The 70,677-nt window shown below is 35.0% G+C and overlaps 7 protein-coding genes across 15 annotated transcripts; 1 reads left to right on the top strand and 6 right to left on the bottom strand.

Moving 5' to 3' along the window:
- The first annotated feature begins 10,638 nt into the window (after positions 1 to 10,638).
- On the top strand, positions 10,639 to 49,024 carry LOC132049452 (heme-binding-like protein At3g10130, chloroplastic). Of its 5 annotated transcripts, none has more exons than XM_059440261.1 (8): positions 10,639 to 10,957; positions 11,397 to 11,486; positions 11,602 to 11,672; positions 13,117 to 13,218; positions 13,319 to 13,423; positions 14,724 to 14,859; positions 15,232 to 15,341; positions 15,460 to 15,603. In XM_059440261.1, the coding sequence occupies exons 1-8, from the start codon at positions 10,663 to 10,665 to the stop codon at positions 15,532 to 15,534; spliced, it is 984 nt and encodes a 327-aa protein (XP_059296244.1). In that variant the 5' UTR covers positions 10,639 to 10,662; the 3' UTR covers positions 15,535 to 15,603. The 5 variants fall into 5 exon arrangements, with proteins under 5 accessions (XP_059296244.1, XP_059296248.1, XP_059296247.1 ...); XM_059440262.1 differs by lacking the exons at positions 15,232 to 15,341; positions 15,460 to 15,603 and adding exons at positions 19,838 to 19,947; positions 20,066 to 20,395 and having other exon boundaries at positions 10,642 to 10,957; XM_059440260.1 differs by lacking the exons at positions 13,117 to 13,218; positions 13,319 to 13,423; positions 14,724 to 14,859; positions 15,232 to 15,341; positions 15,460 to 15,603 and adding exons at positions 17,779 to 17,880; positions 17,981 to 18,085; positions 32,561 to 32,696; positions 48,576 to 48,685; positions 48,803 to 49,024 and having other exon boundaries at positions 10,645 to 10,957.
- On the bottom strand, positions 24,879 to 25,634 carry LOC132050867 (uncharacterized). Its single transcript, XM_059442209.1, has one exon. The coding sequence runs from the start codon at positions 25,566 to 25,568 to the stop codon at positions 25,176 to 25,178; it is 393 nt and encodes a 130-aa protein (XP_059298192.1). The 5' UTR covers positions 25,569 to 25,634; the 3' UTR covers positions 24,879 to 25,175.
- LOC132049450 (uncharacterized) lies at positions 34,836 to 37,509 on the bottom strand. 2 transcript variants are annotated; one of them, XM_059440258.1, is made up of 3 exons: positions 37,397 to 37,509; positions 37,207 to 37,317; positions 34,836 to 35,394 (listed from the first exon to the last, which is right to left on the bottom strand). In XM_059440258.1, the coding sequence occupies exons 1-3, from the start codon at positions 37,418 to 37,420 to the stop codon at positions 34,903 to 34,905; spliced, it is 627 nt and encodes a 208-aa protein (XP_059296241.1). In that variant the 5' UTR covers positions 37,421 to 37,509; the 3' UTR covers positions 34,836 to 34,902. The 2 variants fall into 2 exon arrangements, with proteins under 2 accessions (XP_059296241.1, XP_059296242.1); XM_059440259.1 differs by having other exon boundaries at positions 34,838 to 35,394; positions 37,207 to 37,313; positions 37,397 to 37,470.
- Positions 38,313 to 41,533, bottom strand: LOC132050695 (extensin-like). The gene is made up of 3 exons (XM_059442075.1): positions 41,242 to 41,533; positions 38,599 to 39,302; positions 38,313 to 38,505 (listed from the first exon to the last, which is right to left on the bottom strand). The coding sequence occupies exons 2-3, from the start codon at positions 39,300 to 39,302 to the stop codon at positions 38,313 to 38,315; spliced, it is 897 nt and encodes a 298-aa protein (XP_059298058.1). The 5' UTR covers positions 41,242 to 41,533.
- Positions 41,158 to 46,453, bottom strand: LOC132050694 (uncharacterized). Its single transcript, XM_059442074.1, has 8 exons — positions 45,702 to 46,453; positions 42,740 to 42,882; positions 42,350 to 42,661; positions 42,201 to 42,267; positions 41,907 to 42,113; positions 41,662 to 41,768; positions 41,332 to 41,578; positions 41,158 to 41,241 (listed from the first exon to the last, which is right to left on the bottom strand). The coding sequence occupies exons 2-8, from the start codon at positions 42,820 to 42,822 to the stop codon at positions 41,158 to 41,160; spliced, it is 1,107 nt and encodes a 368-aa protein (XP_059298057.1). The 5' UTR covers positions 42,823 to 42,882; positions 45,702 to 46,453.
- A 3,619-nt stretch (positions 49,025 to 52,643) lies between the features above and the next one.
- LOC132048630 (uncharacterized) lies at positions 52,644 to 53,036 on the bottom strand. The gene has a single exon (XM_059439337.1). The coding sequence runs from the start codon at positions 53,034 to 53,036 to the stop codon at positions 52,644 to 52,646; it is 393 nt and encodes a 130-aa protein (XP_059295320.1).
- Positions 53,037 to 63,279: 10,243 nt separating this feature from the next.
- Positions 63,280 to 65,965, bottom strand: LOC132049449 (myb-related protein 2-like). Of its 4 annotated transcripts, XM_059440255.1 has the most exons (7): positions 65,766 to 65,965; positions 65,465 to 65,677; positions 65,297 to 65,373; positions 65,116 to 65,176; positions 64,943 to 65,018; positions 64,785 to 64,854; positions 63,280 to 64,250 (listed from the first exon to the last, which is right to left on the bottom strand). In XM_059440255.1, the coding sequence occupies exons 2-7, from the start codon at positions 65,667 to 65,669 to the stop codon at positions 63,513 to 63,515; spliced, it is 1,227 nt and encodes a 408-aa protein (XP_059296238.1). In that variant the 5' UTR covers positions 65,670 to 65,677; positions 65,766 to 65,965; the 3' UTR covers positions 63,280 to 63,512. The 4 variants fall into 4 exon arrangements, with proteins under 4 accessions (XP_059296238.1, XP_059296239.1, XP_059296240.1 ...); XM_059440256.1 differs by lacking the exon at positions 65,766 to 65,965 and having other exon boundaries at positions 64,943 to 65,015; positions 65,465 to 65,730; XM_059440257.1 differs by lacking the exon at positions 65,766 to 65,965 and having other exon boundaries at positions 63,280 to 64,232; positions 65,465 to 65,729.
- Positions 65,966 to 70,677: the final 4,712 nt, after the last annotated feature.

Below are 70,677 nucleotides of genomic sequence, written 5' to 3'. Positions count from 1 at the left end.
TCACCTTTGTATGAAAAAATGGAAATGTGAAATATATTTAAACTAAGCAATAAATCAAAAATCAACACAATGAGAAAGAGAGATTTGATTGACGTAAAGTTATTTCAATTACAAAGAGATTTGAATAACATATCACAAGGAACTTAGTGTTGCATTTTTAATAAGCTCAAAAATTGATCACAATTCTCAACAAAACCGTGATTGCCTTGAGTGGACACACATTGATATGATCTTTGATTCATTTTGTTTTGAGTAATTATTGATATATGAGAATTTTTAGTGGATTGTTCAAATCAACGTATTCCATTATTTCAAATAGTCACAAAGAGAAGCATGCAGGAAAAATGATTTCTACCATTCTCAAAATTTTATTGAAAATGGATAAAGAGGAAACAATATGTAAAAAAATTAAAGCAAACCAAGTTTTGTGAATTTGCTTAATCTATTTTGCCATAAGAGAACTAACCATAAAATTATGCATAAGCTTAATTATCCCGATGACTACAAATCCACAAATGTGAAACCATACAACAATCCTAAGGCAAATGTTGTTAGCACAAATGGCTGGGGTCAATGGGTTTTCAATTGTAGCACACGGGTTTTCAAATGATTATCAAAAGGATACGTCTATGGTGAATTTGATCTACCAAACTCAGTGTGATCATCTAATAAATTCTTTTAATTTTGCAGTCTTGATATGTGGTTCGAACGAGAACCATTCGCTGCCAACATGGCCGGTATTTCATTTATGTGGTTTATCTTCTTTCTTTCATATATGGAAGAGGGACATTGCCAGAGCTAACATATGACTTTTGAGAAAACATTACTACATGATCAAGTTCCTTTCTTTCAAACCTATTGTAGACACGTGAAAAATTTTTTATCCTCGCTAGGATTTTTCACTCCCACTTTTCTTATAGTGCCTACTTAATAATTTGCTTTTAAATTTTAATAAATTTGAATTTTGTTCGAATAGTTATTAAGTTTTCTCGTTTTATTCGTATTTTTAAAGCTAAAACATTGCTAAATAAAAAAGATGACACATCCAACTTCAAGCCTGGAGGAAAAGAGATTTACTAAGAAACATCTCACATGTAAATGACAATGTCGAGTTTGGTGTTTCGTAACAAAAATGATCGAGTCCTCCGTTTGTAAATCACTGCAATTTCACAAATTTTTAATTCAAACAATTTAGGTCACTTATTTTACTTTATGAAACATATATATTGATTCATCCACAATTACTAAAATGATTTTCCATGTATTTCTCATGGCTAGAACAATCTAAACTACCCTTTCCAAATAAAAGGTCTCTACTAAGGAAAAAATGCTACAAAACATTTTGGGACCTTACAATACACAAATGAGAAAATATCACATTCATGATTACACTAGAAATGACACCCCAACTAACCAATGCTTTCCCCCTACTAAAGTCCTTTCTAGCCTATGTTGAAAGACAATTCACCATGAAAGTAAAGATCATTAGGTCTACAATTTTCAGTAAGATCCGGCTCTATTCCCTTATTTCTTTCTTCCCAAGGTATTATTCACCAATAAATTAACCCCACAACGAACGGGGTAGCCGAAAGAAAACATAAACACCTTCTTGAAATTTGATAAACATTTTATCACAATATTTGGCACCTTCGGGAAAGGCTCTTGCTTACAACCACTCACCTAATAAACATCTTTCCTTCTAAGGTCCTTAATAATATTAGTCCACAGAAACCTCGTTTAAGAAAGTTCCTTCCTATTCCATTCTCAAACCTTTGGTCGCCATGTTTTACTTCCACCCTTTCCTCTTCATAAGTTACACTATATTCTTTTTATACCCATAACGGAAGAAAGGATACAAAAAGTTTAAAGTCCAATGAAATCATTAACATAGAAAATGTCAAGTTATTGTGAGTCCATTTTTCCATACACTAAATAAAATGTCCAAACTTTTTTAATGTTCATTTCAACGGTCCTTATAGTTCACAACCCTCACTAAGCATCTCCCCTTTCCTACTTCACCTATACACTCTTCTATTGCCTACAAGCTCTTCTCCCATTATCTCGCCACCAACTCCTTTCCGTTGTCTCACCTACACAATATCTTTCTCGATTAGTACTTATATATGATCAATGTCCCCAGTTTTTCAAACGTGTTATCTCAAGAAACTAACTTGCGTAGACTTTAGCGTTTTTCCCCGTGTCTATCTAATTTTTTGTGGTCATGTATTACAATTATCGCCTAACCCTCCGCTTTTTCCCTCTACATTCTTTTTTCTTATTCGGTCGAAAACATATTTTTCCCGTCAATGATTCTATTGCACAAATTAGGTGAACCCACGTGCCACCAAGCCCACTTTGGGACGGTGAATAAAGAACATGTTAATCTTTTATCCTCTTCCTCCGTAAAATTAATTAAAGCAAAACTCAAGTCGTTATTTTGGAAAGGTTGAAAGCACGTTTGTGTAAGATCATATACAATGTCAAGAGATTATACGAAACGTACTTCAAAAAATTACATTCGTATTGTGCGCATTCTCTCACTCGATTGTTACATGACAGAACAACGCGTATTTTCAAGAATAATAAATTTCGTGACACCCCGAGTTATTTTAAAAAGCCATTCAAAATATAATTTCACGACTTTCACCGTACACGAGGTTTTGATGAATGCTGAAAAATATTTTACTCGGGAAGAATACGTTTATGCTAGTTAACAATCACCAGAGATAGTCGAATTAAAATTGTATTATTTTAGACAAGGAATAGTGTTTAATAATATTTTTTTTTTCCATTCAAAATTATCACTGAATAAATCATTGAAAAGAGCGAATAGCCACTTTTCATCCCAAAAAGCTTTTTTCTTCTTCCTTACCATGGAAAAATCATTCCAAATTGAATTTAACCCATTTTTTGTCTTACAATCATTTTGAGTCATACATGCAAACTCCAAGAATCATTTTAGGGAAGAATATTTATTAGACCAATTGGTATATTTTTGAAAGCAAGTTAATACGTGAAAGCAGAGGGATGATATGGATTTTTCGGAGTAGGTAGGATCCTGGAAATTTAAAAAATTGAAAAGCCGAATAGATCCAGTAATTAAAAGAAAAAACTTGTTTTTCTATCTTTCTTGATCATACAAGTTTTAGTTTTGAGTGAACATATGAAATCCAAACATTAGAAAATCGAAAATTGCCATTTCGTTCGAGAAAAGTTCTCATTTTCCTTGAACTGTAACGTCAACTGAATTTATTATTTTGTTTCACCGTCAATTGTGTCAGGTGTCCGATGAAACATTCTGTTTCCGATGACACAAACACGTGAAAGCAGAGGAAAAAAGAAAAAACTCAGAAGAGATTAAAATTGATCTCTTTATGTTTGTAGGTCTTTTTCTTCGGGTTGAAATCGCCGAAAAATTATTGGACTCCCACCTATATTCCGCATCATCTCGTCACAAAACACCATAACAATAATACACAACTTCAATAAATGACTCTTTGTACGTAATAATGAATCAAATACAGTTACATAGTTTCATATTTTACATTTTCATCCAAAATAGTTCACAATATTACACTTAGAAAATCACAGATCAAATGTATAAATAGCCAAATTCTCGTTATATTCGAGAAATATACAAGAAAATTTCCCAAATCTTGATCTGTTTTATGCTAATTTTGTCAGTATATATCCTTCCGCATGTGGATCAACTTTTAGTAACCATAATAGAACACAAGAATGTAAAATTAGTTTGTAGTTCGAAGAATGCAGTTTAATTCATAAGTAAGTTACTTAATTACAAATATGAAAAATTACAGTACTCAAGTATTTTATTTTTTATTGTTCATAAAAGTCTTCAAAGTTTTTAGATTTTCATAGAATATTATTATCGTTTGTTGGGTCTAAATCTTTTGAGCTTAGTACTTGAAAAAAAATTCAAGAAATGAATTACCTGTTAAGAAAATATAACATAATAGGTATTGATTTTCGGGAGGAATTGAATAAGCAAAGGTAAAGAAATGAAAAGAAAGTGAGGAAAGGAAAAATGCCACAAGTACTGTTGGAATGAATACGAAGAGGAGTAGGATTACAAGAGAGAAACACAATAAGATGAAAAATAATAGAAAAAACGACAAGAAAAAAAAGGACAGTTAATCAAGAAAAATAACAAAAAGAAAAAAAAAGAGATTTCAAAAATTGTATAGAAGATAATGAGAACATGATCGAATAAATTAATTTTCTTAATTAAATTCCTAAAATTGTGAAACAAATTTTATAACTGAAAAATATTTATTAGAAATCTTAAGAAAATTATTAAGTTGGTGGGTTAAAATTGTATGCCTTTGACACGCCATATACGATTCTTGTGAGAGATGAGAGATGCGAGGGTCAAAACTAACGACGATCGTTTATTTAATATTAAATTTCTTGACCTAAATTTTCTTTTTTACATTTGGTTCAACCTTGAAAATATAACTAGAATAACAAATAACAATTGAAGAGTAGAGAAAAAATAAAATTAAGCAATGAGTGAAGATTAATCTTATTAGTTAGAAAAACTGACAATAATTATTTAGTTATGTTTGGATACTATTTTAATAACCGCGCGAAGCGCGGAAAAATTCACTAGTTGTGTAAATTCCACTAATGTACTCTCCACTCTAGGTGGAGACTCAGCAAGTGTGTTACACTCTCGATGGCTCTTGATGAATTGCTGGTAGCCTTTATGGTTGAAGATTGATTTGTCCCTCTTGAACCAATGATATCTATACACAGTTCTACATTATCAAGTAAATTGGGAAAATTACGCTCTATGTCTACTGGGAGAAAATATTTACGCCCACGCCAAGTAGCCCATATTTGTATATAAACACCTTTTATACACTATTATACACTTCTATACAAGTTTGATACATTATGTATAATGCTTTCCACCTCAGGTATAATGTTATATAATATTGTACATTGGACTATGTGGCTCAATATGTATGTTGGGCTGTATATTTACTGTTCTTGATACTTGTATTTCACTATTTTTGAACTGGACAAGTAGACAACCAGGTGGAGTAAATAATAATAACGAATGTTCGAGTGAAATTTCATCTAAATAGGGCTGCTTAGGGAACAGGGTTGAAAAATCATAATGATCATGAGAGGTGCAATCTTTAAAGCCTTGATAATATATGCCCATTAACTATGAAATTTTTTGCGAGAAAGTTGTTTGATTTTCCGCAAAATAATTTATCTGTCATTCTAGCAACTTGTTTAGATGGGGAACAGGTTTCTATCATCATCAGTTTTATTTGTGCCAATTTTTCCTTCACAGCTAAATGAACCAACAATGATGGATGAATTAACGCTAAGGCATCTATTGGGCAGCTTGCAGTGGGTTTCCTACATAATTGTAAAACTATGTGACATGATATTTGGCTACAAATATCTGTATTTGAGTGTCATTTGCCTCGTATTTTAGTGCTTTATTATTGGCGCTCGTAGTGTGAATTATAATGATTCAAGCCTAATTATGGTTTTTGTATGTGTAGGAGGTATCCGGGCCAAAGTGAAATGAAAACGTGTGAATGAGAGTGAAAAAAGATGAAGTTGGAGCAAAATGGTTAGTGTGTTGCAGGCCTTGCGTCGGAGACATGTGGCACACAACATGACACAAGGAAAAAAAATAGCCTTTTGGGTCTTTTGGGTGGTGGACATGATATGGTGAGATTTAACATCATTGAACCATGAGGGAATTGTGTTCTTTTTCCTTGGATAAATGGTAAGTAAGTTCATTTTATTGCTCAGCAGTCAGCACTAAGGATTTGCTGTAGGAAACTGTACGTATGGAGCAAAAACCAAAAGTATATACCATCTCTAGTTTGGCATTGTTAATGTAGAGATTGTGGACGGGATTGTCAGTTGTGATACTTGTGTCGTACATTTGGTTTTTAGTGGATTAAGTGTGGGATTATCTAGCGGCTGTGCTGGTGGGAGTAGTAGATGCCTCGGTGGAATAGTCGAGTATCCTATGAATGGGGAACTCTAAATCCAATTTCAAGTCCAAATTCCACACAAATAATCCAGTGCCCTCGATCATCTTTTGTCCCCCATTATGCAACCCCAAGTCCACTAACCACAAACGATCTTGTTGATGACAGTTGCTTACTTGCTAATCAGAATCGACAATTTCTTATAGACTCGGTTTACTATCTTTAATCTATATTACACATTAAGCCGCTTTTTATGCAATGGCTTTTCTCCATCCTCCTATACTTTTTAAGTTTAGGAAGCTCGTCCAGATTGTTATTAAATTCCTTTGTGACATTTCTCTCTGTAATGAAGAAACTACAATACTAATTTGCAGCTATTCTAAGTCAAGCATATTGGCAAGTATCTATGTTCTAAGCTCCTGTGCATGATGGTCTGTTAGCCTTTTCTCATCCAGTAACCTTTGTGTCATATGAGCAATTTTCCACCTCTCTTTAACAATGAAGTATTCACTTTCAGCAAGGACATTGGAGGAGGAGCCTTTCTATGGCAAAGATGAAAAAAGGGGCTCCAAAGAAGGTCCAAGGATTATTTAAATAATACATGTCATGAACTTATGAGATTAAGATGAAGTTGAAAACTCGTTTTTTAATAATTGTTTGTGTTTGGCCGGTCCGGCCGGGAGGAAGATTGGATACTTGGGCTCCTATCCGGTGTATCAATGTATTGTATCATTGCTTGTGGTGTGATGTTGAATTACCATTGATATTGATACTTTGTGAATTGTGATGAGCTAATGTGATTTATGTGTACATCGTGTTTGAATTGCAAGATTTAATTAATGAAACTGTTTAAATTGTTTCCTTCATGCATTATGTTTTTATGACTCTTGCCCCCACTTTGAGGTGGTTTGGCTATGAAACATACTGAATGTTTTTCAAGTATTCAGACTCCATGTTTATGTTGTCATTCTTGATCGTGTCCCTTCGTCCTTTTTGGTGAGCCCATCTTGATCGTGAGAGCATGTTGGATGATATTATTCTTTTTGTATAGTTGGGCCATGGCCAAACTTTATCATTTTTCATTCACAGAGGCTTCATTTTTTTGCGCGGATTGCCCTTCTTTTGGGGTGGTCTTTTTTTTGCTCGTATTTGGCAATTAATTTAAATTATGTCCCTTTAAATTATTGTCCTTTAATTTTTGCCCTCTGTTCAACTACGAAGATAACGAAATCACTAATTTGGTTCAAGCATAAATTAAAAAAATGAGGGAGTATCAATGTTTGGCTAATGAAGTGCGTGATGTTAAGGAATTACCAAATTTATCCTCCTCATAAATGCTTATGAAGAAACTTGCATACGATTTCCCCTAATTCATAATTCAATGAAGCTTTCCTTGTATAGCGGGACATACTTTTAAGGGCAAACTTTAATGGAAAAAGATGACCAAAAAGGACTTGAATGAGTACCACAGTCTACATGACTAAGTTTGGTAATGCCTAACAAGTTTATAAGCATAGCTTTTATCAAAACTTTTATGGATAAACTGTGAAGGAATTACCAAAGTTAAGACAAGATACTTACCATGTCGTTTGCATCAATGTTTATTGATCTTGGAGTAACGTTTAACTGCATTTTTTAAAATTTTTATCAGTGAACACAAACTTGGAAATTGCTGAAAATTTAAAGATTTCAAATACGAGAAATTTAAAGACTAATTTGTCATTGCGAATTGCCCCAAAGGCTTCATAAATGGACTTGTGTAATATTTTTTGGGCAATTTGTAAAATTGTCCTTCACCGGGGGGGGGGGGGTGATCTTTTATCCCTCAAATTTGTTCTTCGCTTTTGCCTTAAAGGGATCCTTAGAAATCCCATGAAATTCCCAGAAGGCGGAATTTGTATGGTAGATTTGCAAAATTTTCAACAGAAGGCGTGATAAAAATTAAAATGAGACCAGACAAAACTTAAAGGCTAATTTGAAGGACAAAAATTAAAGAGCACCCCAAATGAAGGACAATCCGCCCAAAAAAAAAAGATATTTTTGGGATTATAGGTACTCCTATGGTTGTGTCCTATGTGAATGACTTCTATGTTTAACTTAATCTTTTAGTTGAATGTAGTATTTCCGAAAGTTATAATGCATTGACTTATTATTCTCGATAAATTGAATATAACAAGATTCAAATAGATAACCGATTACAGATGATAACAGTCTGCTCTGTGCGGGTTGGGGTCACAGTGATCCTTAAAAGTAGAAAAATGTTACAATTGCCTATTCAAACCAAACATACTGAAGTTACAAAACCAAATAATTGGAAATTGAATCGCACAAAAATCGAATCATTCAAAATTTAATCGAATTGAACCCATAGGGAAACTTTTAAAGTTGGCACGATTTTTCACTTAAAAGATCTAAACTTAGGGTTGTTCCTACTGAACAATTACACTACCCGAAGTTTGTTTTCAATTAGACATTTTTTGCTGAATCAGCCAAATTTACAAAGTGTGCAATACATCGCGTTACCAACGTGGACACGTGTCTTTTTGAGTAAAAAAAGAGAAAGCCTATTTTAAAATCTATTTAGTAAGCAAAATAGATATAACATTCTAAAAAAAGTTTAATTTACATCCAGTCAAAAGATGACACATTATTAACAAAAAAGAAAAAGAAAAAAGAACACATTGAAAATTTCAAAAATCAATAGTTCTTGGTGTTCTTCACCATCTTCATGTGTGTTCTTGTTCTGGCATCGATTTTAATCCAAATTTTCAAGAGAAACTCCTCCAAATTTGTTATAACTTCATCTAAAGATTCCCACAAAGACCCAAAGGCAACCCCAAGATTAACTTCTCAAAGTTTTCATCAAATCAAACAACCTATTTTAAACCTTCAAGCATTCTAAAGTCAACACCTCCTTCTCTTCAATTTCTGTCACAACAACCACCACCATATAATTTTAAGATAATTTCTCATTAACTTGAATCATAATAAAACCTAATTTAATTTTTTGCATCCAATTGTGAACAAATCTCCTTGGTGGCAGCTCGTTCCTCACGCAATGGGATGGAACTTCTAGGTAATGGTGAAATCTAGAATGAGCTCTTGATGATCATAAATGAGTTTGGGTGTAAAGTTTTTTCTTTTTCTTTTTGTGAATGTTATTTTTATTTGGTTTGTTAAATAGATTTATTCAAAAAAAAAAAAAAAATCACCCTTCGTCGTTCCTGTAAACACTTAGGGAGAGAGAATGATGGTTGTCTTCATTTTTCCAGGTGAATAAGATAGCAATGGTGAAAGATTTGTTAATAGTAGAATATTAAGTGAAGAAGAAACCGAAAAAGAATAAAGAAGAAAAAGGAAGAAGAAGAGGAAATTTTTTTTAAAAAAAAATCTTATCTTACTGCTTATTTGGTGTGGAAAATCACGCAAGTTTGCCTAATTGTCTAAATGGAAATCCCTACCGCATGTCTAAAGACAAGTTTTTAATTATAAGTGAAAGATTGTATCAACCTTAATTCATTTGGCTTAGTTAAATTTGGTAATGATACACCTGTAGTGGTGTAAATTTTATTAAATTAAAATCCATACAATAATTTGGATTATATTGAATTCAAGATATTTTAATCCAAATAAATTATGAGCTAATGTAATTGGATTAATTGTTTAAGTCCAATAAATGTGAATTTGATTAAAAAGGTCCAAATGCGTTGGGCTAAAAATGATGAGCCCATTTTGGTAAGCCTAAGATGATGTCTCTTCCATTGCATATTGATACTTATACGCTAAGTCAAAGATGTTTTCACCATGATTAATGATCCAATAATAAAAAGTTTAGAAGACACAACACGAAGTGATTTTAATCAAATATTGCCAAACTTATGTTCTAGGAAAAATCCTTATCACAACTCCTCCATCCTACAACTATATATATGGGCTATAATTCGAAAAATGAAAAATTACATAAAAAGCTTCAGAAAGCTTATCAAACGGTCTTTCTAAAAGCCAAAAGCATTAAAGACTTAAGTTTCTCTAGAAGTTCTAGAGATCAAGACAAGATTCAAGATCAAGCTTCAAGCCTTTGAATTCAAGTACAAGTTCAAGATCAAGCTCCAAGCCTTTGAATTCAAGTACGAGTCAAGATGAAATCCATCAAATTCAAGATCAAGCTCAAAAACCCTTGAATTTATTATTGAAAAGGTGAATTAGAGGAATCATAGAGATTGTAACACTCATATTTGAAATCAAATACTCCCTCCGTTTCAATTTATCAACCCATCGGCCAGCTCCAATAAAGAAGACTTTTGAAACTTTGGTTCAAAATAAGTCTTCAATATTTGTGTGGTCACAGAATCATTTTTTTTAATGCTTTTCATTTTTGAGACAAAATAAATATTTACATAAATTTTAAACAAATTGAGTAATATTTTTAATATTTTTCTCTGCCTTGATTATTATTTGAAAAAAAATTAATAGAAAACTGTTACATACCCCTATAGCATACATTAAAAAAAAAAAAGTGAATAAATTTTTGATTTTTTAAACTAGACAAATAAAAATAATTTTTTTTTTTTTTTTGTTTAAAATGGCAACAAGTAAACGGACGAAGGAAGTAACCAAAAATTCCGGGCTTCAAATACTTAAGTAATTTAGAAATTCAACAGACAAATGACAAGTGGTGATGAGGTGGAAATATCAACTACCTGAAATCCACAATCTCCTTTCTCAAGCATTTTGCACCTTCCCGCAAACAGATATTCAGAAAGAGCGAAATAAACACTGCAACTCAAAGATGTTTCTGATCTCACCTTGTTCCATTTCTGCTCCTCCATCAACAAGCAGGATCAGACATTCGCCGATCAAATCCATGGCTGTTAACAGAAGCAATTCTGCTTCGCAACGGATAAACGGCATCCAATCTCGAATCTCCCTACTCATCGCTCTCGCCTCCCAAACCTCTTCTCTTTCTCAAAAACGTAAAATTTCCCTGCAATTCCTCCTTAGAGCTTGTTTCACCGAGTTTTTGGGAACCTGAAAATGCTTAATTTAGAGAACTGAAAGTGTTTGCCCATGTTTTTAGGAAAAAATAAGTGCTTTTGAATATATCAAAAATTTATCTTCACAAACGGAAAAAAGTACTACAAGTACTTAAATAAATTGTTACTCTAGTATTGTCAAAACCGTTTTTTTAATAATTGATTAGCGAAATACAAACTTGTAAGTGCTTTTTGTCGGATTACTTTTTCAAAAGGCAAATACTTTAGTCAAATAAGCAAATTTTAGAAGGCCAAACTTTTAGTGCATTTTTCTCAATTTTATTCTGTTTTTGGTCCTCTATCTAGTTTAGGAATGTGAACTATTTTGAACGATTGATTGATTGATTACTATATTGTTTAACTCTTTCGTTGTTGGCAGTTTTGACGGAATTGGCGGGTGAAACCGCGAAATACGTGTTTCCGAAGAGGATAATTGAAAGTCGGAATCTAGAGGAAGCTTTGATGTCTGGTAGTCTTATTCAATCTCGTCGTGATTGTTTTATTCTCTTTATTTAAATGAGATTTTAGATGGTTAAAATTGGTTCATGTCATTATTTGTTCCTATAACTGTCATCTTCTTGAAGTGCCGGATCTGGAGACAGTGAAATTCAACGTTTTGAAACGCAATGATCAGTATGAGATAAGAGAAGTTGAGGTATTTGCTCTCTGATTCTTTTTCGTTTTTCCAGTAGAGTTTAGTTGAGAGAGGAGCAATATATGACTGACAAAAAAAAAAAAAAAAGTTTAAACCTTTCATCATTGATAATATGTTGAAGATAAAGTGGAAACTTGTGATGAGGAAACCTTTAGAATACTACTTTCATAGATACAAATATTAGGCAAGATACTTTGGTTATTAAATTTGTTCGCACTAGCTACATATTCTTTCTTGATAATTGATATATGGTGATTATAGTGAGCTAATATGATCCGTTCTTTGACCAGAAAGACATGTCACAACCCAAACTTGTGGCACGTAATATTCACTTTGGCCGAATAGACCTCACAAATTTATTCTTTGGGCTACTCATGATCGAGTCCAAAATCGTGTCTGCCATGCGAACTTTTGCTCAGTCTTATATAGCACTTTGCTTTTTCTCTCCCTTTCCGATGTGGGATTTTCCTAAGGTATCATTGCACCCTTTCTTCGAAAGCTTGCCAGTTTGAGAAGTATGTTAGTCGTTCTGTTTGACCCGCCATCCGCAGTCCACCCCCGTCATGGGCGTCACAAGACATTCTTACAGATTTTGTGGTGACCTGATTCTGCATCTTTTCTCTAAGAATGAGCCTTTGTTTTTATATGTGATTTCCCTTATTATGGTCATAAAAACCATTATCAGGGCATCTTTGTTTTTCTCCTTTATGGGGATTTTAAATGGAATTCTGAAACGCATAACCCACTTGAAACGAGAGAGTAAGTTGTTTAATCACTATGTACATGCCACAACAGGAGACTGATAGTTATTGTGGAGAGTTAGAATGTCTATGAATAAAAAGGCAAAGAAACAATCGGGACATGAAAGAGATTTTGTATTCAAAAGTATCTTGGAAATGAATGCAATTGACAGAAGTAAAGTAGTGATCACAACTCAGGAGTTTCCTCAATTTTGAGAAACATATTATTGACTCAGTGTTAAACATGATTAGAAAGCAGAGGTGGCTGTTTTCTGAAATTAGCATCTTATGGTCTAACTTTTGGTATGATCACATAGAATTAATCATGTCATAAGCTCTTTCCATGCACATTGAGGCCCTGGATCCTGACGTTTGAAAGCGATTGACATAAGACTTTGGCAGATATACCTTTGCATTTAACCTGAATTTTGGACCATCATTCGCCCTGTGATTTATGGTGGATATATTTCTTCTTATGTGTATATGCTCTTTAGAATCATACCCTCCTTTGTCAGACTTAACCTTTCTTAATAGCATTAATCTACAAGATTATAGACATGCTGTATTATTAGAACTTTACTCACCGACATCTCTTCACGTTGTCATGTTTATAATTATTCTTTTGCTGTTTGTCCTTTTAAACATATTTCTCTTTCACTATAATTTTGTTCTTTTATCTAAAGTAGTATTGCGACTTTAAACAGCCTTACTTTGTTGCCGAGGTTACAATGCCTGGGAAGAATGGTTTTGACCTTAATGGTGCATCTCAATCCTTCAACACATTGGCTGAGTACTTGTTTGGTAAGGTAGTTGAAGGTATTTATATAGAGTCAACCTTAGATCACCTCCAACCACATTTTAATGGTGGTCCTTTTTGGCCCTGTTCTATTTCTTGGTGACTTCCAGAACACGAAGAAGGAGAGTATGGCGATGACAACACCCGTAATCACTCGTAGAACTCAGTCTGATGGGGAGAAGATGGAAATGACTACTCCAGTGATAACTAAAAGGGTACAACTCTTCTAGTGGTCATTGATTTTTCCCTTTTAGTTCTTTTGCAACATATTATCTACTGCGTCATTCGAGACAAATGGTTTGGTTACTCTATTCCACATTTGTTTTTGCTCGACCCCTTTCATTGCAGTCCTTTTGGAGACATACTTAGTTTTTCTGGGGAAATTGGAGATACTCAGGAAGAGGGACTACTAACATGGATGTTGATGCATGGTGTCACTAAAAGTATTAAGCTGGAAAATATATTGAAGTTGAGTCACTACATAACTTGGGAAATCGTAAATGAAGAACTACTCTGAAAATGACCTCATGTCGCCAAATGGAATTGCTGACTTTTATTGATTCTATTGAAAAGAAACATCATATAGTTACTTAATTCACAAGGAAAAAAATAAATTAATTTTCTTGATCTGGAATTGATAAAAGATGACATGTATTTTAGTTTGGGATTTGAAGATCTTTCACCTGTGTGCTAGGCCTATACGCTAGAGCAGGTATATATGAAATGTAAACATTGTGGATGCTTATTGTTTGAACCTGTAATAGTCTCAGATGGTATTGCAAATCTGTATCTGGGAGAACGGGAAACTATTAAATTCCACAGTTGATTATGTTGCATGGATCCTTCATTTGCCTTATCGTACCCGTGCCAAATTGGTGTAACATGGGTGTACTTCTTTTCAATTTTTCAAAGTGCAGTAATAATTTTGAAAAAAAGGCACATGCAAAAAAACCGCACGAACCTCTATCAGATGTGCGCGCGCACACACACACACACACACATCTGGTTTATGCCTATAGGCTTGTCCGTGTTATGCAGATGTCTAATCTTAGTTCAAGAACAAGTTTAGAACTAATGGAATAACAGTAAGAGAGAACAATCTTCCACATTATAAAAGATATATGTCTGAATAAACATACAACCTATTCGTCACATACTTTAAGGGGATTTCTGACCCTTTTCCGATTCATAAATACATCTGAGAACAACATTTTGCGACACAAAAAACCAATATTTGTGAAAAAGTGCCCTCCCATATAGATTATTTGGGTCTCTATCTGGTTATGCTAAATGTAGACATCCTATCAGAATTTCTTGGACTCAGAAAGTTTGAAACCATAATTTATCCATCTAGAAAAGAAAAAATCACTTTAGCTTGATGAACACCCCCAAACACCCGGCCTCCACCAGAAGAGAAAAGGATGAATATTGTGTATATAGTTGTTATAATGTCCTGCTCTCGTATTTTCACAGAAAAAAATACACCCACTGGCATCTCATTATGAATTTCATTAGGTTGAAGATCAGGAGAAGTGGAGGATGTCCTTTGTCATGCCCTCGAAGTATGGTTCAGACTTGCCGCTACCAAAGGATTCGTCTGTAACTATCAAAGAGGTGCCTAGGAAAACTGTCGCAGTTGTTGCCTTTTCAGGTTTGTGACTTCTTTTAGTATGTCTCTTATAAGTTCTAAATGGAAAGTTATGTTTTCTTGAAATTCGACATCTAAGTAATCAGAAAGCTGGGATCTGCCTCATTGGTCTATAGAAGTAGATCTTGGTAAAGTTTACTTATGAGAGAAACTTGCACGTAGTTTACTTAGTGCTTCATTGATAGCTCCACTTGTTATGATATGAGAGAAACTTGCACGTAGTTTTTCTTCTGTCTCTTTCTTTTAATGTCCGATAGCCTTGCTGTAATAGATAGCAATATTCATTTCAGTTCAAAAGCAAAGACATTTAGGAATTTTATTTTCAACTTTAAAATCCTAACTTAACTAGCCTTTTCTCATTCGGTTTCGAGGAAGGTTTTGTGACTGATGAAGAAGTAAAAGCCCGAGAATCAAGACTTCGCACGGCACTAAAGGGAGATACAAAGTTTCAGGTAAAAGATGGTGCCTTGATAGAAGTTGCACAGGTATTATTTGCCGTAACAAATTTCAGTAATACTTGTAATATCTCCTGGAGAACAGATTTTGGCCCAGTGTCATCAAAGTAACCTACAAGTTGTGTATTTTTTATATTTTTGCTTGCAGTACAATCCACCATTTACTCTTCCGTTCACGCGTCGGAATGAAATTAGCCTGGAAGTTGAAGAGAAACAGGAATAGCTTGTCAGTGTGCAGTATATTGCAGATAAATCCATGCACTGATGTAGAGAAACCCAGTGAAGCAAAACTTCACCAGTTAACGTTAAGTCATATATGGTGTGTAAATATATTGTATCAATATACTCCTTGTATATATACATCTCATTAACGTTAAGTCATATATGGTGTGTAAATATATTGTATCAATATACTCCTTGTATATATACATCTCAGGCGATTTCGCTTGACCTTTTGGTCATAAGCTTATGTGCATGCAGAGAAATGTACAGGTCCCTCATTGCTTCTACTCTGAAAATAATAAGACACTTTGTCTTTTAATTTGTATTCTTCTCGATCCTCCATTTCAATCTTTATTATAAGGCGTAGATTGGGTGATAATCTAATATTATTCATTTGCTGAGCTGATCTATGTTTGAATTTTGGATAATATGGTTGTTTTGAGATATTGCTGAAATCTATGTTGCTTGGATTCTTCAAAATACTGCCTCATTGTGTGTCGAATCCTCCAAAAGCTACGCATTTTTTTAAAGATCCGACATGGGTGTGGCAACATTTTTATAGGGACCGAGCAACATAGGTTGAAATGTGAGTTGCTGTAGTTTAATGTTTTGTGCACCCTCGGATATGGATTATTGTGTACTCCATGCTACGTCGTCGTAAACTTTCTTATTGAGCTTAAAGATTCCTTTCGTTTTAGCTCATACGTTGCATGCTACATCATGATGTTGAAACAACAATTAGGCATCAGTATCAATCAAGTTAGCATTGGCTTATGAATTCTTAATATTCATTCGACTCTTTGTGGACCTATTCATTCCAATACTATATCCATCTATTGCGATAATTCATCATAGGTTGATTAGTTTTAAGTTTCTCATTAACCTACTGCAATTCTCCTCCTTTATCATGATTTGAGACCGACAATATGAGAAAACACACATAGAGTTTACAGTAATCTAACTTCCTTTCCAATATCATACTTCTCATGGTTATTCTACCTTCACTCGAGACTTCTTGCATTGGCTGTTGATTTCATCTCACTTCAAACATCCAATTTTTTCTTTAGAAAATGCAATTTATTATTAGTGGGCACGTTTCATATGACGCTGAAATCATGTTTTTATTGTTGTAAGAGTGAATGAGGTGTTACATAAGGTGCAGTGAAAGAGCTGCTCTAGTAACAGTTAATCGATTAACTTATGTCCATATTTACCAAATAATATTAGGTACCTAACAATAAGCTATGTGGTCTAGACGTCTCGGTAACAGAAACAGAGCAGGAAAAATGCATGCTATTTGCTACCTAACTATAGGCTGAGTGATCCAGTTAACAGGAAAAGGTCAAATTCCACTGAAAAAAGAATTTATTTTGGCTTATAAACTCCTTTTTTTCAAAATAGCCTTGGGGTATTTTGAACTTACTGCCTGACTAATCTGTATTGGCGCCGTGTCCAAAAAACTATCTTATGCCTTCTATAAATTTAAATATAAACCATTGTGGAACAAGAAGTCACTCCTACCCATTAACCTATGGCTGCTGCCAATCCACTTAGTTGTTTAATCACTATGTACACGCCACAACAGGAGACTGATAGTTATTGTGGAGAGTTAGAATGTCTATGAATAAAAAAGTAAAGAAACAATCGGGACATGAAAGAGATTTTGTTTTCAAAAGTATCTTGGAAATGAATGCATATTGACAGAAGTAAAGTAGTGATCGCAACTCAGGAGTTTCCTCAATTTTGAGAAACATATTATTGACTCAGTGTTGAACATGATTAGAAAGCAGAGGTGTGGCAGTTTTCTGAAAACATCTTATGCTCTAATTTTTGGTATGATCACATAGAATTAATCATGTCATAAGCTCTTTCCATGCACTTTGAGGCCCTGGATCCTGATATTTGAAAGCCATTGACATAAGATTTTGGCAGATATACCTTTGCATTTAACCTGAAGTTTGGACCATCATTCGCCCTGTGATTTATGGTGGATATATTTCTTCTTATGTATATATGCTCTTAAAATCATACCCTCCTTTGTCAGTCTTAGCCTTTCTTAATAGCGTTAATCTACAAGATTATAGACATGCTGTATTATTAGAACTTTAGTCACCGACATCTCTTTACGTTGTCATGTTTATAATTAATTAATTAATTATTCTTTTCCTGATTGTCCTTTTAAACACATTTATTTTTCATTATAATTTTGTTCATTTATCTAATGTAGTATTACGACTTTAAACAGCCTTACTTTGTTGCCGAGGCTACAATGCCTGGGAAGAATGGGTTTGACCTTAATGGTGCATCTCAATCCTTCAACAAATTGGCTGAGTACTTGTTTGGTAAGGTAGTTGAAGGTATTTACAGAGAGTCAACCTTAGATCACCTCCAACCACATTTTAATGGTGATCATTTTTGCCCCTATTCTATCTCTTGGTGACTTCCAGAACACGAAGAAGGAGAGTATGGCGATGACAACACCCGCAATCACTCGTAGAACTCAATCTGATGGGGAGAAGATGGAAATGACTACTCCAGTGATAACTAAAAGGGTACAACTCTTCTAGTGGTCATTGCTTTTTCCCTTTTAGTTCTTTTGCAGCGTGTTGTTTACTGCGACATTCGAGACAAATCGTTTGGTTACTCTATTGCACATTTGTTTTTGCTCGACTCCTTTCATTGCAGTCCTTTTGGAGACATATTGAGTTTTTCTGGGGAAATTGGAGATACTCAGGAAGAGGGATGTTGATGCATGGTGTTACTAAAAGTATTAAGCTGGATAATATATTGAAGTCGAGTCACTACATAACTTGGGAAATTGTAAATGAAGAACTACTCCAAAAACGACCTCATATCGCCAAATGGAAATGCTGACTTTTATTGATTCTATTGAAAAGAAACAACATATAGTTACCTAATTCACAAGGAAAAAATCATTAATTTTCTTGACCTGGAATTGATAAAAGATGACATGTATTTTAGTTTGGGATTTGAGGATCTTTCAATTGTGTGCAAGGCCTATATGCTAGAGCAGGTATATATGAAATGTAAACATTGTGGATGCTTATTGTTTGAACCTGTAATAGTCTCAGATGGTATTGCAAATCCGTATCTGGGAAAACGGGAAACTGGGAAAACGGGAAACTATTAAATACCACATTTGATTATGTTGCATGGATCCTTCATTTTCCTTGTTGTACCAGTGCTGAATTGGTGTAACATGGGTGTGGGTACTTCTTTCCAATTTTTAAAAGTGCAGTAATAATTAAAAAAAAACGCACATGAAAAAAAATTGCACGAACCCCTATCAGATGCGCGCGCGCACACACACATCTGGTTTATGCCAATAGGCTTGTCCATGTTATGCAGATGTCTAATCTTAGTTCGAGAACAAGTTTAGAACTAACGAAATAACAGTAAGAACAATCTTCCATATTATAAAAGATTATATGTCTGAATAAACATATACCCAATTCGTCACATACTTTAAGGGCATTTCTCACCCTTTTCCGATTCATAAATACATTTTGCGACACAAAAGAACCAATATTTGTGAAAAGGGGCCCTCCCATATAGATTGGTTGGGTCTCTATCTGGTTATGCTATGTGTAGACTTCCTATAAGAATTTCATGCACTCAGAAAGTTTGATACCAGAATATATCCATCTAGAAAATAAAAAAATCACTTTAGCTTGATGTATGATCCTACGTTTTAGTGCTTAACACCCCCGGCCTCCTCCCAGAAGAAAAAAAGATGAATATTGTGTATATAGTTGTTATATTTATGTCCTGCTCTTGTATTTTCACAGAAAAAAATACACCCACTGGCATCTCATTATGAATTTCATTAGGTGGAAGATCAGGAGAAGTGGAGGATGTCCTTTGTCATGCCCTCAAAGTATGGTTCGGACTTATTCGTCTGTAACTATCAAAGAGGTGCCTAGGAAAACTGTCGCAGTTGTTACCTTTTCAGGTTTGTGACTTCAGATTTTAGTATGTCTATTATAAGTTCTAGATGGAATTTTATGTTTTCTTGAAATTTGACATCTAAGTAGTCAGAAAGCTGGAATCTGCCTCATTGGTCTATAGAAGTAGATCAATGCTTCATTGATAGCTCCACTTGTTATGATATGAGAGAAACTTGCACGTAGTTTTACTTCTGTCTCTTTCTTTTAATGTCCTATATCCTGCTGTGACAAATAGCAATATTCAATTCAGTTCAAAAGCAAAAATATTTAGGAATTATATTTTTCAACTTTTAAATCCTAACTTAACTAGCCTTCTCTCATTCGGTTTCGAGGAAGGTTTTATGACTGATGAAGAAGTAAAAGCCCGAGAATCAAGACTTCGCACGGCAGTAAAGGGAGATGCAGAGTTTCGGGTAAAAGATGGTGCCTTGATAGAAGTTGCACAGGTATTTTTTGCAGTCACAAATTTCAATAATACTTCTAATATCTCCTGGAGAACAGATTTTGGCCTAGTGTAACCAAAGTAACCTACAAGTTGTGTATTTGTTATATTTCTGCTTGCAGTACAATCCACCATTTACTCTTCCGTTCACACGTTGGAATGAAATTAGCCTGGAAGTTGAAAAGAAACAGGAATAGCTAGTCAGTGTGCAGTATATTGCAGATAAATGCGTGCACTGATGTAGAGAAACCAGTGAAGCAAAACTTCACCAGTATACGTTAAAGTCATAATATGGTGTGTAAATATATTGTATCAATATACTCCTTGTATATATACATCTCAGGCGATTGCGCTTGACCTTTTGGTCATAAGCTTATGTGCTTGTACAGAATGTACAGGTCCCTCATTGCTTCTACTCTGAAAATAATAAGACACTTGTCTTTTAATTTGTATTCTTCTCGATCCTCCATTTGAATCTGTATTATTAGGCATATCTTGGGTAATAATCTAATATTATTCATTTGCTAACCTGATCTATGTTTGAATTTTGGATTATATGGTTGTCCTGGGATATTGCTGAAATCTATATTGCTTGGATTCTTCAAAAATACTGCCGCGTTGTGTTTCGGATCCTGCAAAACACGGGTGTGGCAACATTTTTGTAGGGACCGAGCAACATAGGTTTAACATAGGTTGAAATGTGAGTTGCTGTAGTTTAATGTTTTGTGCACCCTCGGATATGGATTATTCTGTGTACTCCCCGCTACTCCGTCATAAACTTTTTATTGAGCTTGAAGATTCCTTTCCTTTTAGCTCCTACGTTGCACGCTACATCATGACAATGAAACAACAATTAGGCATCAGTCTCAATCATGTCACGACCCAACCTAGGGCCGTGACAAGTGGCCGGCCACTGTTCGAGGACTCAACATTTGCTACTCACACTCGAATATGGCGATCAATAGATTTTTTTTTTTTTTTTGAAATTCTAAATGAAATACTAAAGTCGATACATAACTTAAAGCGTCTTAAAAAGTGCCACGTACATAAATATATACATGGCGTAGGACAAGGCGGGCCGAAGAGGCTCTACTCATAGTGGTCGAAAATAATAAAAAAGTACAACTTGTCACAAAATTATACCAAAATAGGAACAACCTCCGGAACGAGTGGAGTTGTCCGACTTCTATCCCCTATGTAGGCTGGATCGCCAAGTCGCGTCCTCTCGGGCATGAAACGCGACCCCAGAAGAAAGGGGTCGACGAAATATATTACCGAATATGTAAAGCGAGGATAGATGATAACCACCGCGCAATTTAAAGGAAGAAATCATAATCAACCCAATATCCCGCGGTAAAAGAAAACATAAATAAATACACCAAGTCCTAAAACAAGCTCTAAATAAATAATCGCAATCTAACTAACGTTTTCAAGGTCAGTAACGTAATCTAGAACTCTTCTTTTACAGGAGTAATACAATACATTACACGCGCCGCTTTGATAATCGATATCAATAGTGGCCCCCCGGGCGGCCGCCCGACTCAATATCAACAATGGCCCCTTCGGGCATTGCCGCTTCCGGCATAATAATGATCACGGCCCCTTCGGGCGTATTAGTAATGATAATGTAAACATAATTAGTGAATGAAATAAAATAATAAAACCTCGCACCCCTTGCGGAGTGGTTTTAGAAAAATAGCACGCTCGGACATAAGCCAAGGCCATAGCGCGCCCGGACGTGGGCGGGGCCATAGCACGCTCGGTGATCGGTGAGGCCATCGCTCGCTCGGATACAAACTAAGGCCATAGCACACTTAGGCATAGGCTGCGCACCCCCGCCGGAGTGGTTTTAGAAAGTTTAAGTATTAAAATCTCACACCCCCGTCGGAGTGGTTTTAAAAGAAATCAATTTTATGTTTCTTGTACAAAACTAGTCCTTTAATTATTGCACCAAAATAAGTCGAATGGAGCAATACAAGAGTCTCGGGACTGTGGGCCCACCTCGGGTCAAGTCGAGGCGGCGAACATAAATTACAAAGATTAGGCTCCCTAAAGCCATCCATAAAGGTTCGGAGCGATTCAGATACATTGTGTTACAAAGGTTTAAGCATTCTTTTGACCAAAGATAAGGATTTCGGTTCAATTGTTGTGAATGAATAGTATGCAAAAATCAAACTCGGATTTCCAAGAGCAGAACTATTCCCGAGGTTCCGATCTTCACCTAGTACAACTAGGACATGCCAAAGGAAGGAAAGGTAGGCTTTACATACCTTGTTCGCGTCTTACGCTCGTCTGAGCTCCACTCCCGTTTCTACCAAAATCTCTGTTGGTCATAGTTACCAAATGTGAGTTACAAGCTTTTAAGAACTCAAGTTTAAATTCATATTTGCCTACCGAAATTTCGGCGACATTTCCCCTATAAATTCAACATCCCCGAGCATTAAACTCGGCTTAAATGACAACAACCAATCCAACAACAACATTAACAACACCAACAACAATCACTACGAATCACAATATAACACAACTAATCTTTTTTTTCCAACATAATGCTATAGCTTCCATTCCGACTTCACCTTTCCAACTTCATGTCAACATTCTCATATCTATTTACTAATCCAAAACCATTCAAATACAATTCGGAAACATTTCATATCATTTCTACAAATATCCACAAGATATACAAACTTTCCATCAAGCCGTAATACATCCAAAACTTTTAATCTTTAACATACATCTTCATAGTATATTTCCATCTTCCAATTTCATCAACAATTATCATAGTTTGCATCTTAACAACTTCATTTCCATGTTAACATAAAACTAGAATACAATCACATAATTCCTACAACAACCTAACAATGGATTTTTCATGCCAACTTAAACCATTCTCCTTTCATTTACTTCACAAGAACACAACAACACAATTAATACACTAAATGAATTCAACCCTTCTCCCTTCATGCATGGCACCACAACATGCACATAACACACATTCCATGATTTTCATGCAACTGGTTCCATAACACAAAAACATAGAATTCTTACCTTTTCCTTCAATTCCAACTTCTCGCAACGTAGTTTTCTCACTTAACCAATATCCACGTCGAAGAGCGTCTTGCACTTGTCAAATTCAAGGAGGATGAGATTTTTGGATGAAAACTAAAGGACTTGGAATTTCTCTTTTTTTTTTTCTTTCGAAGTAGGTTCGGCCGAATTAAATGTTGCTCTTCAAGTTTCTTGATTTTCTTGAACATTCTAGGATGAACACTCATATATATATATATGCAATTGGGCACATCTTGGCACATGGAAATTTTATTAATGTGGTGGGTTTGGGCCTATTAATGTAACGACCACCTCCCCAAATTTTGGGCCTCATTTTCCATTTTTTTTTTGGCCCAATTCTTCATGAATCGTATTTTGCAATTCCCGAAACAAATTTCCAGAATTCCAATTTTGCCCTTAGGCCTTCCTCGATATTTCCGCGTCCATACTTCTCATAGACAACTTATATGCTAAATAAAACCAAAATTTGGCCTTACTCTTAACAAGTCACAATTACGTCCAAATTTCCCGAATGTGCAAAAACACGGGATATAACAAATCAAGTTAGTATTGGCTTATGAATTCTCAATATTCATTCGAAAAAAAAAATGTGGACCTATTCATTCCAATACTATGTCCATATATCGCGATAATTCATCATAGATTGATTAGTTTTAAGTTGGTCATTAACCTACTGCAATCATCCTCCTTTATCATGATTTGAGACCGACAATATGAGCAAACACACGTTGAATTTACTGTAATCTAACTTCCTTTCCAATATCATATTTCTCGTGGTTATTCTACCTTTACTCGAGACTCCTTGCATTGGCTGTTGATTTCGTCTCACTTCTGACATCCAATTTTTTATTTAGAAAATGCAATTTATTATTGGTGGGCACGTTTCATGACACTGAAATCATGTTTTTATTGTTGTAAGCTTGAATAATATGCCCAAGGGAATGAATATTTTATAAAACTAATTTGTCCTTTAGACGTGGTGAAACCATCATTAGGAGCTCTCCATCATGATACAAGGTGTTACATAAGGTGCAGTGAAAGAGCTGTTCTAGTAACAGCTAATCCATTAACTTACGTCCATATTTACCTAATATTAACTTATGTCCATATTTACCAATTAATATTAGGTACCTAACAAAAAGCTATATGGTCTAGACGTCTAGGTAACAGAAACAGGCAGGAAAAATGCATGCTATTAGCTACCTAACTATAGGCTGAGTGATCTAGTTAACAGGAAAAGGAAAAATTCCACTGAAAAAAGAATTTATTTTGACTTCTAAACTCCTTTTTTTTTTATTTTTTATAGTCATGGGGTATTTAGAACTTACTGCCTGACTAATCCGTATTGGCGCCGAGTCCCAGGAAAACTATCCTATGCCTTCCATAAATTTAAATATATTGATAAACCATTGAGGAACAAGAAGTCACTCTACCCATTAACCTATGGCTGTTGCCAATCCACTTAGTTTACCTTTTTCTTTTCTTCCCTTGCTTTGCCCATAGTCTAACGGCAACCATTACATGCGCATGATTTTGCTCCATCCTCAAACATAATAGTAATACATAGTTTCCCTTTAAATGTGTCTCAAAAAATTCTTACATGCTTAATCCGAACTGAGGACAGGTTTTTGGGGTTAGCTCACGCTGAGGGGTGTCCCGGTCTTCGTAGCACATGTATTGCCCAAAACATGAGGGGCATGATGACGTGACGTCATCCTCTCCAAGCTTATACATGGGGAGTATTGTATGTTCAAGGTTCTAAATCACAATGACGATTAAACACGACGGTTCTGCTAGTTGTGGGACTTAACAAAAAATATTAATTGTAATAAAATATGTTAGATTAACAGTGTGAAGATAATTAAGTAACAAAGCGCTTAAGAGAAATATATTATAATTTCTCACTGCTCAGTTGATAGCCTTCATGCAACTCGATTGGTATAAGCAAAGGAGAAATTAGAGTTGATATACTGAAGAAGATTAACTACCAAATTTGTAAGTTTCACTTGAAGTAAGAAAAGAACACTCCTGTCCTTCACTAAAGCAGAAGTACCTGTTTTCTTAATATCTCTCAAGATTTTTGCATCTTACTATAGTTGACTGACTATGGCTATGTTACATACAATATGAGAAACTAAAATCCGAAGAGGACTGATTAATAAGCTAGTCTAATTCAGGAATACTATCTAGAGCAGGCCTCCATCCTATACAATCATTAGTGTCATTATCAGTGAAAGAACTACTACTATTAATCTCAGCAACAGAGCTTGGTTCTTTCTGAAGAGGATACTGAACCATGCCATCATCAAGTCTTAATCCTCCTTCATTTAAAAGAGCTTGCAACTCTTGCTTAGTGATAACAACCTTAATTCTTACAACCTCTGAACAACCTTTGCTACTTTCCTTAACTACTTCATCAGCAAACCTCACCTTCTTTTTGACTTGTTTTGCCTGTGGCTCTGTTAAAAGCGGTGACACTTCATGGACCTTCATTGGAGCTTTATATTCAAGGACATTCTTCTTATCATTCTGACGAAGTACTATGCAATTTCCCATTGTTGTGCTATATGTGTTGTATTGCTATAACGAGTTTAGGTATAAGGTTTTTTGAGTAAGCTTGTTTAGAGCACACACTCGTGTTCCTTTTATAAGGAAAAAAAGGGAGTGAGAAAGCCCCTATGTTTTCTCAATATTATAATGCAAATGATTCAACTGTCCGTTCTAATTTTACTTGACATCGTTTGACTGGATATAGAATTTAAGAAATAAAAAACTTTTGAGATTTGTGGTCTAAGACAAGTCATAAACATTTGTCTAACTATAAATCTTTTCATTAAGAGTAAAATGAATAGTTCTTTAGTTGAAATATTTTATATTTATGAAAATTATGTCAAATCTTTTTTGAACAAGCTAAAAAGGAATAGGGCGCCCATAAAATGGGATAGAGGGAATATGTAGTACTGATGATATAAAGATTTTTAGTATTACTGTATTTTAACATGTTGTAACAAGTAAACTGTCTTTTTTTTTTATGTGACTAATAGTTCTAGTTTTGACAGACAGTTATATGTAGTTATCTTTTAGGTAACTCGTTAGTATAATTCTCTCTATCCCTTTTTATTTTAGATTTTCAAATTATAGAAATGCAGAGTAAGGCTCATACAATAGACCCTTGTGGTTCGGTCTTCCCGGATCCCGCGCATGGCATGAGCTTAATGCATCACGGGCTGCCCTTTTTCTTTTTTCTTTTTCAAAGTATAAAAATTAAATTATAGTGGAAAGCATATTAGCACTTTGGACCCCACCTTGTTGATTTTTGTTGTTGTGCAATTGAGGGGTCATGATCTATACTGATAGTAATGAAGATCATGATTCCTCTGAATGTCTATGTTCATACCTTTCTGATATGCAATCCACTAAGTGAGAGATGCAGGCCTGCTTATTTTCTTGTTTTGACCAAGTAAACATAAACGTGTTACTATATCAATATCAATACTTGTTATAAATGATAAAATGATTATCAAGAAAACTAACCCCGTTTGTCCATAGAAATAAAAAAAAATTCACCTTTTTTGGAATTTTGGAGTTGGAGTTGTATTTGGCCATAGTTTTTGAAATTGTAGTTTTTGGTGAAATGTAATTGTAAAAAAGTGAAAAAAGTGAAAATTTTTGAAAAACAAATTTTTGGAGTTTTTGATATTCCGGAATACAATTTCAAGTTGTATTAGGAATTCTTATGAAAACGCTGAAAAGTGAAAAAAATTTCCGGAATAAAGTGAATAATTCTTATGGCGAAACGCCTACTAAATTAAAGTAGACTAACACTAATTGGTATATTTGGCAGTACTAGTAGTAGGACACTTTTTTCTCTGTTGTAAAACGTGGGTTGGTGGTCACCTGTGTGCTAGGCCTATACGCTAGAGCAGGTATATATGAAATGTAAACATTGTGGATGCTTATTGTTTGAACCTGTGATAGTCTCAGATGGTATTGCAAATCCGTATCTGGGAGAACGGGAAACTATTGAATTCCACAGTTGATTATGTTGCATGGATCCTTCATTTGCCTTATTGTACCCGTGCCAAATTGATGTAACATGGGTGCGGGTACTTATTTCCAATTTTTCCAAGTGGAGTAATAATTTATTAAAAAAAAAAAAAAAAAAAAAAGCACATGCAAAAAACCGCACGAACCCCTATCACATGTGCACACATGCACACACACATCTGGTTTATGCCTATAGGCTTGTCCATGTTATGCAGATGTCTAATCTTAGTTCAAGAACAAGTTTAGAACTGATGGAATGACAGTAAGAGAGAACAATCTTCCACATTATAAAAAATATACGTCTGAATAAACATACACCCTATTCGTCACATACTTTAGGGGATTGAGCTCCTCTCCATTTTTCATTTCTCCATTTTTCCCAAGTTCTATATTAAATTAGAGACACATGGCACGGGTTAAAATTAATGGCTAAGATTTAATTAACTAAAGCAAGGTTCTCTAAACATGGTTTATATAATTAATAACTTATCCATAAGTATATTAAAATATTTTCTCTCTTTCTTCCTATTTTAATATTCCATTTTTCTCAATTATGAAAACTCTTTAATGATGATATTTTCCGGAATATAGACAATTCTTTCCGAATATACAATTACCAATTGAATAATGGAGTCTATATTATGTGAATTAGTAAGCATCATAATTGAAAAAAATAGAAAATATCACCAATTGAATAATGAAGCCTATTTCTGTGTAGGGAAAAAAATTAAGTGGGAAAAATAATCGGGTAAAGGAGAAAAGATATTTTACTGTGTAGGAAAAGTAAAATAGGAAGAGAGACAATATTTTAATATATTTGTGGATAAGTTATTAATTATGTAAATCATGGTTAGAGAGTTATTTTAGTCAATTAAATCTTAACCATTAATTCTAACCCATGCCATGTGTCCTTAATCCAAGATAGGACTTGGCGAAAAATGGAGAGGAGCCCAATCCCAGGACATTTCTGACCCTTTTCCGATCATATATATATATATAAAAGCAGGCAATAGGCCCGCTGACGTGGCGCTCTCATATCTCAGTATTGCTATTTATCTATTTGCTCAAATTTTTGGCTATTAATTCCATTTTCCTGTACGCACCCGTTTAAAATTTCTAAAACAAAAAAAATTGCAACGGCTTGTAAAACGGCGCATGCATTCCTTAATTCTAGGGGTGTCAATTCTGGCCCAAAACGTGATGGCCCGCCCAACCCGCCCAAAATTTTATGGGTTGGGCACAAGATAATTAGCACTGGGCTGATTTTTAGCCCATTCATCGAACCCATTTTTTAATTGATTGCCATTTCATTTCAAAATTGGGCCAAAATATGGCCCAAGTCCAACTTTTAAAAACCCTAAATAATTTAGTCATTCCAGACTGCAACTTTATTCATCTTCCTCTTTCTCTCTCTCCTTCCACACTTTATTCAACATATCCAGGTTTCTCTCTCCCCTTCCTCTTTCGATTTTTTTTTTAATGATAAATTATGAGTGTATTTGAGACATAAAGATGTCCAACATATGATTTTCACTTCGATTTTCTCTTGGGTTCTATTTTTCTTTTTCTTTTTTTCAGTGTTATTTTTGTGCTTTTTTTTTTTTTTTTGGAATCATTTGTGTGTTGTTGCTATTTTCTTGTGGGTTACGGAAAATCATTGTCAAAGTTGGTTCTTGGGGAAGTGAATTGAATTAGTTCTTGATTTATGTATCTCTGGAATATGTTATTATAGCAGTATACTTGGGATATGTTGTCTTTTTTTGGTTGTTATAGCGAAAGATACTTACTCGGTTGTTAGCATACAATATACACGAGCAATAAATCATTCTAAAACACCATTATGTGTTTACTTTCTTGCTTTTGTTCTTTTCTTTGTAAAATCCGCAATTTTTTATTTTATATATGCTAAGAGTTTCTTTCATTTTTGTAGGTTGTATTATGGATCATACTGAAGTGTGTAATGAGGTGACTCAAGAGAGCTTTTCAAGTTCATCAAAACGACGAAAAAATAAATCTACACCGTGGGAGGGTTATGAGAAGTTGCCGAAGGATAGTAATACAGATAATAGATTAAGGGCAAAATGCAAAACTTGTGGAGATGTTTTTATGGTCGACTCAACTTCGGAACTACAAATTTAAATCGCCATCGAGCTAAACACCTAAAAGATGCGGCCTCTCAAGTTGTGCCAATAAATCACGAACAATATCGTGATAAGGTAAGAAAGGCTATAGTTAGACACAACTACCCGTTTTGTTTTGTGGAGCATGAAGGGATTAGGGAGTTGCATGAATTTTTTGAATCCTCTTCGTTAAGACCTTTTCAAGGAATACTGCAAGAGCCGACGTTAGTAAGTTGTATCAAAATCAAAAAAGAAATACTCAAGAATGAACTTGCACTTATTCCAAGTAGGATGCCTTGACAAGCTCGATTTATGGAGTTCACTCATCCAAAATGGTTATATGTGTGTTACTGCTCATTATGTTGATATAGATTGGGTTTTGCAAAAGAAAGTTTTGATATTTCGTCATGTTCCTCCTCCCCATACTGGTGCCGTTATAGGTCCAAAATTGATCAATATGCTTAAAGAATGGGGAATTGAGAAGAAGATATTTTCTATAACGTTAGATAATGCACGATATAATGAAGGTGTTGTAGATAGATTGATTGAACATTTTAAGTTGCTGGATTCTTTACTTTGCAATGGAAAATTTGTGCATATTCGATGTGCAAACCACATTTTAAATTTAGTAGTCAACGCAGGTTTGAAAACAATTGAGCTCGCCATATTTAACGTTAGAGAAAGTGTAAAGTATGTTAAAGGTTCCGAGTCAAGAATTATAAAGTTTGTAGAGTGTATCAAGAACCTTGGCATAAAGTTGAAAGGGAAATTGCGTCAAGATGTACCGACTAGATGGAATTCTACATATTTGATGCTTGATAGTGCTATACCTTACCGTCGAGCATTTTCTGATTTTAAGGTACTTGATAGTCAGTTTAAATGTTGTCCTTCTGAAGAGGATTGGGTTAAAGTTGAAAGGATTGCTAAGTTTTTGAGGCCTTTCTATGATGTCACTACTTTTTTTTCAGGGAGTCAATATCCTACTGCCAATGTGTATTTCCATAAAGTTTGGAAAATTCATATGATGATAAGAGAAGCGATAGATAGTGAGGATCTTAATATCAAGGAAATGGCTATAGAAATGGAGAAAAAGTTCAAAAAATATTGGCGGGAAGAGTACAGTCCGATTGCTACAATGGCAGTAGTCCTTGATCCTCGGTATAAGTTAAGTCTCGTGGATTTTTGCTTCTCTAAACTTGATCTATCTACTTCCAATGAAAAGGTAAAGGCTGAAGATAATATGCAAAAATTATTTAAGGAGTACTTGAAACCTTCAATTTCGATGTTGATACGGTAAGAAGTAGTAGTGGTGGATGTGATGTTGAAATGGCGGATGAAATGGAGGAGTATGATAATTTTGTAAGTCCATCTCAACCTAGTTCAAAAAAGACACAACTAAGTTTGTACTTGGAAATTTGCTGCTATGCCTTCCAGCTAGCTGATGTTTTTCTCAATTTTCTTGACAGCGAAAGAAGAATGATGCTTCCACTGCCTGTCAAGTTTGAATGTTACTGTGATGTAGTAGTTTCTATTTGATCTGAGAGTATTTTTTATCCGGACCTGCTGAGTTTTCTGTGTCATTGCACTGTGACACTCCTGGGAAGGAACTTTATACCGACTCTGGCCTGGACATTATTGGATACGCGAATGGAGAAGATATATTAATGAGAAAATTTGTTTATTCTCCTTTTAGTATGCAATACTATAGTCTGGTATAGATCCAGGCATGCAAATAATGTTTCTTTGTTTTTATCAAGTCTAGTAGTAGTATCAGTTTTTGGTATTTGAATTCAGTCCTGTGGTATTTTGTGTCATGAAATAAACTCTCGGCTGAGTCAATGAAGCTCGTAGCTTTATAAAGTTTGGTATTAATATTCAGTTGTCTGGTGTGTGTAATAAAACTTTTCGGAGACTAATAAAGAATATTGTATTCTATGTTTTGATGTGTCCTTGAACATTCAGATGCAATATTGGTTACCTTTCACCTTGAACAATCTTCGCAGTATCTCGAATTGAAAATGTACTCAACTCTGCCCAAAGTGATAACATTGAAAATGCAAATAAAGGTTGGGTTGTATGAGTTTATTGATGGAGTTGATTAATTTTGAAAAAAAAAGAATTTGAAACAAATTAATTTTAGTAGAAAGGAATCAGTTTAAAAAAAAATTGGGTCAAAAATTGGGCGGGTCATAACCCAGCCCATTTTTAGCCCATTTCAGCCCAACCCATTTCAGCCCAAGTAACTTTTGGGTCAATGTTAGCCCAACCCATTTTTACCTCAGCCCATTTTGATTGGGCTGATTTCAGCCCAACCCGCCCTTTTGACACCCCTACTTAATTCAATAGGATGACATTAATTAACGGTGCATGTCTGTTATACTTTGGCTGCAAAGAGAGTTTTTGTTTGTCGAAGAGAACGAGCCATTGTCTTTTATTGGTTAATATCTATCTATTGCTATTTCCGTTTGCCAACCATGGTACGCACAAAGGTTGGAATCGAATGAATAGACGATAAAGCTAAAAGGCATACCCCTTCTACAAAACGTCGACTAGGTCTTTTTAGTTTGCGCAAGCCATGGAATTGGTCAATAGATGCGACGCTCAAGCAGCTGCAACGTTTTCTTTGGGCGGACGGCAACGTCTTCGTCTTTGGTCATCCTTCTGTTGACGATGTTGTGACCCGCTACATTGCCGCCACGTCTGCTCCAGATGTGGTTCATAGAGAGATAGAGAAGAAAGGAAAAGATGCAGTGATTGAGACAAATGAAGACGAAGAGCCACGATCGTTCATCTTAAAGACATGGATATGGAGGTGATGAAGAAGAAAGTAGTTGATACAATAAATGGGATAATTTCAAGCTCAAAGGATGAAGATCTTGAATTGCCATATACAGGTTGTATATCTTTCCTTTTATATTTGTTTTTTTGTATTTCCAAAATATTCCTAGAAAGTTTCAAATTAACAAAAAAATTCAGGTGTTCTCTTAGACCGCGCGAACATATTCACTAGTTCATAAATACATCTGAGAACGACATTTTGCAACACAAAAAACCAATATTTGGGAAAAAGTGCCCTCCCATATAGATTGGTTGGGTCTCTATCTGGTTATGCTAAGTGTAGACATCCTATCAGAATTTCTTGCACTCAGAAAGTTTGAAACCATAATTTATCCATCTAGAAAAGAAAAAATCACTTTAGCTTGATGAACACCCTCCAACCCCACCCCCCCCCCCCCCCCCAAAAAAAAAAAAAAAAAAAACCCCGGCCTCCACCTAGAAGAGAAAAAGATGAATATTGTGTATATAGTTGTTATAATGTCCTGCTCTCGTATTTTCACAGAAGAAATACACCCACTGGCATCTCATTTTGAATTTCATTAGGTGGAAGATCAGGAGAAGTGGAGGATGTCCTTTGTCATGCCCTCAAAGTATGGTTCGGACTTGCCGCTACCAATGGATTCGTCTGTAACTATCAAAGAGGTGCCTAGGAAAACTGTCGCAGTTGTTGCCTTTTCAGGTTTGTGACTTCAGATTTTAGTATGTCTATTACAAGTTCTAGAAGGAAATTTATGTTTTCTTGAAATTCGACATCTAAGTAGTCAGAAAGCTGGGATCTGCCTCATTGGTCTATAGAAGTAGATCATGGTAAAGTTTTCTTAGTGCTTCATTGATAGCTCCACTTGTTATGATATGAGAGAAACTTGCACGTAGTTTTACTTGTGTCTCTTTCTTTTAATGTCCTATAGCCTGCTGTAACAGATAGCAATATTCATTTCAGTTCAAAAGCAAAAATATATCGGAATTATATTTTTCAACTTTAAAATTGTATACGGGTAAAACCGAGGACACGAGTACGCTCGGTTTCCCGTTATCATGGTTATGCTCGGGTGAAGCATGACCACCTCACCGGGATCGAGGAGCTCGAGGTCGGGTCAGTACGAGGCGATAACGGAAGGACGATTGACTGCCATTAACAGAAGACCGAAATATCCGCCCTCACCCGGATATTTCAGCGTCACTCCCGGCGACCCAGCTGTCACCAGATTTACTTGCTTTATTTAGAATTGTACTAGGTCTGAAACTCTTCTACTATATAAAGGGGAGGCCTCCATTCATGAAGGGGGTTGGCAGAAAAGAGTAGAGAAAGAATTCATATCAACAATCATAAGAATATATAACGTCAGTTTCCATCTGTTCTTGAGTTTTACTGCTTGTGTTTCTTGGTAGCTCGTAACGAAAGGACACCGACCTCGGTTCCCTAGCCCGAAGTCATACGTATCCAGCACTTGGTTAGATTTGATTCTTTGTCCATTTCATTATATATCACGATATTTAAATCCTTAATTGAATTTAGCCGCATATCTTTGGCACCTCATATCACTACTAAAAAATCCTGATTTACCTACGGAATTTACCGAGGGACGTCCATCGGTAACCAGGATTTACCGAGGGACGCCATCGGTACTAGGCTTGTGGGTAATTTGACCCTTGGTAAATAATACCGAGGGACACTCTCGGCAAATACCGATGGAGACCCTCACACATCCCTCGGTACTTCCCATCCCTCACATTCATGCAAAATTAAATATACCGAGGGACGACCCTCCGTACTTAAGAAATATATATAATATTGATATATTATTTACTGAGGGACATACATCGGTATATTAATGTTAATTAAATTAAAATTTTAAATACACCGAGGGACAACCCTCGATAAATAAAATATTTAACAATTATATTTTTCATTTTACTGAGGAATGTCCATCGGTAAGCTAAATGAAAAGTACTTTGATATTTGAAAATAATGAGGACGTCCCCGGCAACCCGAAAATCCGATATTTGCAATTACACTTGTTACCGAGGGACTCTATCCGTAAGTCCCTCATTATTTCTAGTATTATTTTGGCAAGCAATGCCTATTTTTTCTACGACTGCTATATTCTTATTCAATAGAAATAAACACAACCAATAATAGCCATCAAAACAATAATAAAAATACTCCAAAATAATTCATACATTAAAATTAAGCCAACAAACATCGTACGAATCTAACCAACTTCGACGTTATGCAAAATATATCACAAGCATCCCACTAAACTTCAAACAAGCCAAAGTAACATAAGTTGGAACAAAAATAATAATTTTTTTTTTTTTGGTGAACTAAGTTGTTATATTCATATTCAAAAGCATCAAGCGTATGCAAACTTTACAAAGAAAAAGGCTAAAAACTCCGCACACTACAAAAGAAAACTAGTAAGAGCTGGGAGTTTAAAACCACGAGCAAAAGACTCAAGGCTACTAAGCCACCGAGCCGGGGAGCCAATGAAATCTAAAAGGGGGATAATATCATTCACAGGGGATAGATTGCTCCAACTAAAAAGGTTAACTAAACACTTTGATTTTAGAGAACAATTAGGAGTTGAAGTCCCATCAAAGATCTGTTGTTCCTTCTCTGTCCATAAACACCAAAAAACACATACAGGTATCATTTACCAGATCTTGTTGATGGTTTTGTTCACTTTCCATAAGCTCCAACTTTCAACTCGCTCCTTTTAAGCTATATGGGATTGTCCAACCGATTCCAAAAATTGTTGTAAACATGTGCTAGAGATCCGTCGCAACAGTGCAATGCAAAAAAAATATGTCAATCGACTCTTGACTCTTTTTGGCACACATAGCATCTGTTCACCAAATGGACAAACAAAAATAAGAACTGACCTCTAATACTCCATTTCAGTCTCTCCATACTCTCTATTCTCCTGATCCTCATCATCTCCATGCTCCTGATCCTCCTCATCCTCTCCATCATCATGATCAGGGCTCGGGGGTGGAGAACGGGGCAACTTGATGAGGTTACACACTTGGGCCTTGAGTTCTTTGACGTCTGACTCAAGCACTATCCTACGTCGCTCCTCCTTCAATCTTTTATTCTGTTCCTGCTCATATTTCCTAGCAAGTTCCCGAAGCTCGTCTCGCATCTCCTCGAGCTGCTCATTTGACACAGTGGCAGAACTCCCTATACCTTGCAATCCACACTGGATGCGGTGAAAGTTCTTCTCGGAGCAAAGGCCATAGGCTCTTCCCTTATTTACACCACCAACCACGTCTAACCAACAGGAGAGAGCTTGTTCCTCTGATGGCGTGATTGGATTGCCTTGATCATCAGTCGGCTGATTCCTAATGAGATCCTCCATTGCTTGATTATACCGATTCTACATTAAAAGTAAAATTTAGTATATAAACAAACGATATAAAATAAATTCTGAAAAGTGAAAAAAAAAATTAGCAGAGAAGGTTGAAGGTCTTTGCTGGTTTGGAATAAATACCACAAGTCATGATAGGCACAAGGTGTGCATAAATGCAGCATTTGTTCTTCGCCGTGTGCACCAGAGGGGAACACACAGAGGGAAAAAAAAATAAGAGAAGGTTGAATGTGTTTGCTTTGGTTTGGAATAAATATGATCATGAAGTCCGGTTGATTGCACAAAGATCAACACCGTTGTTTATAACCGGGGGAATTCCTCTTTCAAAATTGAGTTGGCTCGATAATGCCAACTCATGATGATGTTTCACAGTTTGGACATGACCTGGTGTACTTTGAAAAATCCTGGGGCAATTCAGATGTACTGATCAAGTACACTAGGAGCTGCTATTTACTGGTGTACTTTGAAAAATCCTGGGGCAATCCTGGCTCAGACCTGGTGTGTTTAGTGATAGTACACCATCATGCTCAACTCTTTAAATCACTGATCCAAGCATGGGAAATGAGATGGTTCAAATATACACATATGAAGGAACATGAAGCAAAGAAAAAGAGCACTATGGATAATTCTATGCAACAGAAAGTGAAAAAGAAGAAGGGGTATAACAAAACACAACTGTGAACTGGATGCAGTTGGGAGAGCACAAAAGTATTGGGAGAAAGGAACGAGTCAACATAACTAAAAGTCCGCCGGAGAGAAGAATATATATATATATTTTTTTTTTAACATGCAATGCCTTAGCTAAAAGTGTGTCCTATGAACAACATATATATAGGGAAGTTTTCCTTAAGGTATAACTCAAAGTTTGCCTTATAAGGCAAAATTTAATAGGCAAACTTTTATATTTTAACCAAGATTCTTTGGGGAATTATCAAAGTTATGCTGACCCGGATACAAAGCAGAAAGTATGCCGGGGGTGTTTGAGCATAGGAATAAACACCACAATAAATTGTTTGGTTCCTAATGTAACCTGGGTTTTAGCCGAAGGGCAAAATTTAAAGATTTCAAATATGAGGGGCAAAATTTAAAGACCAGAGGACAACAAAAGGTTTAACATTGCACAAGAGTATAAAAACATGATATAAATTGTAATGTTTTCATAAAAAAATTAAAATACATACACATATATATACAAATTTAATTTTTAACATAATATATAAAGTCGGTTTGGTTCGGTTTTTTTTCGGTTTTTTAAGACTTGAAAAAAACCAAACCAAATATAGTCGGTTTTTAAATTTAAAAACCAAACCAAATCAAACCAAATAAATGATTTTTTTTTCCGGTCTCGGTTATCGGTTTGGTTCGGGTTTTTCAGTGTCAAGAGATGTGCTGCAGGGCAGCAAGGCAATATATGCTGCAGTTATATGCAGATGTGGTGTCACAGATGCACTGCATCACAAAAACCAACAAAGGCTGCAAGGGCTATTTGCAGCAAGGTGTGCAATACTGCTGGGAGCTGCTATTTACAGCAGTTATAGAAAAAGCAGTGGAATATACTACTTTTTGGAAGTATTTTACAGGAAGAGTTACCACAACACATCTACAGGTTGTAGTTTGTCTATGAACAACACGTATTTCAGATTGATATACACAGATATACCAGTCACAAAAATTTATCCAAGATAATATCACCAAGAGATTATTTATATGAACTTAAGAAGGATTAACATGAAGAGAAAACCAAATAGAAGTTGAGTCTTACCAGGAACCATAAAAACAATATTACTAGTCAAATATATTCCAAATAAGTTTAGAGCTTACATAGGTATCCTCTGCCCGTGGCTCAACCCAAACTTCTTTTCCATCTTCGATTTTCATATGGGTCTTCTTCCATAGCTCATGTCGAGTGGGTGGTCTACCAAGAGAAACTTTCTGCAAATGAAATAAACCAAGTTAACGTTGTTTATGTCATTATTTGTATTTGCTGCCATCTAAATGCTTAAACAATTACCAATTTCCTCCGAGCAGTCCCCATGGACACTGAACCACAAGTGTGCAATGAGCCACCCTTCTTAGACTTTCGAGCCGCCTTTGTCCGGGCGCTCTTCTTTTGAAACTCCGGCGTAGCCCGCATTTATTAAGATCCTCCCGAATCCGTCCCAAGCCGCCGGGCTTTTGACCCTTATTTCGAGCTTCGTAAAAAATATTTGACAATCGAGAACTCGCCTTCTTTGTAAAATTGCTTCTAATAACATTATCCTCGACAGGGTTCCATGTACACTTTTTCTGGAAAAAAAATGTAAAAGACATCAGAGGAATAGACGTCCCGAAGTGCCTACACCAAGAAGACATCTTCCAAGGAATTTGAAGTGCCAAAATCAATATCAGAATAACTTCTTGTCATTCTATATTTAAGGTATCTTGAAGAAGCTAACAACTATTCTTATTATGCCCTTCTTTGTCATCTGATCCATACAAGTCCCACTGGCCGCCGGTGTTGCCCAAGGAGTACAAGTTCCAAAAAGAAAAGCACACTGATAATTTAAAGCCTCTATATCAAAAGGCCAATATTTATGATTTATTTGATAGGAAAATAAATTAACATGTAGTAATGGTCTACATAGCTAGTTAGCAGCACAAAAACAACCAACATATAAGAACTGTAGGCACTAACATATAAGATTTGTAGGCATATTTTTTCATTTAAGAGGACAGACATTAGACAATAGACATAAAAGTGAAAACAAATAGAAAGGAGGATTAATAAACTTCAAGAAAAGAAGATAACTAGGCCTAGAACAAGAAGTTAACCAGAAAATAGTAAAAAGAAGATAGCTAGAACAAAAAGATGGAAATAGTAATTAGTAAAAGAAGAAAGGTATTGAGACATGGAGAAAGAGATAACAGAGAGTTCCCACTATAGTACTTTAAGATATTTTAGAATTAGAGGAGAAGACGCATTTAATCCATTTTGTGATCCAAAGTATACATACCATAAACTCATTAAGGATTGCTTGTTGCGTATGACATGGAACTTCACCCCACGTCGCGAAGGCACCGCTATAAACTTTCTGGATTGCTGTTGAGATTGCATTTGCAGCTGGCCTAGAAGGATAAAACCTACAAGACAACAATTTTAAAACATTTAAAATTGTTAATTCAAGAATTAGAAAATAATAGAGGAATTAGAATGCAATAAAAGAATAAACATACCCTTCTCCATCAGCGATGATGCACACCCTCCGTAGATGATCTAACTTTCCAGGTGATGGAAAATCTGGACCATCAACTGAAGACGGCGTCGAAGGTTGGCTAAGAGAGGGCTCAGAATTGCTCGATCCAATATTTATCCTAGAAAGGCGTGGACCGGCTGATCGAGTGGCCTCTGACGAAGGAGTCTCTGGAGATGGACGTCGTTCCATGGCAGCGAGGTAAGCTGAATGCATGCCAGGTGGAGGTACATAAGAGGGAGGCATCGAGGAACATCCCGGGGGAGGCATATTGTAGAAAGGGGCAGTAGTTGAAATTCCGGAATAGCCCTGTGTTGGCATTGAGCTATAGACCGGGGGAGGCATAGAGCTATAGCCGGGGGGAGGCATCGAGCTATATCCCTGGGGAGGCATAGTACCATAAAAAGAATGTGAAAATGATGACGGCCCCTGTGAAGGAGGATGCAATGGTGGAATGGAAGAAAGAGATGGACTCAATGTAGACATGGTTGATTCCCCTTTACTCTTTGATGACGGGCCATGTGAAGGCGGATGCAATGGTGGAATTGTAGAATGAGATGGACTTGATGTAAACACGGTTGATTTCCCTCGACTTTTAGTAGTACTCTTCCCACCCTTACTCTTAGTGGTACTCTTCCCACGCGAACTATTAATCTGATGTCGCTCATTTTTATCACCTGATGCCATCTGCAAATTTCAAATTGAGATTGTTAGAACATAAATTAGCTAATTACTACATAATGAGATTGTTAAAGCTAAAATATTGAGGATTAAGTTTGTTTTTATTGGAGTGGACATTTCATCACCTTGAACAAAATTCCTAACAGACCTCACAGAAATAGCAACTATGGCAGATTGGCAACAATTGACACAATACTAAACCTAAGTGAGGAGCAAGCATGACTGATATAATGAGGTGACACAGTTTTAGTGATATACAGTTCCCCATAGTCTACAAATAAAATGCTTAATCACATAAAAGGCAGGGAACAACCGGAAAAGGGATTAAAGGAATCGTTCAATCAACAACAAAACAAAAAACACAAAGATTTTAGGAATTAGAAAACAAATGCCTAAGCAGAGAAACGAGGATGAATGGAATCTCAAAGAACAAAACCAGTTCATTATGAAAAAACAAACCAATTCAATCATAGATTTCAAAAGAAAAATAAATAGAATTATGTTATATACAAAAGAATATGTGCTCCAAAAGGATTTTGTGGAAAGATCAGAGATTCATCGGAAAGGTGATAGGTGTTCATAGACACAGGATGCTGTAGAACACTAGAGGTATGAAGGCATTATCGAATTGGGTCAGATAGGCCTCCAACCACAGACCAAGAATTGTCACAACACAAGAAGTGACGACCAATTCTTCATCAATGTAAAGACCAAAATCAATCAGAAAACATTGTCAAACGCTGTCTTAACTCTATTTCTTTTTGGCCCCAGTTTCATGTTGTTCAAATGTTTGATTGATTCGAGGATTTGGTTCCAAACTAATCAGGATCGCTAGCTGGCGAAATAAAACAAAAGGGATTTCAAGAGATACTGCATCAGTTAAAATAATAGTCAAAGTATGCAATTTGTATGGAAGTAAAAGCATATGATTTCATTCCACATGTTCACATGTGTAGTACTGGCTAATGGGTCCATTTTTAAATATTGTGGATCTAGGATGATAAGACTTTTGCGCATGTGGGCGGGCTGGGAAGCAGGAAGTGGAAATGTGTGTTCGTTTCTGGTGTCAGAGAGAGAGAGAGAGAGAGACCTGATCCGAGATGTATCCAGTTGTTGCTAGAAGTGGAAGTAGAAATGACCATGCGGCCAGGACAGAAGTTATGATGCCAGCAGTAGTGCCTTCAATTGTTTTCTGACTTTCGCTACCAAATAGAACTCACACATTAAGAGAATGAGAGAGAAAAGAACCAAACACCAAAGATTTCGACGACGAAAAAAGAGGATGAGGACATACCGCTGGTTTTGCTCTAGCGAAGTACACTATACTTATGGCCAAGCAATGATGCCTGTAAACAAATTAAAATTAGAACTTCTGAAAATTGGAACTAAAATGAACCAGAAGCAGCAAGTTCAGTCACTGCCAAGAAAACCACCAGCATTCCAGTCTGGTATATAACAGTTCCTTTCCCCTCTCCCCGAGAAAAGAGCATGTTTAGCACACTCCCTTTCCCTCTCCCTAAGCAAAGAACATGTTTAGCTAGACCAAGTAAAATCCGTAACTTTTACACAAGTCTAGTCATTAGAGAAAGTTGAACTTCAATTGGTCTTAAAGAAGGCTAATCAAAGAAGTAAGCAATTTAGGTTGCGGGCCCATAGGAGTAACAACGTCCCTCTACCGTGAGACAAAGGAGTTTTATAATTTATCCAAGAAAAGGGAAGTTTGGGACCCCTCTCCGTAAAAAATAAAGAGAAATACTTGATGTAAGTCATCATCAAGTATAAATTTTAGGAATTCACTCTACAACTAAACTTAAAGCTAAATTAAAGTATAAATTAAAGCCGCCTTTCCATTCTCGTACCTTTAAGCTATATCGCATATCGGTGCCACCGGAAAAACATCCATTTTATCATAAGCACAAACAAAAACAAGAACCTGAACCCAAACCTGCAAACGAAAAACAAGCTTTCATCCATGTCCAAAGAACATTTAGGGTTGAGAGTTTAGGGCTCGGGACTAAGAAGAAGAATATTGAACAGGTAATTCTTCCTCCTCGCTTATTTCTTCCTCCTCGCTTATTTCATTTTCAACAGGTAATTCTTCCTCTTCACTTGTGTCGCTACTGTTTGCTGAATCTTCCTCATAAGAAGAGTACTCATCGTCAACAGATAGTTCTTCCTCTTCATTTGCCATGGAAGTTCCTTCCCCGAGATCAATTTCTTCATATATGTTGTCAGGATGCTCCAATTCATTTCTAATTCTCTCGTCATTTGTTTCTTGAACACTCGATATGTCATTTTGGTATGCAACATTCAAAGTATTCTCGACTTCCACACGACCCACGGCTTTGTTTTAATAACAACCCACCAATCCGATTTATCCCTACGCAATGGATAAGGAGCATAATACACTTGCTTGACATTTTGTGCAATGACAAAAGGATCATAGCTTCCATACTTTGCTTGTATGCTTAACTTCAACAATTTTGTAATGTGGATCTATCCTTGTACCAGCTTTTTGGTGTTGGGTCAAACCACTTACAACGAAAAAGTATCAACTTTTTGTATGGCCAACAAACAGATACTCTAGTTCTAAAATCTCTTGGAGCACACCATAATAATCAATATCTCCATCCCGATTGTTAGTGTCCCCTTTAACCCGGACTCCGCTATTATTGCTTTTATAATGCTTGGAGCTTTCTTGATGCGGAATTTGTAACCATTGACATTGTATTTTTTCATTGTCTTGACATAAGGGTCTGGTCCCCAAGCTATATCTTTCAGAAATTGGTCAGCTATGCCATTATTTGGATCATGGACCTAGTGGTTTAAAAAAAAAAAAAGTTAGCAAATATTTATAGTTTATAAAAAATGAAATATAGTTGAATTTTATAACTTAACACTTACATAACATTTGAACCACTCGCTAAACTCGGAATAAACAGGAGCATAGCCATACCTACCTACGAACAAACTGTCCGACACATTTAACGCTTGTCAGTGACATATTAGTATGGATTATTTTGAAAAACTCAATAATATAATTTGAAACCTACTTATAATATGGTTGAACTTCCGGGCAATTCAACAATACATGTGTTGTGGCTGATTTTTTCTCCATATCAGTTAGGAGTCTTCTTTTAATAGTTTTAGAACCCCGACCTGGTCGATTGAATATGGATTTTGGCGGGGCCAAAGGATCATTCTCACCTTCATCGTTTCGAGTTGGCCTATTTCTCAAACACGGAACGTGTTTCTCAAAATAATAAGAACAGAAGTGAGAGGTTTCTGCAGCGAGATAGGCCTCACATATAGATCCCTCAATCCTATTCTTCTGCTTCACAAACCGTTTACATTTGCCAATTTTCCTGTATAACTTCAAATTAGATAGGAACTACAAGAATTATTCAATATTCAAAAATTAAATAATAATTTATAATAGTTACCTCTCCCAAGGGTACATCCATCTATATTGAACTGGGCCTCCAAGTAGTGCCTCTTGTACAAGGTGGACCGGAAGATGTTCCATCACATCAAAGAAACCACATGGAAGAAATTTCTCCAGCTTACATGAGGTTACACGAATGTTCTGATTCATCAAAAGTAGAGTATCTTCCCTCAATGTGTTGGAACATAACTCTTTGAAAAACAAACTAATCTCTGTGATTGGTTTCCATATTCTTTCGGGTAAGCCACGAAATGCAATAGGAACTAAAGTTTCCATGAAAACATGGCAATCATGACTTTTCATACCCACCAACTTTCCTTCTAGCACATCTGCACGCTTACCCAAGTTGGACGCATACCCCTCGGGCATCCTCAAACTCTTTATCCACTCACAAATCTTTCGTTTATCCTCCAAAGTGAATGTATAAATCGGCCTTTGGCTTAACGATCCTATTTTTGTTTTTTGATTGTTGTAGGTGCAATTACGTCGCCTACAATATTCCATTAAGTCCTTCCTGGCCTTTATGTTATCTTTTGTCTTGTCCCTAACATCCATCACTGTATTAAACATTATCAAAATAATTCTTTTCAATATGCATGACATCAAGATTATGTCGGAGAAGATTATGCTTCCAATAAGGTAACTCCCGAAATATACTCGTTTCGTCCAATTATGCTCAACCCCATATCCATTTAATCTAGAAGGTGGAGTTTCTGTCACCTTAGGCAAGTCCCTAACCCTCTCCCAAATTTGCTCCCCTGACAATGTTGGCGGTGGTAAGTCATGTTCAGTTTTATTTTTCCTGAATGCATTTCTCATACTCCTAAACTCATGATCCATTGGTAAGAACTGACGGTGACAATCAAACCATGAATTCTTGCCCCCGTGTTTTAAAGTGAATGATTTAGTGTTTTCCATACAACAAGGACAAGCTAATTTGCCGGCGAAATATCCACCCCGACAACATTCCATAGGCGGGAAATCATTAATAGTCCACATAAGAGCAAAGACGCATGTTGAAGTTTTGTTTGGTTGATATGTCGTATGTTAAGACACCTTCGTGCCACAAAGTCTGTAACTCGTGAATCAAAGGCTGCAAATATACATCAATCAAACTTTTTGGATTACGTGGACCCGGGACAATGCAAGTTAGGAACAAATATGGACTTGTCATACACATCTCAGGCGGAAGATTATACGGTGTGACAAAGATCATATAACATGAATATGGTGCGGGCGAGACAGAAAATGGTGTGAATCCATCAAAGACACAAACCCAATCGAATATTCCTTGGTTCATTAGCAAAATTCTGAAACGTTCTATCGAAATGCTTCCATGCTTCTCCATCTGATGGATGACACAAAACACCGGGTGGCCTTCTATTTTCATAGTGCCATCTCATATGAGGAGCGGAACTCAGTGATGCATACAACCTCTTTAACCTTGGTATAAGAGGTAAATAATGCATCGCCTTAACTGCAACCCTCTTACCGTGTTTGTTTAAAACGAGATATTCCACAAACTTTGCAATTCTCTAAATCTGCATCATCCTTATAATACAACATGCAACCTTTTTCACAACAATCAATTTTCATAGACGAGAGACCTAATTTGGAAACCAATTTTTTTGCTTTATAGTAATCATCGGGTATGTCTAAGTTTGGATTAAGTTCTTTCATAAGCTCAATCATAGCGTTCATGCCCGCTATAGAAATATTCGCATCCGATTTAATACTTAGCAAGCCTAACGGCAACGATAATGCGAGTGCGACATGCCTTCGCAAAATGGACGACTAGCAGACTCTAATTGTGCATAAAAACATTGTGCCTCTTCATTGGGAGGTTGATCAACAGGTTGTTGGTTGTTACCCTCATTGTACATCCCAAGAGCATCAATAACCATTTCATGCAATCTAGGATCTTGACTACTTTCACCAACAACAGAATTATGATTGCCAATATTACTGGCACTACCCTCAATTTCTCCATGACTAGTCCAAACATAATAGTCGTCCATAAAACCCTTACTACAAAGATCAGCCCTAACATCCTCGGGTTTTAACCACTTTATACAATTGCAATACCGCACAAGGACACCTAATTGTCCCATTCTTTTGACAAAATAAATTTGCCTGATTAATAAACCCCTCAACGCCTTGCTTAAATTCATCCCTCAACCCCCGTCGATTAGGTAACACCCTATCATACATCCATCTACGATGTTCATTGTCCATCTACATGTACAAATAACAATCCACATGAATAGTTTAAGATGCACAGAGTAATTCTACATCTAGTACACAGCTTTAGTGATCTAGTAAATAAACCAAATTCGATGTACAATTTCATGCATAGTTAATATTTAAAAGATTACACGATGAAGAGTTGACATACTGTTTTCAAAATAGATGATCCTTCCGTTTCAAAATAAATAGTGTTTTAGGCTTTTCATTTTGTTTAAAAATAAGTTGTTCTTTAGAATTTCAAAGAGGAAATTGATCTTATTCTTTCAAATTAAAAACAAGGGGCTTGGGGGAAGATCTCATAGAAAAGCTTCTAAATACCACATTACACAAACAACAACTGTGCTTCAATCAAAACTAGTCCGATAAATAATATGAATCCTTGCTATCCTTTTCCCTCTATTTGGACCTTCTAGAAAGAAAACTAAACCCTATGGCAATTTAAAGCTGAGCAAAAAAAAAAAAAAAAAAAAAAAGATCCAGCAAACCGGAAAATACTCTCACAAAAAAAACCCAAATCAGAATTCATTTAGCATAATCCTAAAATGTTTAAAAATTATATCTTTGCACATAAAAAAGAGGAAATTTAAGCAACGGAGATGCAATCAAGATTCTTCCTATTAAAATCTAGAAAGATGACAAATTTTGAGCTAAGAATACTTCAAATTCCTTCAAAATAATTGCAGTTATTAATGACTTCAAATAATAAACCTTACCTCTTCAAGAATATAGAAAAAACCCTAACTTTGTCTCCACTTTGAAATTGCAAAGTCAATTTTTTTGCTTTGTGTTCACTGTTGCTTCCAATTCCACAAATTGGGTATCTTCTGCCCTGTGCTCTCAAACTAATTCATGTCTCTTAGCTTTCCTCTGTTGGTGATTGAAGTGGCGCCGTTGAGAAGAGAGCAGCACATAAGATAAGAATTTTGCCTGTGATTCTTATTCTTATTCTCTGTTCGTAGTCCTTATTCTCTGTCCTCCGAATGAATGACCATTCCATTTGGCTAGATTAAAGTGCTCCATTTTTCTTTTGGCTAAAATAAATGGCGCCTAAGTTTCCCGGTTGTTTTTTTTCCCCAACTTTTTTCAGCTCTACTTATGTTCTAGCGCCTAAGTTTCTTTTATTCTAGCCTTAGTTTTTTAATTTTTTTTTTAACACAAATGGGGATGGATAATGGGATGTATATACTCTCTCCGTTTCAATTTATGTGAACCCATTTGACTTTGTATGAAATTTTAAAAACTAGAGAAAGCTTTTAAACTTGTGATGTTAAATGAGTCACATATATTTTGTGTGGCTATAAATCATTGCATAAAGGTAAATTGTTTCCAATTATACAAAGAGATCATTCTTTTTGGCACGGACTAATAAAAAAATAAGTTCACATAAATTGAAACGGAGGGGGTATTAAACTATTTATAATCTTTGAGATAATAAGTAAATAAAAATATTAAATTTAGATAATAACCATCAAATTTTGTAGAAAACTTGCAAAACAATTTACTTTAAAAAAAATTGATAACTCAAATTAGCCTATTTTAGATCGAATCACCGGTTGAATAAAATTTTAACTTAACAAAAGATATATTATATATTTGTGAAGACAAAATTGAGATTGTTTTAATAAAAGATGAATTTATTATAAAAGAGTGAAAATAAAATTTTGTTTGGGAATGCCAAACCAAATTATCTCCAAACAAATCTAAACGCATCTCTTAATATTTAAGATATGCATTAAGAATTACATGTCTGAATCTAAATACACATATGAATACTAAGATATTGTGTTAAGGTCTGAATACTACATTATTAAGAGTTAAGACGGTTTGCTTTACAATATCTGAATGTGTAAAATATGTCTTTATTTTAAAAAAATTAGTATGAAATTTAATACAATACAAAATGAATTCAATATGTTATCAATAAAATATTTTTTAAAATATTATATGAAGGCTGGTGTGGTGGCAATACTAGAGGTGGTCTTGTAGGTGTCAACTGAAGATGGTGTCGGCTAATGCTGGTATTGTAGGTAGTAGCTAGTGGTAATGAATGCTGGTAGTAGTTGGTGGTGGTGATTGATAGTGATAGCTAATAATGTTGGTAAATGACGACGGTGATTGACGATACATAGTGGTGAAGGATGACGGTGATAGACGATATATAGTGGTGATTGTGGTGATTGCGGGTAGTCATGAACGATGGTGTGTTGTAAAAATGGTGGTTGGTGGTGATGATTGTAAATAGTGACTAGTGGCATTGTACGTTGATTATAGTAATTGATAATGGCGGTGGTTGTGAGTAGTGACGATTAATAATGGTAGGCGGTGACAATAATTGATAATGATGGGAGATGTCGTAATGGTAGCGATAATTAAATGGAGGAAACGATGAGTATAGCTGCCATCTTTGTAGAATTTTTTTAATCGACATTTTAATGATATAAAGACTTTGTTACAGATCTTTAATAATCATTCGGACTCATTAAATAGTTGTAACATAATAGATTAATATCACAAATACAATTTCACGTACTGTAATTATTGACGTATACGCTAATCAATCAATAATATTTCTTAAAGATACCACTCATGCACTATACATATACTACTTAGTGTAATTATCGATTTATAAGTTAATCAATCAGTATTACTTAAGAATACCACTAATATACTTCTACTTACTAGAATTATTATATAATAGACTTATCAATCACTAACATTACTAAACAATACTTCTAATACAACGCACTTTAACCATTGTCAATTTATAAGCTAAACAATCATTAACTTTTATTAAGGATGCCAATAAGAACACTTCTATTTATACTATCACTTTTTAAACTTATCACTTATAACATTCTTTAGAGTGCTATCACTATACACTTTTACTCGGTACAATAAATAAGTGGTACTACTTAATTTTCTTATGATAAGTCTAGAAATGTAATATAACTGAAAAAAGAAAAAGAAAAAAAACTTTAAACAATTACCGAGGGACTTACCAATTGACACCATCGCTATTTTTTATTTAAAAAATATAAAATAATTATTTATTAAATACTCAATTTTACATATTTAATTTACCAAGAGACGTCCCTCGGTAATTTCAAAAAGAAAACTCAAAATAATTATATCTACTCTATTGAGAGACTCCCTCGGTATATTTTATTTAATTTTCATTTATTTTTTATTAACATACTGATGGTGTCCCTCGGTACAGGAAAAAAGAAATTCAAAATATTTATATTTATATTACCGAGGGTCTCTCTCGGAAATTTTAATTTGTTTTTTATTATGTACCGATAGAGTCCCTCGGTATAGTCAATTAAATGTTGACTTTAAAAAAGTCAAATAATTTACCGAGGGATGTCCCTCGGATCTTTAAAAAATAATTAAAAATTAAAATATTTGACTTTTCCGAGGGACGCCGTGGCAAAGTACCTCGGAATAGTGACATTTAATTTGTCCCTCGGTAACCCGCGTAGGTAAATAGCTTGTTTTTAGTAGTGTATAAATTTAACTGTTCTACATTTTAAGGTTAAACAAAAATCCTAACTTAACTAGCCTTCTCTCATTCGGTTTCGAGGAAGGTTTTGTGACTGATGAAGAAGTAAAAGCCCGAGAATCAAGACTTCGCACAGCACTAAAGGGAGATGCAGAGTTTTGGGTAAAAGATGGTGCCTTGATAGAAGTTGCACAGGTATATTTGCAGTCACAAATTTCAATAATACTTCTAATATCTCCTGGAGAACAGATTTTGGCCTAGTGTAACCAAAGTAACCTACAAGTTGTGTATTTGTTATATTTCTGCTTGCAGTACAATCCACCATTTACTCTTCCGTTCACACGTCGAAATGAAATTAGCCTGGAAGTTGAAAAGAAACAGGAATAGCTAGTCAGTGTGCAGTATATTGCAGATAAATGCGTGCACTGATGTAGAGAAACCAGTGAAGCAAAACTTCACCACTATACGTTAAAGTCATAATATGGTGTGTAAATATTGTATCAATATACTCCTTGTATATATACATCTCAGGCGATTGCGCTTGACCTTTTCGTCATAAGCTTATGTGCATGCACAAAAATGTACAGGTCCCTCATTGCTTCTACTCTGAAAATAATAAGACTCTTTAGTCTTTTAATTTGTATTCTTCTCGATCCTCCATTTGAATCTGTATATTATTAGGCATATCTTGGGTAATAATCTAATATATATTATTCATTTGCTGAGCTGCTCTATGTTTGAATTTTGGATAATATGGTTGTTTTGAGATACTGCTGAAATCTATCTTGCTTGGATTCTTCAAAAATACTGCCACGTTGTGTGTCGGATCCTCCAAAAGCTACACATTTTTTTAAAGATCCGACACGGGTGTGGCAACATTTTTGTAGGGACCGAGCAACATAGGTTGAAATGTGAATTGCTGTAGTTTAATGTTTTGTGCACCCTCGGATATGGATTATTCTGTGTACGCCCCGCTACTCCGTCATAAACTTTCTTATTGAGCTTGAAGATTCCTTTCCTTTTAGCTCCTACGTTGCATGCTACATCATGACGATGAAACAACAATTAGGCATCAGTCTCAATCAAGTTAGTATTGGCTTATGAATTCTCAATATTCATTTGAAAAAAAATGTGGACCTATTCATTCCAATACTATGTCCATATATTGCGATAATTCATCATAGATTGATTAGTTTTAGGTTGGTCATTAACCTACTGCAATCCTCCTCCTTTATTATGGTTTGAGACCGACAATGTGAGCAAACAAACGTAGAGTTTACAGTAATCTAACTTCCTTTCCAGTATCATATTTCTCATGGTTATTCTATCTTTACTCGAGACTCCTTGCATTGGCTGTCGATTTCGTCTCACTTCTGACATCCAATTTTTTCTTTAGAAAATGCAATTTATTATTAGTGGGCACGTATCATATGAAAGTGAAATCATGTTTTTATTGTTGTAAGCTTGAATAATATGCACAAGGGAGTGAATATTTTATAAAACTAATTTGTCCTAATAGACGTCGTGAAACCATCATTAGGAGCTCTCCATCATGATACAAGGTGTTACATAAGGTGCCGTGAAAGAGCTGCTCTAGTAACAGTTAATCCATTAACTTATGTCCATATTTACCAATTAATATTAGGTACCTAACAATAAGCTATGTGGTCTAGGCGTCTAGTTAACAGAAACAGAGCAGGAAAAATGCATGCTATTAGTTACCTAACTATAGGCTGAGTCATCTAGTTAACAGGAAATGGGAAAATTCCACTGAAGAATTTATTTTGAAAACTCCTTTTTTTTTTTTATAGCCATGCCTGACTATTCCGTATTGGCGCCGCATCCCAGGAAAACTATCTTATGCCTTTCATAAATTTAAATATATTGATAAAGGCAAAAGTCAGAGATAGCCCCTAAACTTTACCATATTTTTTCTCTGCACCTAAACCGAGGTTGTCCACGTATCTAAACCAGTCAATTTGTACCACATAAATACTTTTTGCTGATGTGGCAAAAAAAGTGAAATGCACTCTCCTTGAGCGCGTGAAGTACTCTTCAACAATAATTTTTTTTTTGGTTGACAGCTTACTCTTTTAAAATATGACTTAAATTAAAAAAAAAAAAAAAAAAACTAAAAACTTTACAGCCCAGCCCGTCAGTCATCTCCCCTCACCCCTCTTCGTCTTCTCCATCACTGCTTCTCTTCTTCAATTTTTTTGTTGTTCTTTTATTTTTTGTTTCTTTTGATTCTTTCTATAAAAATAATTTGTGAATTAGATGTTTCTTTTGATCACCATTTTCTTTATTTTTTCTAAATCTGAAAAGCACCATCACCATCACCATCTTGTTCACTGGAAAAAATGGAGACTCACCACTCTTAGCACTCTCTTTTTTATGAAATGTGCATTCTCAACTTTCATTGATTAACTTATATTTAGTAAGAATTTTAAAGATTGAAGAAAAGGGGAATAATTGTTGTGGGGTGGGCGGATGGCTCCCTCGGGGGGGGGGGGACGGCGGTTGGGCGTGGTGGTGGCGGCCGCGGTGGCGGGATGAAGATGAAAATGGTGTGGGGGGGGGGGGGGGGGGGGGAGGAGATGAAAATGGGAGAGGGGTACGGCGACCGGAGTTGAAGGGGGGGGGGGGCGAAAGGTATGAAGATGGGGGGTGGTGGTGGTGCGGCGGCCGGAGATGAAAATAGGGGGGGGGGGGTGTTGTATAATTTATATTTAATTATTATGATGGACCCTGCAGCCACGTGTCATGTTTTCATTTGACAAAGTTGCCACGTCATGGAGAGTGTAATACACTCTCCTAATTTTACTGATTATTGTGAAAAAGGTACCCAATGGGATCAAATTCGGACTGGTTTAGGTACGCAATAGGTACAACCCTCGGTTTAGATACCCCAGTGGAAAATGTGGCAAAGTTTAGAGGGCTATCTATGACTTTTGCCATTGATAAACCATTGAGGAACAAGAAGTCACTCTTACCCATTAACCTATGGCTGCTGCCAACCCACTTAGTTACCTTTTTTCTTTTTCTTCCCTTGTTTTGCCCATAGTCTAAGGGCACCCGTTACATGCGCATGATTTTGCTCCATCCTTAAACATAATAGTAATACATAATTTCCCTTTAAATGTGTCTCAAAAAAAATTTACCCACTTAATCCGAACTGAGGACAGGTTTTTGGGGTTAGCTCACGCTGAGGGGTGTCCCAGTCTTCGTAGCTCATGTATTGCCCAAAACATAAGGGGCATGGTGACTTGACGTCATCCTCTCCAAGCTTATACATCGGAAGTACTATATGTTTGGGGTTCCAAATCAACAATGACGATTAAACACGACGGTTCCACTCGTTGTGGGACTTAACATCTTATGCCACTCTTTCTCCAGTTCTACTCCCGAGTAGAACTAATATCCCCTCAGGTGATAAGGTGACAAAGAAAATACTCCCTCAGTCTCAATTTATGTGGCACCATTTGATCGGGCATGGAGTTTAAAAAATAAGGGAAGATTTTGTTATGTTTACCAAATTGCCCTTACTTTAGTGCCTACTTTTGTTAACTTTTCTTCACAACAAGTACACATCTTTAAAAGTAAGTGGGACCCGACAAGGGTAAAATAGAGATGGTGTCATTAAAGAGTTGCCTAATAAGAAAAGGTGATATTTATTTTGGGACGGACTAAAAAGGAAATGGTGCCACATAAATTGAGACAGCGGGAGTATTATTCACTCATATATGTTGCGTGTGACAAACGAAAAACACACAAAAATTATTTTCATGTGATCGATCATGCCCTTCAAGAATTCATTTTCGTCTTTTAGATTAACAGTGTTAAGATAATTAAGTAACAAAGCGCTTAAGAGAAATATATTATAATTTCTCACTGCTCAGATGATAGCCTTCATGCAACTCGATAGGTAAAGGAGAAATTAGAGTTGATATACTGAAGAAGATTAACTACCAAATTTGTAAGTTTCACTTGAACTAAGAAAAGTAGTACTCCTGTCCTTCACTATAGCAGAAGTACCTGTTTTCTTGTTACGTATCTCTCAAGATTTTTGCATCTTACCATAGTTGACTGACTATGGTTATGTTACAGTCTTACAATATGAGAAACTAAAATCCGAAGAAGACTAATTAATAAGCTAGTCTAATTCAGGTATGCTATCTAGAGCAGGCTTCCATCCTATACAATCATTAGTGTCAATATCAGTGAAAGAACTACTATTATTAATCTCATCGATAGAGCTTTGTTCTTTCTGAAGAGGATACTGAAACATGCCATCATCAAGTCTTAATCCTCCTTCATTTAAAAGATCTTGCAACTCTTGCTTAGTGATAACAACCTTAATTCTTACAACCTCTGAGCAACCTTTGCTACTTTCCTTAACTACTTCATCAGAAAACCGCACCTTCTTTTTGGCATGTTTTGTCTGTGGCTCTGGTAAAAGAGGTGACACTTCAGGGACCTTCATTGGAGCTTTATATTCAAGGACCTTCTTCTTATCATTTTGAACAATTACTATGCAATTTCCCATTGTAACACTATTTGTGTTGCATTGCTATAAGGAGTTTAGGTATAAGTTTTTTTGAGTAAAAGCTTGTTTAGAGCACACACTAGTGTTCCTTTTATAAGGAAAAAAAGGTGTGAGAAAGCCCCTATATTTTCTCAATATTATAATGCAAATGATTTAACTGTCTGCTCTAATTTTATGTGACATCATTTGACTGGACATAGAATTTAAGAAATAATTTTTTTTTAAACTTGTAATCTAAGACAAGTTATAAACATTTGTCTAACTATAAATCTTCTCATTAAGAGTAAAATGAATAGTTCTTCAATTGAATTATTTTATATTTATGAAAATTATGTCAAATCTTTTTTGAATAAGCTAAAAAGGAATAGGGCGCCCATAAAATGGGGTAGAGGGAATATGTAGTACTGATGATATAAATATTTTTAGTATTACTGTATTTTAACAAGTTGTAACAGATAAACTGTCCTTTCTTTTATTTTTTATGTGACTAATAGTTTTAGTTTTGACGGACAATTACATTTAGTTATCTTTTAGGTAACTCGTCAGTATAATTCTCTCTCTCTTTTTTTATTTTAGATTTTCAAAGTATAGAAATACAGAGTAAGACTCCATACAATAGACCCTTGAGATTCGACCCTTTCCCGAACCCCGCGCATGGGGTGAACTTAGTGCACCACGGGCTGCCCCCGCCCTTTTTTTTTTTTTTTCAAAGTATAAAAATTAAATTATAGTGGAAAACATATTAACACTTTGGACCCCACCTTGTTGATTTTTGTTGTTGTGCAATTGAGGGGTCATGATCTATATTGGTAGTGATGAAGATCATGATTCCTCTGAACTTCTCTGTTCATACCTTTCTGATATACAATCCACTAAGTGAGAGGTGCAGGCCTGCTCATTTTCTTGTTTTGACCAAGTTATAAACATAAACGTGTTACTATATCAATATCAATACTTGTTATAAATGATAAAATGATTATCAGAAAACTAACTAAATTAAAGTAGACTAACACTAACTGGTATATTTGCTAGTACTAGTAGCAGTACACTCTTTTCTCTGTTGTAAAAATTATACTGTAGGTTTTACTTTTGAGATAACTGACTGCTGTTACTGTGGCAAAATTATCACCAGACACTATGTTTACGGTGAAAGATGATGAGTTAAAGATCAAAATAGGACCCCTAAAGCAATTCCAATATTAGTTGGTGATTTATTTTTATTTATTCAAAGTTCGGTGAACAAAATTATATGATACTTGTGTTGATAGAAAATAGCAAATAACTCGTAAAATTAATTAAGGTGCGTTAAGTTAAGTTAGCTCAACACTGCGATTATGAAAAATTAAAAAAAATAAGATCTGTAAAGCAAGATCTAAGTGATTTGAATAAAATGCACCAGAAATAATGGTTCTCTAAGTTTGACTCCTCTTTTAGCGCACTTTGTTTGTTTCTTTTTGGCCTTGTTTGTTTCTTTTTGGCAGCAATATGTCTTTCTGACTCTATTTTCTAAACGAGGTCGGTTGGGGCGTCCAAAACTATCATAGCATTTCTAATTTCCTATAATACTTTTCCTTTACAATATTTAGAGTGAAATCTTTCGGAATATGTAATTCATGTTTATTTTTCTTTTTTGTCTTTTTTGTACCTGATATTACGAAAAGCCCACTTTATATATATTTTCAATAGGGAGAAGGAGAAGAATAAGAGGAATACAAATTAACAAATTACAAAGTTAGTGACCAACGGAGGCACAGCTAGGGGCGAAAGTAGTTCATCCAATGAAAATTACCGCAGATATATAAATTTAATTTTTTATGTAGTATATAGTAAATGATAAATTTTTTTAGTGAAAATTCAACTCCACCACCGGTGACCGGTCCAAGGCACAATTATTCAGCAGGACAAGTGTAAGGTCAGATATGGCCTTCTCCTTTTTGGTTCGCACTCAACCGTCATCAATTTATATGTAGCAAATTCGTTCTTTTCCACCCTCGGATCTAGACTATTTGACCAGTCTTCCGGATCTAAAATCCTTGTGCGATTTCACATTTCTTGTCAAAAGTGCCATTTATATTAAGTTAATAATTATTAATTTGAGAGGGCCTATGCTTCAACAATCTAGGGGGCAACATTAGATGAATATGATTATTAAAAGAGAGGTTACGATGATCTTTTTTGAAGTTTGGAGGGGCATGTATGGCCCTCTTGCCCCCTAAGCGATACTCTAAACTAAACCACTAAAGATGAGATTTTAAACTTTAGAAGCTCCAAGATATATATGAACACATATTCATCGTTCAACGTACCCTAACTAAAAATCTCCTTGTACCCGAGAACATTCTCATCAACTAATCCTACGGAAAGAAAGATTGTTAATAGTGTGAAGATGCATGCTTTCATCTTATTTTCCTAAAGAAGAAGGAACTCTTGCTTATGATCATAATTCTATGCCCCAAAAATATAAAAAGTTAAAAACTACATTTTGTTGTTCTCCGATAGATCCAGAATTTAAAACTTATGGATTCATAATCTAATATTTATAGATATTTAGAGCCCGTTTGGATCGGCTTATTTTAGTGTTTTTAGGCAAGAATAACTTTTAAGCACTTTTATAGTATTTGGGTAAGATTTAAAAAAATGCTTTTAAACACTTATTTTTAAGCCAAAATAACAAAATAAGCCATAAATAAGTCCATCCAAACAGGCTCTTATTTGATTTCTTAATACATATAAGAGTCTGGAAAAAATTACTGATTTCGTGTAAACTCATTGGTTGTGTTATAGATCAGCTTCTGAGTGTGTGTGTGTGTGTGTAGGAACAACGTATTAATAAGGCAGACTATTTATTTGAAACTTCAAACATATATTTCCGATAATGTTGTTTCCTGGTTTCGAATGATGCTCATGCTCATATCATAGGACACTATATCTTGCTTTTATCGTCTGTTTACATGCATGATGCTCACACATTTAAAACTGCACTAGTGCATGCTCAATATAATTTCTTAGGATCATGTAATCTCAGCCTCTCATGCCCCCACTCATCAAGAAAAAGAAAAAAGAAACACGTTTTTTTCCACATTGGATATATTACAATAATGTTGTCCAAGTACAGGGAATTAATGTAGAGTTACCTATCAAGTTTCAAGAACACTCCAAATGAAAACGAAATCCATAATATCAGACAAATATTCCCTCATAATCATTTCCAAGCCAAAAGGTCACTATCTTTCACTGCTTTTGCCACCCCATGTTTAAAAAGGAGACCTGTTTTTGAGTTTTTTTCATTTTTCTAATGTGTGTTTAACCCTTTGGAAAATCTAACATATTTTGTGAACTTTTCAACTATTGGGATTTGAAGTGGGGACTATAGTGCATGGTTGGTTAGTAGACACTGACACTTGTCGTCTTTGTGCGGGGCGGCCACCGCCGATTGGACTTGGCTGCTATTTCATCATCATCAAGATCTCAAATTTTGCTGCCAAACTAATTAATTTTCAACTCTTTGATTAGGCTCTTTCCTTTGGTATTAAAGTTTCGTATTACGATTAAGCTCTAACTGAATTTCGTTGAATTTATCCCACACATAATACTGGAGTATTATTTTAACCTTATATTGTGATATTTAGACTCATCTAGTACTTTAACTATATATCTCATTCCTTTAGAAAAATAACGCGTTAGTCGGAGCTATTCACATATTGAAGTTTAACTTACTATTATAAGAAACCAGTGTTAGATTTTGTATACCTTACCACTGTTATATATAGACTATTCACATATTGAAGTTTAACTTGCTATTATAAGAAACCAGTGTTAGATTTTGTATACCTTACCGCTGTTATATATTGCAGTAAGGTATATAAAATGTGGATTATATACCAAGATATATAAAGTACAAAAATGTTACAGTATAATATTTTAAGGGGCAAAATTTATAATGTGTACCAACCGATAAATATAGTGGAAATTTCAGAAATGTACAATTCGGTAACTTACATTGCAAAAATATAGCTCAAAACTTATATTGCAAAAATATAGCCCAAAAACACTTTTATACAATGTTGTACACTTATATATAAAAGACAGGTACATTATGTATGTATGAAAGTGTATAATGTATAAGTATATACACTAAAAGATATAATTATACAATATTATCCACGAAAATACGCACTTATACACATTTATACACAACTATACAATAATGTATAAGTGGGTATAAACATAGATTTGGACTGGTTTTGAATAAGAATTGCACTTTTATACAAGATAGATACACTATGTATATAGGTGTATAAAAATGTATAATAGTGTATAAGAGGTGTGTATATACACTCCTCTTATACACTATTATACAGAAAACTAACTCCAACACGGCCAACACAGGAATAGCAGCAGATCTGAGTGGGTTTTCCTGTTATCACGCCACCAATGACGGAGGAGCGACGACAGAACACCACTAACGAGCTCACGCCGGAGCTCCGGCGAAAAACACCAACCATACCACCTCGCACACCATCACCAGATCTGAGTGGATTTTTCGGTGAGTCGTCTGGCGAGTGGATCATTTTTTGTAAGATTTAAAAAAGTGGGTCAATTTTGATAGTATTGTTACCCTAATTAACATAGGGTGTAATTTTATAATTTTATCATAAATATACGCCTGAATAATTATGAATAATACCCCATAAATGATATAATTACTCGGTAAATAAAATCGGCTCATTCGCGCAAATGTCCCTATTTAGGGTGATCTTTAATTTTTGTCCCCTAAATTAGTGCATGGTCTTTAATTTTTGCCCTTCAAAGATTTTTGGCGCGGCATAATTTAGATTTCACTCACCATGTTTTAGTTTAACTTCGACATATGTATCATAACACCACACAAATTATGCTGGACAAGGCAAAACTTTCAACAACATAATCTGAAAAAATGTATAATTTTAGAATTCGCTCGGCATATTTTACGTTTAACTTTGGCTTATGTATCATAACATCCATACAAATTATGCCGGACAAGGCAAAACTTTCAACACTCAAAATAATCTGAAAAAGGGCATAATTTTAGAATTCACTCCGCAATTTTACGTTTATATTTGGCGTATGTAGCATAACATCCATATAAGTTATGTCGGACAAGGCAAAACTTTCAACACTCAATATAATCTGAAAAATACTACAAGACTTATGCTGCATGACTTAATTCCTATAGATTTGATGCCGAGCGGGACAAAAATTTAGTTTTCAAAGATAAAAAACGTTATAGAAATTATGCCAAGCGAAGCAGATCTGGATATTTTCATTAAATAAATAGTAGGATCAAAGATTAAAGACCAAATATATGAGGGACAAAAATTAAAGACCAAAGTGTTTGAAGGGAAATACTTGCAAAAACTTGAATAAGATCAATGTGGATTAAAGATAGGGCAATTTACACGATTTCCCTTATTCGGGGGTGGTCTTTAATTTTTTCCCTTCGCCTTAAAATCCTTGGTTTTGTGTTCGAACTCTCGCTCGATCAAAAAAATTTAAAAAAAAATCTCAAGGCAGAATTTGGATTCGCAAGTTAGAGTTTGACCTTATAAGGCTGAGTTTTACTTAAGGTAGCAAACTCTAACTTAAGGCAGAGTTTGCATGAAACTCTGCCTGCCTTCAGGCATCTGGCAAACTCTATCTTAAGGTAAAGTTTATAGGCAAATTCTGCCTTGTGATTTTTTTTTAATTTTTGACTGAGCGGGGGTTTGAACCCGAAATCTCAGGATATTTTTGGTCACTTTTTTAAGCGAGGAGCAAAATTTAAAGACCAATAATTTGAGAGGGGGAAATTAAAGACCAGTGCCTTTGAAGCACAATCCGCGCAAAAAAGGGAAAATGACCTAATAATACCTATTTAAGACTTTATATTACAAAACATAAGGATACTTTTCCTTATTTACAAAACATACCAACAAAATTACAAAGCATACCAGATTTGGGCTTAATGGGATACCCACGATTTTAGATTATTTTTTTTTTTAAGGAAGAAAATCTGATTTTAAATGTGTACTTAATTCTAGGATAGTTACCATTCAACTTATTCTTCTTCTTTTTAAAAATATTTCTCTCTCTCTCTCTCTCCCCCTCTATGATAGACACCATTTTCATACCTAAAGTCCATCTTCTCTCCCAGTATAACTTTTCAAACCAATATTACTAAGTATTTTTGATTACTAACTTGTGTATTAATTGTATATAAAAATTGATTTGTACCGTTTTGAGATATCTATGATCATTGTGTGTTTTGAAAATCTGTATAAATTATATAAATTGTAGTTTTAGAAAATGTTGAAAACTAATATATCTATGAAATGTGTATGGAGTTTGCTATTGTCATTTTTTAGATATATGCGGCACAATGTCTATGAAATGCGAACAAATTCGATATCAATTAGTCTTAAAAGTATTTTGAACTGATATGTGGATGGAATTTGGTTTGTATCAATCAGAAAACTTATTATATATATATACTTTTTCATAATCTATACATACTTTGATCAGATTTTATACAATTTATATGTACTTTATCATACAACTTTTATACATATTTCATATGTAGAAATTATAACGAATTTATACATTTATACATATTGCATACAAAAATTAATAGATATTTATTTTCTGGTGTATTAACTTTGTATGGAATCTGGTTTGTATCAATTACTAGTTTATTATACATATTTTTCAAAATTTATACATACTTTGATTAGATTTTATTCAATTTATATGTACTTTATAATAATCAAAATACTCATATAATTTTTATACATATTTCATATATAAAAATTATAAGAATCTATACAATTATACGTATTGCATACGAAAATTATACATATATGTTTTTTGGTGTATAAACTTTGTACATAAAAATTACTGATTATAATGGACTTTTTGAGCAAAAGTTGGAGAAAGTTAGGTAACAATATCTCTTAATTTTGAATGGGAAGAGAAAAGTGGATGAAATAAGCAAGCAAACGTTGGAGAAAATCAGGGAACTATACCTCTAAATTTTGAATGGAGAGAGAAAAGTGGATAAAATAAGTAAAACAATTTCCTTACCTTATTTATTGTGTTTTATTTGCGTTTTTTTAATTTACCTAATTTGTATAGATTTTGTAACAAGTCTATTGATATATTTTGTAAACTGAAAAATATCATCACGTTCTGTAAATATACCCCCTTAACATGTACATATATGTTTTTTGCCCCGCAAAAAATGCTAAAAATGCTACTTCATTTGTCTAGTATTTTTGGGCCTCTATGCGGCCCAAATTCATAAATAGAGAGAGTCTTGGGATAGGCCAACGTCTAGCTGCCCTGTCTTTGCCAATTTTGTCATCCCCGCTTACAAGTTACAACTGTGTCTTGACTCTTGATCTAGTGGTTATATTAGGTAGTTACGTTAGTAGAATATAAGATTCAAATCGATGTTAACTCTTACGTATGATCAATGAGGTGAAGTCACGCTAATTAAAACATAAAATAGCCTTCACTTAATTGCTTAAATTAAAATAGCTGGTATATTTATCATATGGAGTATATAATTTATGAGTACATAATATGTGTATAAACATATATAATCAGTGTATAATATAAGTATATATGCTAGAAAAGGTAAACAATAAATCGGACAGCCTATTTGTATATAGATCCCACTTTATCTACTATAACCGTTAAGTCACTAACTTTAGTATTAGGAGGACAAAATTGTTAGATTTTTGGGTTTTCCCTTCCTATGTGGAATTGGATTAATAAAACTCAATCCAATTTGGACCAGGCCAATTTTGCTCAAAATTTCCTCTATATATAGGATCAATTTAGGTCTTATTTTCACAACACAAGAGTGAATTCATAGTAGCCATATAAAGAGAAAAACGTGAGAGAGAAAGAGATTTTTCGTCCGTAAATTTTCTGTACAAAGAAATTCGCTTTAAATTGCGTTTCTCGATTCGTTAACCGTTGGATCGTGCTAAAATTTTAATCGGGGTTCTCAACATCCGGTTCTTCGATTTCAATGGTGGAGATCGGATTTTGTGGTCCGTAGCTCCGCTTTCGAGTACGAACGAAGAGCTCGTTTTTGGGGTGATTTCTCTCCTTTCTTCACTAGTTTTGGTGCTATCTTTTATGTATTGTTGCTCCGTGCTTAGCTTTGTTGTTGTAGCCATTTGGAGAACATAGTTGTAACTCTTGTTGATTATAGTGGAGCTTTTGTGGGCCGAAGGTCCCGTGGATGTTTCCTCTTCACCTTGAAGGGATTTTACCACATAAATTTGAAGTCTCTTCCATTCAATTTATTTATGCTTACTTTGCTATTTTATTGTTGGTATAGCTGCTGCCCGGATTTCCATTTGTGCTAGTGTTTATTGTCTTCTCTTGGTTCAAATAGTTTGGGAAGTTTTGACTTGAATATTTCTTCCGCTGTTACCTCATCGTGCAATTTGGTTATTGCTTGTTTCTTCCCAACAAAAATTTATCCATCAATGCAATTTTACTGCTACAATGGAGAATATGTTAAAATTATTTTTATGTGATAAAAAATTACTTTGCGACTTTATTGTCACAATAAATAAAGTAACTAACAACACCAAATAGTTAGCTTGATCAAAAAATGAAACATATAAAGTTGAAGCTAGGCCCGTTTCTTCCAATTGACAAAACTTCAAATCGAATTTCAATGAAAGTGAAAGATCAGTATAAACAGGAAATCATGTGGCTAAAGCTTTTGAAAATGGTGAATAATGGGCATTTCTCTCATTTTTCTTTATAAGGTATGCATGCATGCACACAGAGAAATTCGATACCTTATCAATTTCATTGAAGCACATATGTATCAATGAATTTGTCCCTTAGACCTTTTATTTCCTATTCGCTCGAGTATCAATTAAACAAACAAAAACAAAAACAAAAACAAAAAACAAAACAAAAAAAAAAGAGAGGATATTTTTCTCCTTTGTAGATTAAGGATGTTATAATACGTGTCGCTTTCAGTTTCTATTGGAGTATCATTTTGCCCATGTATTCTGATTCTTCTTTCATAATGGAGAGATATGTGTATATGTGTTTTGGCTTGAACACAATTGTTGTCATGTGCTTATGGGTTTTTTGATGAAATGACAGAATTAAGTTTGTTAATACACTATTAACCTATATGGCCAGGTTTCTAGGAAGCCAAAAGTGCTTTAAAAAAAAAAAAAATCAAAAAGTGCTTATTTTAGAAAATTGCGGCGTTACTCAGGCATTTGGCCAAGCTTTTTGGAGAAAAATAAGTGTTTTTGAGTAGTAGCAGAAGCTGTTTTGTAGAAGATAAGAAAAAGATTAGGTTTTTCTCAGGAGTACTTTTGGAACCTTGGCCAACAAATTATTACTGCAAATATTAATAAAGATGCTTTTTAAATTGATTAGACAAACACAAATGCTACTTTCCAACAAAAAAAGCACTTCCGACAAAAAACACTCTTCAAAATAAGCCGACCTAACAAACTGTATGTTTAAGGACAATTTGGAAGTTAAAAGAATAAGATGGAAATTGGACACTGACATTAGCTATAAAAAGTAAACTTATAGTGAATTACAAATTCTCCTTTTTGAACTTTTATGAATTTTCATAGGCCGAAGTGGTTATCTTATCCATATCACTTGTATAGTAGTTTAACATTGGTTGTTAGGATGATAATTGAGAAAATCTGCTGTAAATTTGGTCTTAATTAATTGCTGATTGGTTACAAAACATTCTGTATTAGATGTGAAGGAATCTAATCATTGCCAACTGACTAAAAGAAATCACTTCTTTTCTTTTCCTTTTTCTCTTATCTTTTCCTTTTTCTCTTATCTTTTTTGAAGAACTCTGAATTGAGAAAAAAAAGTCTAGATTTTCTTAAATTTGCACAGCTTTGTTCATCCTCTGGGATTGCATTTTGTCCGACAGATGTTTATCCATATCTGTAGACATATTTCAAAGAACTTATGTTGGTTTGTAGAATTAAGCACTTGGTTTTTACTAAAAGTGACTTCAGATGTGATAATGATCTATGAAACAAATGACTTTCTTCGATCTGAAGTATTCGCGATATTTCTGGAGTAGCAAATTGAGGAAGTGCTTAGCACATGATATATTTGGTTAGACTTTCTGCATATGACCTTTCATGGACATTTTACTGCAAGATTTTAGATATATGGAACATTCAGCTGCTAAAGGTTAAGCATATTTGTACTGCTAGAAACTATGCAACCCAAAAAGGTTAGATATTAGAGCAGAAAATGAGATCCCCGTAGATCCAATGGTGTTACAGTATCATATATATAATATCTTGAATTCTAATTGCTACACGTTATTTTTGTTCCTTCTAAAAGGAGCATCAGCTTAGTTTCACACATGCAGGCCTCTGTTTGAGAACATAAAATTACTCATGCTTTGCCTTCTGTGTGGAGATGAATCTCTCAGTTCCAACTGAAACCATTTAAGTCAAGTTGCTTACAACTAGAAGCAGCATCAGTTTGGTCATCCGTATTTAGGTCCAGCTTTGGAGTAAAATAAGTCAGCTTATACTCTTGTGATGACATCTGCTTCTCCGGTTTCATTGAATCACTTCTGTCAGCAGCTTGGTGAAAAAGTTTCATGTCTGCATCAACGTAGCTACTGTTAACATTCCGATTTCCTCCTTGAATTCCAACATTCATTGATAAGTTGCTCCAGTTTGTCTCTTTGGCAAATTCTTTCTTTGTATCCTCATCCACTTTGGGAAACGATTTTCTGTTCTCCTTGATGTCGTCACGCCATCTTAGTTCAGTCTGCTGTAACCTGGTTTGATTTTCAATAGCGTCCGTACATGGTCCAAAGTTTAAAGTCCTCAACCCAATCTGGTTATTATGCATGTCCTGCAGGTCCCTCAAGGGGCCTTCAGAGGAGGTTAACGAGCTATCCAATGAGCAATCTGCTAACCGTTGGGTTGCTTGCGTTTGTGGTGTGTGAAATCCTGAAAGTTCTTGTATCTCTGAAAAAGTAGAATTCAGGCATTGGTTGGATACTTTGGATACCAAATCAGACAGTTGAACTTTAGCTGCCTCTAATCCAATTGTTCCCAAGTTTTGTGTTCCAAGTGTTTCTTGTGCTTTCTCGAGCACAGCCTGCAAATATTTCCCTTGAGCCTCTATCCTTAGCTGTAAATGGCGTTGCACCTAATCAGTTCAATTAGGCCTAATTTAGAAGACAGCAAGACAAAAATTTCATCGACTTGTAAAGTTTTGGCTCAAAGAATACCTAAGTCATAATTTAACATTGTCTTAAAACAGAAGTACTATCTGGGACCAGGACTATTAGTATATCATTTGGAGTTCAATTAGGCCTCATTGGAAACTGGTAAGGAAAATTTACCGGTACTAGTAAAGTTTGGCTAGAAGAAAACCTTATGGAGGGGTCACATTGTTAAATTGTTAATTCTTATAACAAAAGCACTATCTAAGACTAAGACTATTTAAACTACGTGATCAACCTATCATTTCGTTATCAATTAACCTGTGAACTCTTCTTTCCCAAAAATGAAAATGCCTTGTGCAATTACCATAATGTATTGCTTCTGGCTTTTCTTCAGATTATGACACAGGAGATCTCATCTTTTACATTGGCATTTATGGTTCTAGCATCTCTTATGTAAGTTAAAAAAAATTTGAAACTGACTCTTATGTAAGTTAAATTTTGTTACAGTTTCTCACCTCAAGCTGCTCATGAAGCCTTCTTTGAACTTCAATTTGCATTTGTATTGCTTCGCTTATTGGTAAGTTGCTGGAGAAAAAAAACGGTTCGCTATGGTGTAAGGTACGGTTCAGACATGAAGTAGGATGAATTTGCCATTCAATTTGTTAGTTCTTACTTGTTTTGTTGGGGTCCAATGCTTGGATTGCTCATAGGGCTTCCAGTGCTCTCACATATTTTCTCCATACTTGCTGCTAAAATTATTTATAAACAATAAATTTATGAATGTTCTCTCTCTGTGGAAGGAGCTTCTTAGATTTGTATAATTTTGAATAATATTGGATTGCTTACCAGCTTTATTGGCTCCGCTAGTATTTGCTTGTCCATGATGGTTCTTACTTAGTCTGTATTTCTGCCAGCCAAAATAGAAGATTAGATTTTCAATTGCAACTCAAAGTACCTGAATGTCAGCTTTGCTCTTTAATTATTTTGACTTGTATATTTGTAAACCATGGAGTGAGTAAAAACTAACCTGAAGATGGCTCTTTAAGTGGTACAAGGTTAGTCCCTGGATCCCCATAAGTTTCAAAACTGATTTTGGTGTGGCTTCTGCAATAGAAGAAAAATGAATATAATTATCTCGATGAGAAATAACATACATTTGGTGCTTATCCAAATTAACATATTTGTGTGCACTTACTGTCGGCTCCACCTAGTTGGTTGACTGCTTCTATAAACCTCTCATGGAGGTCCGGTGTCCATTTCAATCTTGGCTTTGCATCGGTCGAAAGAACAAGCCCCGAGTCTCCATTAGTATTCCCGCCTTGCAGGAACAGATGCCTTTCAGGGAAAGACATTCTTGTAGAAGGGTGCATGTTAGCAGGTTGGTGGTGATGATGGTACATTTTCTGGCCTTGGAATTGAATATTTGGTTATCAGCGAATAAGTCTTATGGTAAGATTTATAGGCCTGATGGGTGACTGAAAGTATTTATCACGTACCTGAAAGGAATCTGATGTCGCTTCAGGTTCAGTGACTCCAGTCTTGTCTTACTCTTGAATTGCAAATAATGATTCTTTACTATTCTTCACAGTATATAACATTGTTTTCCATTTGATTAAATAAAGTTGTCTGCTACAGTTCTATATAGCTCCTTGTTTTCTCTTTGACTAAATTCATAAAAAAGACCCAACCCAAGAAGCTCTAATAAGAAAATGAAAAGAGACAAGGGGGTCCATGAGGCATAGCCAAATGTTTTCAGCTCGAACCATGTATATATAGGAAAAAGAATATTTATAATATATGCATATAATCGTTCTGAACTTATTGACTTTAAATCCTGAATTTGTCTCTAACTCTACACCAATTAAATTTTCATATCGGCTTAGGGAAAAAAAAAAAAAAAAAAATCTTGTCCTTCCAATTTTACACAGTTGTGGGTCCTGAATGCATGTTCTCTTTCTAATCTAAGGGAAAGGCACTATGAATTACATATATTCCTCTGCATTATAAGTTCCTGAAACACTTACACACCTTACAATAGGTACAAGAATTGATCCACCAAAGACTTTTTCCCATGCACACATATTCTTTATCTGGCAAAGTTTTGGAACCACATTCCAAGAACTAATAGTGGAATATTTTTTAAAGAATAATAGTGGAATATTTTTTCCCTGATGGAGATTGGAGGAATCCACTATCTATGATGTCTTCAAAACCTACAAAACCATCTTCCTTTTCAAATGGAAGATTCTGTTGACTGGAGCATCTAGTACTGGGAATCAGATACATGCAAGAAAGAAAAGGCAAAAAGGTAGGAAAATGGTTAAGATGCTTCTCCTATTGAACACCCAAACAAGAAGAAACGATACATTGTTTTCTTTAGTTTCAGTTTGTTTAGTTGTGGACATGGTACATGCAATTAGTTGAGGATGCATATTTTATCATGTAACATTGACTATAGCTTGTCTTGGCAAAAAGAGATAATTTAACGTCTTGGATTTTCTAAACCTCGTGCTATATCAAATCCTCTGCTACTAATACTTCTCATCTTATTTGTCTGTCAAGCCATGTCATGCTATTCAATTCCTTTCCTGAATATCTTGAGCATTCTTATCATTCTATGCTATGATAAAATTTGTGAATATTGAAAAGAGAAGAAGAAATAAAATAAAAAAGAAATAGTGGAGGGATGCTTCTTCGCTTTGTCTGAAGGCTAGGAATCGAATGAAGAATACTTTCTTGCTGTCTCCTTCAGTAAACTTGGTACTTATTCTGCCTGGATAGCTATAAATAGGGAGAAGAGGACCCCCAGCTAAAAGTTTTCTATTCTTTTATTGGCATGAAATGGCCTCTCCAAAGCATTGGGACCCCTTTCAAAGAGAGGAAATATAAAGGTTGTACTTCCATACTTGTTTGATGGAAAACATGACAACTCGCAACTGGAAGATCCCAATTTACCTTTCACTTGACTTAAGTCGTTATTGGTTTTGGAGGTACCCTGGATGAATCTAAATATCCTGGCCTTACAAGATAACTTTTACATTCTTTTATGGGTTAAAACGTGCCCAATCCTAGTTCTATTTTCTTGGACAAGCTTGAGAATCTCAATTACTCTCCTCGGTTGCTGAATGACTAATTTTCTTCTAAAAACAAAACATCCTGATTTTGTGAAACTCTTTGTGGCCTTCTCTTTTGTCTGTCAAGTTTTTCTAGGGAATATTAGGAAACTCATACTAAGCTGCTTTTGAAATGCTTGGCCTATTTTGCACCACTGCCTCATTTACTTTGTGTTAATAAGTGTATATCTGTCTTATCATGTTTGCTGATATGGATATATTAGGAACTAATACAATGAGTTTGTTTGATGTAAATTGAGCTTGGCAGCATTTCAATCTACTGTATAGATATAGATGATTACATTGGATAATTTTTCAAAGAGAATCTTGTTACTGTTCTTTTTCCATCAAGGAATCGATCCTCGAGATCACTTATACTTTGCACATTATCTTGGATCAGTCCTATTTCATTTAATGGCTACGGTATATTAGTTGAAAAGCATGCCACACCCTTCAGATCATGTTCTGGCTAATGGATTAAATCCTGGATATTAATATACCGCCTATTACAGTAAGAAGAAATATTATCAACTGATGAACAGCCAATGCAGAATAAATTCGCATGCTACGCAATGGAGCCTAGGTCTACTCATGGCTATTGACAATACAAGTTAAAATCTACAGCTGTTAAGCGAAGTCAGATTATTGCATAATTAAGAAATGTTCGGTGGAGAAAGGGGATAATGATTGAACTTATTATTGGTTAGACTAATGTCATTTACGTTTAATTAGGTAAAATTTGATAGAAAATAGGTGAAAAATCCTAATCTTTGAAAATGATATGCATATTTGTTTTCAGTTGAACTTTAGCAGAAACAAAAAAGAATCAGTTGATTCTGATATGATTGAATATTTTATGGAGTTTGGAGGAATGCATTTTGTATGCAGTTTAAAGGAATCTATCACAACCTTCACTTAAAGTGGCAAAAAGAATCTCAACTATTTTGCTGGCATGGTGGCTGCTGGCTATGATAATAAATAACTTCTGTGATGCTCATGGTTTGCTTCTCATCATTGATCAATGTAAGAATTCTCGGGTACTTGATGTTCTCATCATGGACATAAATACTTAATTTTGCACAATAAAGGTGGTACTCAATAATATTGCTATATTGGAACTTATACCTGCTACCTCTTATCAGCACAGGATGGAAAAAATCATCTAAACTTTCTTTTTCTTTTGTGTGCTTCTATCTATATATACATATTGGAACTTTTGTTGAAGAATTCTTCCGTTAAGTACTCTTTCTTCATTTTTTAAGGGACTACCTCTTTTGTTCAGAACAAGGGACAACCTCAGTTTTTCAGAGGGAAAGGATGAACAGAGAGGACAGCAAAATGGGAGGCTTTTCTCCTCTCAATATAAACAAAACCACATTCTAACCCTTCAAAAAAATTATCTGTGATGTTATCCATCCAGCCAAACTGTTGTGATAACAATGGACATGATTGATGATATGCTAGATGTATAAGTTGTTTCGTGTTTCCATATCAAACCATGATTGCTACAACCATGTGATAACTCTCATTTCGTGTCATTTTGAAGCAGGGGCGGAGACATGATTCAAAAAATGCTAAAATGTCACATTGGGGAATCAAACGCGTGACCTAAAGCATTTTCTGAACCTCATTTGTAAGTTTCGACTACACTAGGAGCTTTCCCTGTGTTAATGAGATTAAAAATCAATATACATACATCAAAAATATAATTCACCTACGATAGGGTAATTTCTTGCAAAAAGAATTCAACTTTAACTACCATTGGGTCAATGTGGCTCCGCCACTACTCTGAAGAACCCAAAGCCTATTCTAGAATGTCAAACAAAAGTACTTAAGTTATCCTTGGTGTTGCCATAAAGCCATAACTTCTGTTTCTCTCTCTAGACATACAGTTGAGAGGGTACTCTCCTTTGCTTTTTACCATCCAATTCTATTTTCTTCCTGTAATTATCCTCTACTGTTTCCTTTGTGTTATTTGCATGATATATTCTCCACTTTAAGGAAGAGAACATGTGCTCTTGTACTTTCATTTCCTTTTGAGGTTTAACTTAATTTTACTTCGAAAAACAAGATGAAACTCACAAAAAAAGGAAGATAAGAGCATTTAGAATCAATCATTTAGTCAATGATTGGCTGAAAATTGAAAAAGATAGAAATGACCACAGAATGATATTCCCAGTGGGGAAAAAGGATTCTGCTGTGAGGGGATAATTTAAAGTTGGATTCTGGGGAATGGAATTTCAGAATCTTAACTCAAAACTAAAACCATGGGTCATGCTTGCAAGGTCAAGAATTTCTTAGTCGATGTTTCACATTCAAATGAATTGGACCTGAATAAAATTGATCTAAAACATAGTAGCATGAATACTTAAGAATTTATATTCGATTCCAACTAATACTGAAATACGAATAGTCAAGTGCTTGTTACTTAGTAGTAATATTTTTAGATGATTCTAAACAATCAACATGCATATAATCTATGATTTTATCCTCCAATTTGCCAAACATTTTTAATGCTTTGAGATATTTGTCTTTGTTTTGCTTATCATAGAAAGGTAGAATCAAGGTCTGCTGGTCACAGGCATTATGGTGTTGCTTTGAGAAGTTAACTGTGTCAGGTTTTTTAGCCATGGCTCTCCACGTATTCAATCCTACAAGATGTTGCAGTCTTAACCTTAGTGTACAGGAAATCCATCTTATATTTGTATGGTTAAGCTTTACTTGTTTTCACTACATAGATTCTTTGAGACTTTATATTCTATTAGAGCTAGTAGCACTTCCTTCTGTTTGCTTCCATGAATGCACCCTTTGCTTCTGTTTCGAATCGGGCCGCGTAAGGCTCATTAAATGAGTATCGGAAGCGTTCCGAGATTCCCGGGGCTTGAACCTAGGACTTCTAGTTAAAGGTGAAAAAATCATATTCATCTCACCACATCCTTGATGGTAGGAATTCACCACTTTAGAGCCCCACTTGTATTATGTGACTGCTACTTCAATTCAAGCGAAAGACCTACCTTAAAACTTCATGGGAAATTCTAAAGGAAGGGAGGAAAAGATCTTTGTGAGATTTGAACTATGCACCTAAGTTTGTGGCAAATGCACCCTTAGGTAGCGTGATCTTTTAAAAGTATAATGAGTTCCATGCTAAGTAATGCAAGGTAGAGCATCAACCTATGTAGACTGATGTTTTTCGACCTCAGCAGGAAGAGTATTAACTAGGAAAATATCACCTGTAAGTAAGAGATGGTCCACCACTCATAAATGTAATTACTTCTATCTTAATTAAAGGAAAATT

This window comes from Lycium ferocissimum, chromosome 3, assembly GCF_029784015.1.
Source record: "Lycium ferocissimum isolate CSIRO_LF1 chromosome 3, AGI_CSIRO_Lferr_CH_V1, whole genome shotgun sequence".
Taxonomy (NCBI): domain Eukaryota; kingdom Viridiplantae; phylum Streptophyta; class Magnoliopsida; order Solanales; family Solanaceae; genus Lycium; species Lycium ferocissimum.
Note: the sequence above shows the minus strand (reverse complement) of the source record. Positions and strands in the feature narration are given on the sequence as shown.

What these genes read in the sequence shown, in the direction of transcription:
- LOC132049452 (XM_059440260.1), top strand. Translation starts at nt 10,663, where the DNA reads ATGAGGTGGAAATATCAACTACCTGAAATCCACAATCTCCTTTCTCAA. An exon ending in CTCCAGTGATAACTAAAAGG is followed by an intron (nt 18,086 to 32,560) that starts GTACAACTCTTC and finishes GAATTTCATTAG; the next exon opens with GTGGAAGATCAGGAGAAGTG. An exon ending in CCTTGATAGAAGTTGCACAG is followed by an intron (nt 48,686 to 48,802) that starts GTATATTTGCAG and finishes TTCTGCTTGCAG; the next exon opens with TACAATCCACCATTTACTCT.
- LOC132050867 (XM_059442209.1), bottom strand. Translation starts at nt 25,568, where the DNA reads ATGGGAAATTGCATAGTACTTCGTCAGAATGATAAGAAGAATGTCCTT.
- LOC132049450 (XM_059440258.1), bottom strand. Translation starts at nt 37,420, where the DNA reads ATGGGGACTGCTCGGAGGAAATTG. An exon ending in GGACTGCTCGGAGGAAATTG is followed by an intron (nt 37,318 to 37,396) that starts GTAATTGTTTAA and finishes TTTCATTTGCAG; the next exon opens with AAAGTTTCTCTTGGTAGACC. An exon ending in CACGGGCAGAGGATACCTAT is followed by an intron (nt 35,395 to 37,206) that starts GTAAGCTCTAAA and finishes CTTTTAATGTAG; the next exon opens with AATCGGTATAATCAAGCAAT.
- LOC132050695 (XM_059442075.1), bottom strand. Translation starts at nt 39,302, where the DNA reads ATGGCATCAGGTGATAAAAATGAGCGACATCAGATTAATAGTTCGCGT. An exon ending in ATCATCGCTGATGGAGAAGG is followed by an intron (nt 38,506 to 38,598) that starts GTATGTTTATTC and finishes GTTGTCTTGTAG; the next exon opens with GTTTTATCCTTCTAGGCCAG.
- LOC132050694 (XM_059442074.1), bottom strand. Translation starts at nt 42,822, where the DNA reads ATGGAACATCTTCCGGTCCACCTTGTACAAGAGGCACTACTTGGAGGC. An exon ending in GAAGTTCAACCATATTATAA is followed by an intron (nt 42,268 to 42,349) that starts GTAGGTTTCAAA and finishes TGTGTCGGACAG; the next exon opens with TTTGTTCGTAGGTAGGTATG. An exon ending in CGTAGGGATAAATCGGATTG is followed by an intron (nt 41,579 to 41,661) that starts GTGGGTTGTTAT and finishes TGACATATCGAG; the next exon opens with TGTTCAAGAAACAAATGACG.
- LOC132048630 (XM_059439337.1), bottom strand. Translation starts at nt 53,036, where the DNA reads ATGGGAAATTGCATAGTAATTGTTCAAAATGATAAGAAGAAGGTCCTT.
- LOC132049449 (XM_059440255.1), bottom strand. Translation starts at nt 65,669, where the DNA reads ATGTACCATCATCACCACCAACCTGCTAACATGCACCCTTCTACAAGA. An exon ending in TAGCGGAGCCAATAAAGCTG is followed by an intron (nt 65,019 to 65,115) that starts GTAAGCAATCCA and finishes AAATAATTTTAG; the next exon opens with CAGCAAGTATGGAGAAAATA. An exon ending in GGCTTCATGAGCAGCTTGAG is followed by an intron (nt 64,251 to 64,784) that starts GTGAGAAACTGT and finishes TGAACTGATTAG; the next exon opens with GTGCAACGCCATTTACAGCT.